General features: G+C 29.0%; 7 protein-coding genes across 8 annotated transcripts in view; 4 read left to right on the top strand and 3 right to left on the bottom strand.

The window, feature by feature from the left end:
* LOC124910385 (probable mitochondrial adenine nucleotide transporter BTL3) overlaps positions 1-1991 on the top strand; it is a 2053-nt gene extending 62 nt beyond the window's left edge. Inside the window, exons 1-5 of one of the 2 annotated variants that reach the window (XM_047451019.1) lie at positions 1-643; positions 772-1075; positions 1155-1622; positions 1713-1817; positions 1961-1991. The exon at positions 1-643 is cut by the window's left edge and continues 62 nt beyond it. In XM_047451019.1, the coding sequence (XP_047306975.1) occupies positions 180-643; positions 772-1075; positions 1155-1622; positions 1713-1781 (1305 nt within the window). In that variant the 5' untranslated portion in view covers positions 1-179 and the 3' untranslated portion in view covers positions 1782-1817; positions 1961-1991. The other variant, XM_047451018.1, reaches the window with a different exon arrangement.
* Positions 1992-9791: 7800 nt separating this feature from the next.
* On the top strand, positions 9792-12285 carry LOC124945217. Its single transcript, XM_047485607.1, has 9 exons — positions 9792-10243; positions 10344-10484; positions 10571-10798; positions 10895-11011; positions 11092-11185; positions 11258-11394; positions 11469-11549; positions 11642-11708; positions 11800-12285. The coding sequence occupies exons 1-9, from the start codon at positions 9936-9938 to the stop codon at positions 12112-12114; spliced, it is 1488 nt and encodes a 495-aa protein (XP_047341563.1). The 5' UTR covers positions 9792-9935; the 3' UTR covers positions 12115-12285.
* Positions 12286-12909: 624 nt separating this feature from the next.
* Positions 12910-20847, bottom strand: LOC124945060. The gene is made up of 4 exons (XM_047485430.1): positions 19869-20847; positions 16250-16382; positions 13785-16163; positions 12910-13543 (listed from the first exon to the last, which is right to left on the bottom strand). The coding sequence occupies exons 1-4, from the start codon at positions 20828-20830 to the stop codon at positions 13133-13135; spliced, it is 3885 nt and encodes a 1294-aa protein (XP_047341386.1). The 5' UTR covers positions 20831-20847; the 3' UTR covers positions 12910-13132.
* Positions 20848-31005: 10158 nt separating this feature from the next.
* LOC124944901 lies at positions 31006-33610 on the top strand. The gene is made up of 4 exons (XM_047485251.1): positions 31006-31294; positions 31391-32585; positions 32685-32831; positions 32936-33610. Exons 1-4 carry the CDS (start codon positions 31235-31237, stop codon positions 33448-33450), a joined length of 1917 nt encoding a protein of 638 aa, XP_047341207.1. The 5' UTR covers positions 31006-31234; the 3' UTR covers positions 33451-33610.
* A 383-nt stretch (positions 33611-33993) lies between these two features.
* Positions 33994-37540, bottom strand: LOC124945159 (probable pectin methyltransferase QUA2). Its single transcript, XM_047485546.1, has 9 exons — positions 37162-37540; positions 36277-36994; positions 36073-36202; positions 35743-35983; positions 35452-35674; positions 35208-35374; positions 34834-35137; positions 34595-34733; positions 33994-34511 (listed from the first exon to the last, which is right to left on the bottom strand). The coding sequence occupies exons 2-9, from the start codon at positions 36984-36986 to the stop codon at positions 34341-34343; spliced, it is 2085 nt and encodes a 694-aa protein (XP_047341502.1). The 5' UTR covers positions 36987-36994; positions 37162-37540; the 3' UTR covers positions 33994-34340.
* A 16030-nt stretch (positions 37541-53570) lies between these two features.
* Positions 53571-54604, top strand: LOC124910040 (protein TRANSPARENT TESTA 1-like). The gene is made up of 2 exons (XM_047450665.1): positions 53571-54082; positions 54155-54604. The coding sequence occupies exons 1-2, from the start codon at positions 53636-53638 to the stop codon at positions 54602-54604; spliced, it is 897 nt and encodes a 298-aa protein (XP_047306621.1). The 5' UTR covers positions 53571-53635.
* Positions 54605-57062: 2458 nt separating this feature from the next.
* On the bottom strand, positions 57063-59597 carry LOC124945512 (7-deoxyloganetin glucosyltransferase-like). The gene is made up of 2 exons (XM_047485960.1): positions 59091-59597; positions 57063-58034 (listed from the first exon to the last, which is right to left on the bottom strand). The coding sequence occupies exons 1-2, from the start codon at positions 59587-59589 to the stop codon at positions 57076-57078; spliced, it is 1458 nt and encodes a 485-aa protein (XP_047341916.1). The 5' UTR covers positions 59590-59597; the 3' UTR covers positions 57063-57075.
* Between the last annotated feature and the right edge of the window lie 12492 nt (positions 59598-72089).

Here is a 72089-nt window from a genome sequence, read left to right as displayed (position 1 = left end):
GAGAGAGGACGGGGGAGAGGATTACCATGTGCGGCGGCGATTCAAACAAAGCCCACTTTTACCAGGGGGCTATGGCCAATCCTTCAAGTTCACTGTAACCCATTAACTATATATCACTTTCTCTCTCGCCCGGCGCCGGACTTGTAATCATCGTCCTTCATACTCTCTCGCATCTTAAAATGCCGACCGAGCCTATTTGCTTCACTGCGACTCCCTCCCATGAACAAGAACAATCCCAGTGTCGTCTACCTTCAACGGGCTTCAATTTCGACGATACTTTCTTACCCGGTGGATTGTTCCTCCAAAACAATGTGAATTCTTCTTTATTAACTAATCTACACTCGTCCAGAAACAATTCTTCAAAACCCACGCATTCCTCTGTTCCGTGCTGCAAAGCTGACAGTTTTGGACTTCTACGGCGACATAGACCCACTCCGGCTGTGGCCGGAGCTGATTTTTTGTCTGTAAGTTTGTCAGCCAAGAGCGGCGATGGGATTCTTCTTAATCCTGCCACGAATTTTACTCAAAATGCTGGTAAGCTTTCAGCCGATTCAAGGAGGAGTAAGGTTAGATTACGTGCACACGGCGCAATGAACACAACGAAACACCTGTGGGCCGGAGCTGTTGCTGCCATGGTGTCTAGGTCAATCTCTTTCTCTATTACTATGCTTATCTTTCCTGTTGATAGTTGTATTCTGGATTCAGATAGATCATTTGGCAGTGTGTTTCTCTTTGATTGTAGTATCTGAAATCAACTCAAATGTGATACAGAACTTGTGTTGCACCACTGGAGAGATTAAAGCTGGAATACATAGTTCGTGGTGAAAAGAAAAATCTATTTGAGCTGGTTAGAACAATTGCAGTTTCTCAAGGACTTAAAGGGTTTTGGAAAGGAAACTTTGTGAATGTCCTACGCACAGCCCCATTTAAGGCAGTCAATTTTTATGCTTATGATACTTACAGGAAGCAACTTCTTAAACTTTCTGGCAATGAACAAGTTACAAATCTCGAAAGGTTTGTTGCTGGTGCAGCTGCGGGCATTACAGCCACAATGATCTGTATACCACTAGACACTGTAAGTAACCATATTCTCCAATCTATATTATCAATTATCTGAAAGAGCTGGAGTTATATTTTACATTACATTCTTCAAGATCCGAACGAAGATGGTGGCCCCTGGTGGGGAAGCTTTAGGGGGTGTAGTTGGAGCTTTTCGTCATGTGATTCGAACTGAAGGGTTCATATCACTTTACAAGGGCTTACTACCGTCTATTCTTAGTGTGGCTCCATCAGGTGCGGTTTTCTATGGTGTGTATGATATTCTGAAATCAGCTTATCTGCGTTCACCTGAAGGAAAAGAAAGAATTGAGAAGATGAAACAACAGGGTCAGGATTTGAATGCTCTTGCCCAGCTTGAATTGGGACCAGTTAGGACCTTATTGCATGGTGCGATATCTGGTGCCTGTGCAGAAGCTTCAACTTATCCGTTTGAAGTTATCAGGAGACGGCTCCAGCTGCAAGGAAAAGGCAGTCAATTGAATACTTTTGGGATTTTTGTTAAGATTATTGAGAATGGAGGATTCCCCGCTTTGTATACCGGTTTAGTTCCTAGTTTATTGCAGGTATTTACTTAATTAGATTAAGAGTTAATTCCATGTTCTGGTTTTGGTTTTGTTCTGTCTGTTGTTTCATCATGGCTGTTCATTTCACAGGTGTTACCTTCAGCTGCCATAAGCTATTTTGTGTATGAATTCATGAAGATTGTACTCAAAGTCGAATGAACTAGATCAATAACCACGTTTATTGTTACTTCCATGGTAAGCTTGTTTAAAATCCTCGTTTATTTCATCATTGTGACGTACTTTCAGTTCCCAGTGTTCATTTCTCTTAAATGCTGTTAAGAAGGACCTGGCTGAACAACATTAATGTTTTTAATCTATAGTTTCATTATGAACAACAGGTTTTGCTGTTGGTTAATCGTTGTCCTTTTACTGACTATATTTACAAATATAGTTAGGTCTGGTTAGATGAATATTGTAGTAACTTTCGTTGTTATGTTATTAGTACCAAACTTATGTATAGCAAAAAGTTTGAAATATTTCATCGGTGCTGGTTCAGTAGTTATTATCTTGTGTTTATCGTAGGCGTTACATTAAACTTATTTGTTGTTGGATTGACGAAATTGAACTGCAATGATGGTGGGAGATTTTAGATAGAACTAATTCCATTAGTTGAAAAATTCAACTCATTAACTTGCATGTCTAAGTTGTTTAGATAGAGATCTATTTTGGTACATGGTTTTTGGCACGTAAGCCAAAACTTTCAAGGATTGCATTTGGCAAAACTATATTCATAAAAGAATCAGAAATTTATTTTAAAAAAAACAATGTGTTTTGATCTCTAACAATTTTCGAAGTTTTTAACTATCAACAACCAAACATTACTAAAACTAAAAAAAAACTCAAACCTAACTAATCTTTCTATCTCCTTTCCATATTTTTTTTATCCAACTTCACTAATATTGCTTTACATTTTTATTCTAAGTTTGATGTTGTTTCGTAGGTAGGTGAGTGAATCTGTTAATAAAATTGTTGTTTTTTTGAAAGGTGAATAAGAGGGTAAATCGATTTAGATATCACGATTTAACGTATATTGGATCAAACGGAAAGATTGAGTGATTCTCAAAACTCATTTTACATCGAGGGACAACATTATTTAACAAACATTATTTAACAAGAGATTGCGATAATGAGTTTTCACAATTTCATAAGAAGACGTGTGAACTCATTATAAATTTAAGGATGGAAAGACTAATTTACCGGACAAGTTGAGGTGAGTGGTGACAATACCTTTCTCGAGAGTGACCTTTTGGATTAGAAAACATGGCTTCCTCGTCCCTCTCTCTTTGATCGACCCTCTTCGCCCTTTTTTAGGTTGAGTGCTCTCCTATTCCGACTTCCCCTATAGTTCTTCACGCAAATTGTATTGAATGGGTAAATTATCATTTGTTCATGTGGTTCTGAGGCGTGACTACATTATAAGTTAACGTAGAGAAGATGATGCATCCTATTGAGTTTGAAGAAAAAATAGCAACAATTCACAACAAAAGGTCCAAACAATGTAACCCACTTGTCACAATTAAATAACGTGTTTAGAGAGAATTTCATAACTAAATTATGAAGATGTGAAAAAACGTGAAGGAATCTATTTATAATTTAGGTATCAATAAAATGTATTAGTTTATAGTTATTATAAAAAATTGTCTTATTCTTAATTATATAATTTTTTAGCTACCTTATCATTATATAAATGTATTTGTTTCTTAATTATATTTAGCAAAATACATACATAAACTAATTTTTATTCTAAACAAAATATCATGCAAACAATAAAAAAAAACTATAAAATAAAATGATACAATAATAATCAGTATATTTTTAATAGAATTGATATAAATTTACTCTACATTTTTATAATTAAGTGAACAACAGTGAGATCAATATTCTTTTATTTTATTTATTTTTGTTTTAGTATCTATTAATAATATTTAAATTAATAAAAAAATATAATATCCATTTTTCTGAAAAAGTAGGACTAATATTGAACATAAATAAAACTTGGCTATATTTCATTAGTTTTATCACTTTCCTATTTTATGTTACTAAATAACTATATATAGAAGTTTTCTTTTCACCAATTACATCAAATACTTTCACAACCAAGCATATATTCTGAACTCTTGAATCTTGTTTGAATTTGAGTTATTTAGTTAAATTATTAAGTAAAAATAATTAAAGTGTATTAATATATAATTAAAAAAATATATATTTTGGATATCTCAATCAATAATGATAGTCTACCATGACTGCTAAACAATTAAAAGATGAAAGAAACATGTTAATGTACCCGTGCGTACATATAATTAATATAGTTCGGTTATAGGCCTACTTAGATGCTTATGCTGCCATCCTAATTCCTAATATCATATAAAAAAAAAAATAATAACAAAAAATTCATTTATTTTTATTTCATTTGATTATTATTTGAGATGATTGATGATTGAAATTTGAATTGTGACATATGGGACTCTAATTATTACAACTATAGACATTTAAGATTTTTTCACAAATGAATGAACATATATAGTCTTAATTTAACATATTATTTTTTTCCTCTTTTACTTTGATTTTTTTAATTATTTTCACACATCACACATTTTTATTTTTAAGGTAATTGAAACCTATTCGATAGTTTTTAACGCGCATATATATATGAGAAATGATACAGACAGCTACTGGGAGAGCGATTCTCCCAGCGACTGTCTACGTGGCCGGCCACGTAGGTAGGCGAAAAAAATATATTAACCTAGAAGCACCTAGAAGCCCGCCATTAATTTCACATTTACCGCTCATCTCACCGCTCACTCTCTCACTCAAGATCATCATCTAATGATTCTACAAACTCCAACGCCTTCATCGTCTACGATTTCCGTCCAATTTTTGATCTCCATCCGTTCTCCGTCGAATACGATTTTCGACCTCTCTCCATTCTCATCTTCGGTTGTCCGCTCTCTAGCGCCTTCATCGTCTGCAATTTCCGTCTGATTTCTGACCTCCGTCCGTTCTCCATCGACTACGATTTCCGACCTCCCTCCATTCGGTTGTCCGCTCCCTATCTCCCGCTTCCAGTTTGTAACCCCTGAATGTAGAGAGGTTTGTCCAAGTATCATTATTAATTGTTCAAGAAAATATTGTAATGTCGTTATTTTCTCTGTTTTTAATAAAAGAAATGAACTGTATTTAGTTTTGTTCATAAACTATATATAACTGAAATGTCATGTTCTTTTAACTACAATGTCATGTTCTTTCAACTATAATGTTATGTTTTTAACAGTACAATGTCATGTCATGTTTTGCACTAAAATAAAATGTCTATTAAACTGCAGTTCATTTTAAAAAAATTGAATGTCATGTTTATTATTTCAAAACATGACATTCAAGCTTAATACAACATTAAAATTGACAATTTTCATTTTTAATGTTTTTTCATTTTTTGTATTTTGAATTTCGGTTACATTACACTTTCAACTGTAATGTCATGTTCTTTCAAATGCAATGTCATGTTCTTTCAACAGCAGCAATGTTATGTTTTTAACACTGCAATGTCATGTCATGTTTTTAATACTGAAATTTCTCTCTTATTCTTCAGCTTCATGGGTGAACCATCATCATCCTCTCCCAATGTTCAAATCCCCATTGTTGGCATGACTTTTGATTCTGAAAATGAACTTCGTGAGTATTATAATGCTTACGCACAATCAAAGGGTTTTGGCATTTGTAAGTTAGGAGCAAGAAATGGGCAATATGGAAAGCAAAAGTGGTTCTCCATTGCATGTGCTAAAAATGGTGTATTTACTTCAAAAGGGAAAAATATTTTACAACTTAGACCTTCCATCAAGACGAATTGTAAGGCTAAGATTAACGTTGCTGTTAGGAATGAGTGTGAATTTGAGATTACTAGTGTCTACCTTGAGCACAACCATATATTGAGCCCGGGAAAGTCTAGACATATTAGATCTCACAAAGTTCTAGATTCAATTGCGAAGAGAAGATTGGAAGTAAACGACGTAGCTGGAATACCTTTGTCAAAAACATTTCAATCTATTGTGGTTGAAGCTGGAGGATATGAGAATTTGAACTTTGATGAGAGAAGTTGTAGAAATTTTATTTCAGTTGAAACAACGTGACATTGCATTAGAATAGTTTCTGCATTTTCTGGATTTTTATTGTTCTTAGGATTTTCTGCATTTTCTGCATTTTTATTGCATTTTCTGCATTTTCATTATTCATTTAACATGACATTTCAGTTGAAACAACGTGACATTGCATTAGAATAATTTCTGCATTTTATGAATTTGTATTGTTCTTAGGATTTTCTGCATTTTCTGCATTTTTATTGTATTTTCTGCATTTTTATTGCATTTTCTGCATTTTTATTGCATTTTCTGGATTTTTTTTTCATTTTTATTGTTCATTTCATTGTTTCTGCATTTTCAATGTAGGATCATGTCTCTACTCAAGAACAATTGAATGATCAAGTATCGACTCAAGAACAATGGAATGATCCAGTCTCGACTCAACTTTCATTCACATCACTTTTGTCATGTCAACTTTCCCATGTTGCCGATACATATGGGGACAACATTCAACGTAGATAGTAATTGTATAAATATTTTGATTAAGCACTGTTCGAATTTGTTCGAATTTGTAACATGACATTGCAGTTCAAGTAACATGACATTGCAGTTCAAGTAACATGACATTGCAGTTCAAGTAACATGACATTACAGTTTACAGTATTAACCAATAAAAAACAGTTTACAGTTTATAAACAACATGACATTGCAACTTATAAAAATAACATGACATTATAGTTGAAACAACATGACATTGTAGTCGACACAACATGACATTGTAGTTGAAACAACATGACATTTCAAAATTATGAACAAGAAAATCTTGTATTATAAATATGATAACCCAATATCAAGTTAAAAGCATACAAGCAAGTATCAAGTTTACAATTTAAAATCAATAGACAGGTTGATATTATTATTCTTCGAGTGCAAGATTCTGTTCACGTAATGATTCCTCAACCAAATAAGTTTTTCCTTTGAATTGGCATGTGTGATGCCACACTTCCAATTATGGGCCTCGCCCATGTAATTCTCCATATGAAGCATCAGATACACTCCACAATCATCATAGTTGATGTTATCTTGCCACGGCATAGTGACCAACTTCATCTTGTAGGTGGAGAGTGCATCAGCAATGGGAGACTTCATCACAGACTTCAAAAAACCCATTAGCTTTTTCAGTATTGTCGGAAGCTTCTCATACTTGTCCTCAAATTTAATACCATCAGGGACTGTCCTATTGTCGATGATTTCAATTTCCTGTTTGATTTTGTTGTATACCGCCACATAGAAATGTGAACTTATACATAACGGAACAAAAATCTGCAGTTCATTACATTGTAATTAATATAACATGACATTTAAGTTCACGTAACATGACATTGCAGTTAAAAATAACATGAGAACTTACTAGGTCTGCTTCATCGAGTGCTTGTACTGTTATGCCGAATGACTTCACTTCCAGGTTCAGTGAATCATTATATAAATTGTCTCCAAATTCATACACTCCACAATGTACAGTTGAGAAGAAATAATACAGTTAACATTACATTGCAATTCATGAAACATGACATTGCAGCTCATGTAGCATGACATTGCAGCTCATGTAGCATGACATTGGAGTTTATTATAGTTCATTACAGATCATAAACATGAAATTGTATAAATAAAACATAATGTAGTTAACAAAATCAACTAGACAATGCAGTTAACTGTTGTTCGTTTGTTACCTTCGTTCTTCTTCTTCACTATTTTCATCTCAATCATTGTATTCGTCTTTTTTGCTTCGTTCTTCTTAGAAGCATCATATATAACCACTTGTTTATTTGATTCTTAAACATTACAAAAATGTCGCAAGTTAGATTATATAACCGAATGTACTAAAGTAAAAAATGATGAAGAAGTTATCATTTTGTGTTGAACGAAGAACGCGAGTAGACGATGGATTTTCTCTGATGATTAATGTTAGGGTTTTATCTGAAGAACGCGAGCAGACGATGGAAATTGCTAGGATTCGAAAGCAGATGGATTTGAAAAAGAGAGAGAAATATGTGAATGTCTTGGAAGATGTTGAAGATGGTTGAGTTAATCAATTGCGTTTGTAAATCGCTAGAATTGCAGATGAACTTGAGAGAGAGAGAAAACCTAAAATGTTTGGGAAGATGAAAATGGCAAATGGAAGATGAAAGGGCGGGCTTCTGGGCTTTTGGATTTTTAGAATTTTTTTTTATTGGGCCTACGTGGCCTGCCACGTAGACAGTCGCTGGGAGAATCGCTCTCCCAATAGCTGTCTGTATCATTTCTCTCTATATATATATTGGAAAAAAATACTTAATTTAAAATGCAAATACGTATAAATGGGTAGACCGCACACAAAATTACGTCGTTACGAAGTTTCTTAAAAAATAAATACAAAATATATTTTTATTCAAATTTTTTCAAAATAGATTACACAGTTTTTAGTTTTCGATCTTTCCTTGAAACCCACAATCGCTTGCTTGCTGCCTAACTTATGATAGAGCTTGATCCTTGCGCTAGAGCAGGCTACGGACTGTTGGCACCGAGGTACATTAGATAGGCAAAAATATCCCCTTTCCTCAACAAGCAGTGCTTATTTCTCACTAGGATGGAGAACCCGGACCCATTCCCAACTCGACAACCAGAGACAGGCGACGTAGCCTGAAATTCCACTTTATGGGAAAACCCCCTAACGCGCCCATTTTGGGACTTTTTGGAAGAGGAATTCCTAATTCTTATACGGATGAGACTTATCCAGCCTTGGTCTTCTTTTTTTTCTTTGATCTTATTCAGCCAAGATTTAATTTTGGCGGGGTAGTTAACTTGTGTCCCTTTCCACCAAACCAGCTCCTCTTGATCAAGCATAGACACATCCAGCCCAACTAACCCGGCCTAGATAGAAGAGGTTTCCACTCCCGCCTATTCAAGGAGCACTAAAGCTTACTGCCGTCACCTGCCGCGGGAAGAGGATTGTACCCTGAGAGAAGCAAGGGGGTCAACCTCTTTCAAATATACAACATGGATTCTGGCAATGCAATATAGTTGGACTTATGTTTTTCTGAAGAAAATGTCAGAGTTACACTACGGCGCTTCCTAGTGTTCTTATCATAAACATAGACTGAGTTCTAAATTGTAAAAAAAGGAAATGGCGCATAGCCGAGATTCTAAAAAAAGGAAGTAGCGATTTATTCGATTTCCTGCTTCGAGTGAGTTCCACCCAATGGTATCCCACCAATCTCTTCCATCTTCACCCAATCCAAGAAGGACTTGAACCCAATACAGCAGAATGGCTAATTCCAGAAAGAGAAATGAGAAAATCAAACAAAGACTATAGTTCGCGATTCGTTCGCTTCTATAGCGGTTCGGAATTCAATAGAAATCTGTAAAGTTGTTCAATTGATCCATCAAGGATAGAAGGGAGCGGGGGTATAAGTAGGGGCTTCTTGAATGGGATCATCCAAACCAATTTCAACAAATTAAAATACGTAAATTTCAAAAACACTATTCAATTTAAAAAAATCTAAAACGTCTATAAATATTATTTAATTTTAAAACGTGATAAACTAATTAGAAAAACGAAAAAGTTACATCAAAATTAGATGAAAAAAATTATTAAAAAAACTAAAATTTTAATAATTCGAACCCCTATAACACAATTCAAAGTTCGAACTTCATACCGCAAAATTCATCCAAATTCAAACCTAAAATAACAAATGAATATTTTTATTTTATAAGAAACAAAATATATGCAACAACTTATCCTAACATAAAATATTTTCTTGTTAAGTTATTACAACCATTTTGTTTTTTTTCTCAATAATATAGATAAATTATATTACAAAAATAACTATTCTTTTACTAATATAAACTTCAATAATATAATTAAAAAGGAAAAAAAAAAACAATTCTCAAAGAATCGGAATCCTTACTATTTACACAAATAGAGCTAGACATGTTTTTTTTTCTTATCCCCCATTCCCTTTTCTGTTATCCATTTTTTTGAAGCACTCACACACACACTGACAACACACATACACAAAGACTGTCTCTTTCCATATAGCAATCAGACTGTGATTGGGTCCAAAAAAAAGGAAGAAGAAGGGAAGAAGGGAATGGTAAGAAACCATATTTACGTCACCATCCAAGTCAGAATAAGGCTTACGTTATAAACCCAACTTTCCTTCCCTGATTCTGTTAGCCCTAGCCTCCACCATCACTCACCATGTGGCCGTCCGGCGACGGACGTTGCAACTGCACTCCACCATCCGAAACCCAACTCAATTCGGCCTCTGATCAAGATGAATTCGACCCAAAAAAGTGTCGTCTTTGTAGACGAGGATCATCCTCATCCAGTATTCGTTCCTCGTCGTCCACTTCATTACTTAGCTTTGAATTGATGGAATTGAAGGACTATGATAAGAAATGGAGAGTTTCTTCGGCAACTATCAAAGGGTTCACGATTGGTGCTGGACTTAAAGGTGGTCTGTCTCTATTCGCTGTCCTTGGTCGACTGAGACGTAGAAGATTGAAGTAAGATCGATACCCAGATTCCCAACTCAAATCTTCTATCTTTTCATGATTTCATCTTAAGCTTATGCTTATGCTTATGCACGCTATTGATCTGATTCAGGAATGTAGCAATGACGTCTGTTAGTGATGATTTGATTTTCACTATTAAAGAGACTATCAGTTACGGTCTCTTCCTTGGGACTTTTGCTGGAACCTTTGTTACAGTGGATGAGCTTATCGCGCATTATGGAGGGAATAGGAAGTAATGCTCATACTTCATTTACTCTCTGGACTTTGTAAATTGTAATTTGATTAGTAGAAAACTTGTTGGTTGTTGAAATCCTTCAGGACTGCAAAATGGAGGGCTTTGTTAGCAGGAGCCATTGCAGGACCTTCAATGCTTCTGACTGGACCAAAGACAACACATATGAGTTTAGCAATTTACATTCTTATGCGTGCTTCTGTTTTGGCTTCAAGATGTGGAATTAAGAGCAAGAGATTTGGAAACATATGTAAACCTCTAACATGGGCTCATGGAGACATCTTCCTCATGTGTCTATCGTCTTCCCAAATTCTGTGAGCAGCTAGAAAACCCAAATCTTGATTAATTATATAAGAGAAGTCATTGATTGTTGTTGAATTACTGTTGTTTGTTGTTTCTGGGTGGTTCAGATCAACTTACATATTGAAGCAAGATAGTTTGGCTTCATCATACAAATCTTTTCTCAATAAACAAGGTGGAAAGGCTGCCATTATCCTGCAAGGTGTCAAAGAGATGGCATGTGGCTTGTAATGATCTCCTCCAATTTTACTTTTTGATGAACTATCATCTATCAAATTTGAAAATAATTCATTTAATTTAACTTCAGGCCATTGAATAGTTTGGAGGAAATAAAGAATTACTACAAGAGTAGTACAGGTTTAGACATTGTGTTAGATCCAGAGATGAAAGTCCCATGCTCGGTATGAAACATTTTCTTTAGTATAATCTTGTTTACTAGGAATTGAAACTGATTTTGGACAAATTCTGTGCAGATTATACATGGAAATCAATCGTGTGGTGGGCATTTCTTTTCGTTTTTAATTGAAGCATTCAAAAGGGCATTGCCGGTTTATCTCCCTGTTTATTTGATTCCTGCTTTAATAGTTCATCGTCAAGGACTTCTTAAGAGGTATTCTACTACTTTCTTGAGCAATCAGTTGTCTAAAACAGTAATAGATGATTCTTTATTTTTGCTTTGTGTAGACAATATTCAATTCTGTTCAAAGGTCTTATTGGGACAGCAAGATCAAGCTTGTTTCTCTCAGTCTATTGTTCATCTGCCTGGTATGCAATAATTAAATTTCACATGATTTATGTTAATTAATCAAATACATATTGAAGTATTTCAAGTTGTTAATTTAATGTTGTTTTTATAGGTTGTGGACATGTGGACTCTTTAGGCTGTTCAAGACGTGTAGCGTTCCTTTGGTGACAATGGCAGCGGTAAAAAAAGACTAGGAAACAAAATTCTACTTATATTTGATTCAGTTTCTAAAAGAATTTTCTTCCCCTGTTTTGAAATTTTTGTATGCAGTTCCTTACTGGTCTTGCATTGGGGATTGAAAAGAAAAGCAGGAGGATTGAGATATCGTTGTATTGCTTATCGAGGGCTATCGAGAGCTTCTTCACGATGATGAGCAATGATGGAAGTCATTTATGGTCTTCGTCAACATTAAGAAACAAACTGAAAAGAGCTGATGTGTTGGTGTTTAGCATCTCAACAGCAATTATAATGCATTGTTACGCGATGGAGAGGGATGTTTTTCGATCAAAGTATTTGAATGTTCTTGATTGGGTATTCGGAATCCCTCTTCCTCATTCTTCGGAAACCCCTAGGAAGAAAGAATGATTGAAATGTTGATGGATCGATGTACTTGTTTCGAAGTGAGGTAGTCTAATACCATACCTTAAGTCTGTTTTCTTCAGTTTTTTAAAAAAAAATACAACACAAGTTTGTCATGTTTCTTACATAATATGGATATTGACATTATTATAGAAGAAGCTTACATTTGTTGATTTATTTTTATTTGTATTGAATTCTTATTTTCTTTTGAAGCTTTTAAGTCAATTTATTTGTTTTTCTACTGCTTATACATAATATTTCATTCATCATTTTTTTTTTAAATTAAGTCGAACTAGCATAATACTTTACATGTCCCCGCTTCAACTCAAAACACTTTCATCTTATATTCGAAAAAAGTATTGTTCTATAAGTCAAAGCAATTTTATTATTAATTGTTTCACCAAAAACATAGTTTTAATTCATTAGTGTTTGATCTTGGATCATTTGACAGAAAAAAAAAATACATTATGGATTCAAAAATCTGATGAAACCTAGGATGAATTAAATAGAAACTGTTTTTAGACAATGTAATATAAAATACTGACACATGACCACAGGCTATTTTTAGTTGCCATTAATGCACCATCTTCCAGGAATAAAACAATTCAGTTGAAAATAGAAAAATAGAAATAAACTGGTCATTCTTTTTTTTCAACATATTTGTTATCAATATGAAATGAATCATGATTGAAAATTTTCAAATTTATTATATTTTCTTACAAAACACAATAATTTATAAATATAACCTGAATCATGCTTGAATGAAAATATCCCTGTCAGTTTTAACATTAACAATGCTTGAATGAAAATATGATTGTATTCAGTAACAAAATATCAGTTTTCATATAAGTTGATGCAGTTTCAAAAAACTCTATAATATTATAGTCACAACAACAAAGAAATTTTAAAAAAATATATATACCCAGAAGGTTACAAGTTTGGATTGTTACCTGAAGAAAGACAATCCTAACTATAATAAAAAAAAAAAACAGTTCAATGAGAAGAAATGCATATATATGACAGTCTATAGAAACGGCTCTGAAAGTCTTGCACTGCAAGTAGAACAAACCGAGTCCATCATAGTGGATTGCATACCCAACTGGACCGGGTCGAAATTGAACTGATTTCTGCACCAGACGCAGATATTACTAACCATATTCGGAGCAGTAAGGTTTAGTGATAGAGATTCCTTTTGAAGCCAAAAGGGTGGTTGTGGTTGATTGTTGAAACTTTGCTGCTGCTGCTGCTGCTGCTGTCGCTGTTGCCCCATTTCCAAATAAGACTTGGAGGATCCATCCAGAGGAAGAGAATGGTTGTTCAGAAAGCTGAACTCCACTTGTTCTGCTCTTCCCGGTTCTGATACTTCTTCAAAACCTCTCATCATCCTTCCATGGCTCATGTTCAGTGCAAGGGATGACGACGACCCATTCTCAACCTGAATTGAATACAAAAGTAACCAAATTGTTTCGAGAAAGAAAAAGAAATCACTAGTGTCCAAATACCACAAGCCTAACTCTACAATTTGGGATCATCATCTTGATCATGATCATGATCCATACAAATCTATATTTATTATTTTTTCAAAAAAGACAATCATATTTGTTATGTTTTCCAGAATAAGAATAACAGTACAAATATGGGAAAGATATGTTAATAGTTGATGATTGTTTGTTTACCTTATCTGGGAAGTTATTGAAAGTGGGGGAAAAGCTTGAACATTGCAGCTTTTGAGATGAAGATGTATCTGCCAGAATCCCAGTTCTCCAGAAACCCGCAGCCGCCATATGAGCACCATGTGGCTGCTGCATGTGGCTGCTGCTGCTGCTTCCAAAACCCATCACCAGCTTCTCATGCCCGTTATTACCATTTCCTGGTTCCTCCCATATCCCATGTTTATACATGTTATTTCCAGTAACACATGCTTGATGATCATGAGAAATTAGCCCTAGTATACAACTTTCTTGTTTCTGCTCCACCCCAGCCGCACTACTCAGACCAATCTCAGAATTGAATGTCTGTCCAACTGAGAAATCACGCATATAATTTGTAGCCATCTCTGGATTATTCTCGTGGTGGTTACCAAAAGAAAGCATCAGATCGCTGTTGTTACTTGACTTACGAACATCGTTGAGTCTCATTGCATTCACATCGTTATTAGATGTTTGCCCAGCAAACAACCCAGTATCGAACATAATATCCTGTTGAGCTAAATTATCCTTATTCTGGAATATATTTTGATCACTCGAGACAAGTGAACCATACTCCATGCTTCTTTCCTGCATCCTTTGCTTGCCATGATTAATACCAAAAACAAGTTCAGGTTGCTCATTTGTTCTGTTAGCACAGAAGTTGTTCATATCATTTGTTAAACCAAAAGTTTGCTTATAGCAAGGTAAAAAAGGCAAATCATTTTCAAGATAATTACTTGGCCCAGATTCTTGAATTGCAAAGAGAGTATCTGTGTTGTTCCTGTTGTCCTCTGCAACCCGTTCATGAAGTTTCCATGATGAATCAAACAAATTGGTTATGGGACTCTTCTCAGAATTGGTAACTGCCTCCACCTCATTTTCAGCATCTCCACTGCCAAAACCAGCCATTGACTCGACAATAGGATTGTTTGCGATGGACTCGACTTCATGACCTCCACCTTCTCTGTTTTCCTTCAAATCTTCTGAGCCGGGAGTATAATAATATGACACATTTCCAGCATTGGCATGGTTGGAGAACTGATCACTAGTAGGAAAGGCGATTGAACCACCGCCAGGACTAGCATGCTTGTCACTTTCATTGGCAGGATTCTCATCTGATCCAATAAGATGACTGGACAAACCATGGATTGTCAACTTAACTTGTTTTTCAGCCACGGTTATTAAATTTTCAATCTCAACTTCCACAACATTCTTAGAAGCTATGTCATAAAATCCTGCCTCTTGATTCGGCACTTTTGAACCCTCACCCCCAGAAATTGAGAAATCATATATTTTTTCCTTAGCAGATTCGGACAGGGTGAAGCTCTCTGTAATAACTTCTTCATTTTCACATCCAAAACTAACCTCACTTGCCTTATTGTCTCCTTGTTTATTTCGATGTTCCTCAGCCAAGTTTCCTTCACTTTTGTCACAACCAAATCTTTGTTCTTCACAGGACAACACATTTCTTGGTTCATCTTCCAGAGAAATAGACATCTCGTCAATCTTAGAATTTGTATCTACAGTATGGATGACAACTTCTTCAATCAACTCTTGCACTGTGATAGGCATCTCGACAATCTTAGAATTTGTATCTGCAGTATGGCTGACATCTTCTTCAGTCAACTCTTGCACTGTAATAGACATCTCGTCAATCTTAGAATTTGTATCTGCAGTATGTCTGACATCTTCTTCAGTCAACTCTTGCACTGTGATAGACATCTCTTCAACCTTAGAATTTGTATCTGCAGTATGGCTGATATTTTCTTCAGTCAACTCTTGAACTGTGATAGACGTATCGTCAACCTTAGAATTTGTATCTGCAGTATGGCTGACATTTTCTTCAGTCAACTCTTGCACGGTGATAGACATATCGTCAATCTTAGCATTTGTATCTGCAGTATGGCTGACATCTTCTTCAATCAACTCTTGCGCAGCGAATTCAGAAATTATTCCACTTGGTGGTAGAGGGTCACCTTCATTCTGATCTAATTGGCAAGCAGGTGATGCGACTCCGCTCTTCGGATCGTGTCTTATATGGGCACCCATATGGCCGTTATATCGATTCCTTTCATTGAATGTTTTGTGGCAATACTGGCACTCGAATTTCCCACTTTTTATTATCACTCCGTCAGTAACAGATTCCCCAAATCTACACCTCTTTCTCCTATGAGATGATAATTGGTGCTGCAACAAATCATCCTTCGTGTCAAAAGTCACAGTGCACTTATTGCAATTGAAAATCTCTGCTGGTTGTACCTCCTGTGTATTTATATCCTTGGCAGTTGCTTGAGCCACATTATTACTCAAAATGTCTGTAACTGAAGTTTCACCGTTCTTGTTTTCTTGGACAACACGATCACCAGCCTGCAGTAGTTATATTAAATTATAAAAAGTGGAAAAGGAAAATCTAGTAACACGCAAAACAAAATAAGAAACAATCGGAAAATTACCTCAGTAGAGTTCCTCAATGGAGAGTTATTCAATAGAGTAGAGGAAGTTTCCTTATTTGAACTGAGAAGACTCTGAATGAGGCACAAATAGGAAGAAATTTCCTTGCACGATACAAACTGCCTCCCGCTAGGACTGTATATTGCAGACGGACAGTAAGTCAGTAAAATGAGATAGACTAACTATTACAAATATACTTTTGAATTACATAAGTTCAGCAACCAGACCACTTCTTTTCTTATAACAGGTATGGGCTAGGGGTTATGAACATTACTGGCTACTAAAAGCACACAATTTTACAAGGCAAGACACAATTTCCTTGGCTATCTTTTCTTTGAGGTGAGGGGGAGAAACAAAAAAAATGTGAACACCTGACCAAGAAAAAGAATAATGGTTTTAAATGGTCGTGCGCGGGTTCAAACTTGCAACCTGACTATCTTTTATAGTAGGCTGGTAAATAAGTATGACAGTTCACCCTTAACTATGACAATTTTATTAATTAATTTTTATAGAGAACATTAATTTTTTTTATGGAAATGTAAAATTTCCATTGCCCTTCAAAACTTTTTCTTCACAATAGATTGTCTTTCCTAAACTCCTACAAGATTTATCACATTTCTTGCAATTCGCAAAAAGTGGTGACGTTTAGTAAAGAAATCAATATGAACTAGAAAATCTAACAACAAATTTGATTCGATTAGGATGTACGACTTTTAAAATTTGGGATGAGAAAACACACCAAACATGCCCAAACTGGAACCTATTGTCAAGCTTCAATCAACATAAAATCCTGGTTGACACAGCCAGAATTTTGGCAATGGTCTTCATTATAAAAATCTTCTCCCATCACTTAGTTACATTTGGGCTCGTTCTAGTAGTGTTTTTCCATAGTCCAAGATTTCCTCGCCAGGTTAATTTATTTTTCTACAAGTTGTTTACTCCATAAATAATTTGGTGTTTGCATTAACACAAAGAACAAAGAATACAAAACTCAAGAAGCACTGCCTGGAAATCAGTATGGTAGATAAAAGTTAATTATCCAAAGAACTACTTGATGATGATAATTAAACCAAATATTAGTTTTCAAATTGAGTATTGTTCAGTGTGGTTGTTAAGAGTGTAATAGACATAGATGTTGATGGGCTTGATCTAATGGGCCGGACATCTACGTCCGTTACATAGACTAGATAGATGGTTTATGGAATAGATAGCTATGGGTATCCGATAAACTCAAGACATGTGTATACATAGTTTAGGGTAAGAGGTGGAATAAATTTCTCCATTAGGGTTTGATCATGGACGAGTACGCTACACAAAACCAACGGAAATCATTATAAATTTTTAAATATTTACACTTATGAGTCAATGTAGTGTAGCTCAGTGGTTAGAGCTACACGTATGCAATATATAACACATACAAAGACAAAAGAATCCCTACACAAACTTAAATTTTATAGCTACTTTCATATCATTTTTAAGGAAAAAAAACTTCCTTTCCCTTGGTGAGGTATGCAATTGTGACATTTAGAGCATGTAATTTCCCTTGGTGAGGTATGCAATTGTAACATTTAGAGTGTGTAATTTCCCATGGTGAGGTATGCAATTGCGACATTTAGATAGTGGTGGAGATCTTAGTGGTGAATAATTTGTGGGATGTAAGAGTGCAAATAGTGATTGGAGGGGGTTTAGAAAGAAAAGTGTATAAAGGGGAAGGTTGAAGTGCTAAGATGGTTTTGTGAGAAAGAAGAGAGGCACAGTGGAGAAAATAGAAAGAGATTTGGAAGATACAAGAATATCAACATGTTACTATGTATTAGTTGCCATCTCCAACATAGGAGAGATTTTAGATATAGATAATTAGTTAACCACTTAATGTAGTTGTAAAACTAAAATCCCTAAAATGGTCGGAAAAGATTTCTTTATTTAAATGTTAAAGTTTGTATTAATAATATTGTGTCAATACCAAGTTTAAACATGTGACCTAAATGTTCATTTTGAATCGGTGGTTACAACAAATTATGAACAATAAAGATGGCCTTAAATAGCTGCTATGAAGACTAGGTGAGGAATTGGAAAAAAAAATCTTAAATAATAGGTGTGCATTTGGAGGTGGAGCACACCAAGAGAAATTTTTAACATCCTTCTCTAGAGCTAAGATTTGGATCTTAGTCTAGCATGTCATTCTTTCTTGATTTACCTCAACCCTCATGGGCTTAGGGTTCATAACTTAGTGCAAAAAGTTACCACAAGAACCCACAACTTTAGGGATGACGCTAAGTAAATATGCCCCCGTCAAACTAGGGAGTATTCATTATAATCAGGATAGAGTCGGTATCATATACATAATAGATACAAATCCTTTGACATCCTAGTTTATAGGGTAAGGGGGACATACTTAGTTATTTTACCATGACACTTACTAGCATACTAGAATTCACTAGGGATGATCTACATGTCTATTGAGTTGAAATATTGATTAAATTTAGAGAATGATATATAATGGAAATATCTATGTAATAAATTGTTGCATAGATATCATAATCACCTCAAAATCCAGACTCTTGGATTATAATGAATATACGAAACAACCCTTGTTCGGTTATGGGTTATTTGAATAACCAAGGGGGTTATTCAAATAACTTTGTTCCGTTTGGGTTATGAAAGAGTGGATTATTTGAGTAAAAATACTTAAAGGGTATAAATATATAATAAAACAAGTTTATTGATGATCTGAATGATATGATTGATGAAATGGTGGGTTGGTTATATGGGGATTATTTAAGTAACCAATCCGTAGTAGGATAATTGATATCATACTGCTTAAACTTTTTTCTTATTTAGCTTTCGCTTCTTAGATCCAGCCTTGTTTGGATTTTTTCCTACGCTGAAATACTTTTATATTACCTCTTAACTAATGGTCCGCAAAGCGTTAATCTTTTGAAGTTTAGCAAGTTGAAAGCCTATTGACCTCATTAAAAATAGAATAAAGTTTGGAGAAAAAATATCAATCATCGCAAACACAATTATAGTGGCAATTTATCACAATTGCATTGGAAGGTCTTGCTACAAGATTGGTTGCATGTAATGTAGGAAATGATAATGATGTTATCTCCACATTGCTAATTTTTTCTCTAATGTGAAGAGTAAAAAATGGTAGCAATTTAATCAAATGTTACCTTCCTTTTGACATTTTTTATCATACAATTTCACATTATCCCATTAACACTTCAACAAAGACCAAATCAAACAAGGTAAAAAAAAATCCATTACCACCTCAATTGACTTAACCCAATAGGTAATAACCATTCTTACAAAATTTTAAATTGCAGTCAGGTTTCTAAGACATATTACCTTACTTGCAAAGTGTGTATTCAAAACGATTATCTAAATCTTTCAAATTGGTAATGGGATCCTAAAAGTTAAGTGTTGTGATTATAAATAGAACATCCTAACCCTAGGGCAAGAAAGATAAAGTGGCTGAATGAAGGAATGCAACAATCACAATACGAAGAAACCAATTGTTGACATCCATCATCCAGGTTGAGTTCTGCAATAATTTTGCTAATAACTAGATATAGGGAAATATAGCAAAGCAACCATTTAAAACAATAGAAGGAAAACCTTTTGTAGCGGCGACAGAACAACCAAACACGGCCTACTTTCCTCTTGATGGCAAGAACAAGCTTCCAACCTTTGGGCAACATATCCCCAAATTCACTAGCTTCAATTATCCTCTTTTTCTTCCTCCTGCTGGCCCATTGTCCATTGAACCCCTTCAGAAACTCCAGCAATTCCTCCTCTTTGGCTAAACCTGCAGTCCTTCTCCCAAGTTCTGGACCATAAGGATCCTCCATGTTACCAAGCTCTCCCAAGTTCACGGCGTTGCCGTCCCTGTTCAAGATATTCTTGTCCATGTTCACCACATTAGCATCAAGTGCAACGTCTTCTCTCGCTGCTTCTTTCTTATCCACCTTCGCCTCAGCAGACGTCTCTACCACTTTAACCTCAGGCGCAACCAATGCCAAACGATTCTCATTCTTTCGAGGCCTTCCTCTTCCTCTTTTCCTCACAGAATTACCCACATTCGGCACATTAACCACACTCCGCAGTTCATCCACTATCGGCAATTGAGGAACTGAATCATTACATTCAACACGAAAAGGAACCAACTCATTACCTTTCATTTTCGCTGATAAAAGATCCTTCAAGAGCCCGATAATCCGAGAATCTTCCGCTCGCTCAGGATCATCACGGAGTTGAGGTGTGGAAGTGGAAACAGTTGCTCCAGTGGCGCCTGCGGCGAAAGAGGATTCTGGCTTACGAGTGGCGAGACGGAGACGAGAATAAGTCTGTTTCCGGCTGCCGGCAGACTCGTTGAAGACGGAACGGTCGATCTTAGGAATGACGATGTCGTCGCAGCGGCGAGGATCAAAGGCGGACTCAGAACATAGAGAGAGATCATAGAGTTCTGATTGAGACAGTCGTCGGAGGTCGATTGTGCCGATAGACTCGAGACGGAGCCCTTTGCGAGGCGGCGGCGGCGGCGGTGGAGGTGGCGGTGAGTCGACGGTGGTGGAAGCCATACCGGAGGTGAAGATAATTTGTGTCGAATGGGTACTTCTAGCTAGGTCAAAATGAAGAAATCAAAATCAAAACCATTTTTACTGAACCGGAAATAAATCGGGTTAATTTACTTTACACATGGAGTTGGATTTTTGTAATCTCAATTTATAAATTAAAATATTAAAATTATTTTATTTCATTTTTATAAATTTTAATATATTATAATAATTCAACCAATTAAAATCATAAATAAATCAACTTAATAAAATTAATAAAAAAATTAAAAAAAATAATATAAATATATTTTTTATTTTAAAAAATAAAACAAATCTACCTAATGAAAAAAATGGACTTCTATTGATGATTTATTTAAATTATAAAAAAAATGGAATTTCTATTTGTGAAATAAATAGTTTATAGGAAAATATTAAAAACCTTAATGACAATTACTAAAAATGCTTTTCATTAAACTCTTATTTATCTAAAATGGAAAATTAGTAGTAGTTTTTCTGTATTGTGTAAATCTAGTATTGATTATGTCAATAAATGTATACATTTTAAAATTGTATAGGTAGATTCATATAATTCTCAAGGTTTTATTAAAATTGTGTTTGGTTGATTTATAAAAAATCAATTTTAATCTATCATTATTTCCTTCATTCTCTTATTAATTATATTATTAATTAAAATATTAAAATAAATTTAATTTATAAAATAACATTATATATTAATATCTTTTATTTTTTTACTAAAAAAATAATAGCAATTAACTCCTAAAATAATCAACCATCAATATTCTTAAAATAATTTAACTCCTAAATTAAATATAAAATTTTATGTGTTATATGAATTTATGTATGATAAGTCATTTGTTGTAACAAATTAAAAAAAAAATGTAAAACAACTAGTTAATAACATTGTAAAAAAAAAAAATTCAAATATCAAATAGAATTGGACGAATTTGAATACTCTAAAAATAATGAGTATTTTTTCATTTTACAATTAAGTTACAAGTCTCTCTTCAAAAAATTATTTAATCTCTTAACAATTGTATTTCACTCATATTTGTAATATGTGGCACGTGAAGTGTGAAAAAGATAGTTCACCCAGAATTTAATTTTTAAACGTCTCTGGCTATTTGTGAATTTTGGTTTTGTTTGTTTACTATGTCTATTTACATACATAGATACATAAATAATAAATAAAAATAAACATATCTGACAAACTAATATTTCCTCATAGATTCAAGATGAATAAAATAAGCATGGTCACGCTTATAATAAATACCAAGGTAAGCCAGAAATTACTATTTTAAAATTCTAGTAATTATATGTATATGATACTAAGATTTATTAATTATGGATAACAATTTTTTTTTAACAGAGTGAACTTATTTACAAGAGTTTTGAAATAGAGTTTGTGTGCAATACAAATTTAAATTTGGTGACCCATAAGATTAAAATAAATATAATAATTATAAGTTTTATAAGAAAAAAATATATATACTAAATTAAATATATAACAATATTAAATTACTCCACACTATTAAAGAGAATAGAGAGAGTTAAAATTTATAGTTTTTTTAATTCAATTGTACTCTCTCATCCATTTATTTTTTCAAATTTTCTTCCAAATTATTTTAAAATAAAATTAAATAATTTTTTTTATTTCAAATCTCATCTATATATATATATAATAATGCTTAATTTTTAAAGTGTTCGGATTGCCGGATCGAAAGCTGTGGTTAATTTGGATATTTGGGTCGGATTGTGGGTTGACCTGCCCTTAAATTTAAAACGGTTAATAATAAAATAAAAAATGTTAGAGGTATGTTCGATCTTGCAACATAATAAAAAAACAATTACAACATTTTACCAACTAGGCTACTAAGACTTTATATTTTAAATTCAACACCAAATTTGATGAACGCGGAACGTTTTAACATTAATATAAATTCAATTTTTTAACTAACTAATATATATATATATATATATATATATATTATAAAATGATGTTGAGTAAATGGATATTTGGGTCGGATTGTGAGTTGACCCACCCATAAATTTAAAACGGTTAAAATTAAAAATGTTATCCGTAACTTTTTTTCACGATTTTTTATATTATTACTCGTGCAAATGCATTGGCTAAAGGCTAGTTGTTAAAATAGGATCATAAATTCAGGTATCTTTATAAGGATAAATGATTGGGTGAATGAATAATGTGATATAATCTGATTGACTAAAAAAATAAAATAATTTATTTTTTCTCTCTTTTCTCACATTTTTTTTTATTTTTTTAATTAATGCAATATCATTCTTAGTATTTCATGATATTATTAGTATTCAACTCAAGTTAAATTTAATATTTTAATAATACATGTATAACTATTATTTAAGTATATATTTAAGTGTATGGTTGTTAGAGAAAAGTTAAATAAAAAATTATATAATTTTCATACTTAGACATAAAATTATAGATTTTCTTGATGACATTCATCTAATTTTTTTTTATATATTTTTAATTTTATTAGGATATCAAATATAATTTATATTTTAATTTTTGATGCCATTGAAAAAAATATACAATTTTTTGATTTCTTGTTTTTTTTGTTACAATTGTCATTTTCTTTTTTCAAATATTACTTTCATAAATTAAACTTTTGTTAAAAAATGGTTCATATTTGACATGAAACATGCAACAATTATTCTACTTAACATACCCTAATGAATAATAAATTGGGGGTATTTGTATGTTTTCCCTCAACTTATTAAGATAATAATTTATTCTAAAAGCTACTTATTTTAAAAAGAAAGTCAATATTTTGACTCCATAATAAATTAAACAATTATAAACCTAACTAGTAGCTCAATAATGTTAGTTATCTAAATATTTCTATGGCCTATGGGTATGTATGTGGTCATTCTTAAAATACTGTCGCTTTGCTAAAAAAAAAATAAAAAATTGTTTCACAATAATAGAATGTTTGTTTTTATTCATACGTTTAGAATGGGAAATTTGAGGAAATAACTTTAAAGATGAGGTTATTTGACCTGGTGGTAAATTATAAATTTAATTGCGTTCGTGGTATTTTTTTTTTTTGACGAAATTACCATTGTAGCGAAACGCTAGCTAAGTGAATTAGGTTTAGTATAAATACTCTAATTTTTTCATTTCTTTCATTCTCTTTCTCTCTCTTCTCTTGTTCTCTCTTTCATGGCGGCGACGGAGGCAGAGGCGGTGGGGCAACGGTCTAACCTAAATCGATTTGCACGATCTTCATTTCTTTCAAACCTTAAACCTAAATCAATTTACACTATCTTCATTTCTTTCAAACCCTAACCCTAAACCTATTTTGCATGCAGGGTGAAGGATGATTCTAAGGTGAAGGATGATATTCTCAAACCCTTCTATTCTTATTTGGTTCATATTGTTTCATATTTATTATTTGGTTCGTTCATATCATATTGGTTCATATTTCTGGTTCATATTTCTGTTTCAGGGAAGTTTTGCTAAGTGCTTAGCGTTTCGCTAAGTGCTTATTTATGAGAATGAGTCAAAATATAATGTTACAGTTGGGGAAATTTCCAACCCATTGAATGAGAATTCAAGGAAAACTCGTGCATCAAATACAACAACTTTTGACTCGAAGCTAAGCAACTTTTGACTCGAAAAGAGGAAGACGACCTCTTTGATCAAATAGAGGTATTCAAGTTTCAATCCTAACTGCATATTGTTCCCAACTATCAGATAATTTTTCAAGCCATGCATGTTTCATTCATAACCGCATTTATTTATAATAAAAATATGTATTAATGCTGTATTGTTTGTTGAATTTTGACAGAATCTAATGAAACTAGAAGAAGTGAAAAATAGACTCCACACACAGTTCGGCCGCGAACCAACACTTGTTAATGGGCGGAGGCCACATCTAGGGAATTGAAGTCGCGACTTAATTTCTGAAACAGAAGTAGGGAGAGGCTAATATCTGCCAATCTACGGATGGTGGTTCACATCGCTAAACAGTATCAGAATCATGGTCTTAAACTTCATGATTTGTTACAGGTACAAGCAAAAATTGAATAAATTATTTAGCCTATTTGAAAATTATTATTTTGTCAATTTAAACTGAGTCTTTTGTTGCAAGAAGGGAGCATGAGTCTTCTGAAAAGTGTTGAGAAATTCAAGCCTCAAGCTGGTTGCAGGTTTGCTACTTATGCATACTGGTGGATAAGGCAATCCATTAGGAAGGCGTTTTTCCAGCACTCTAGAACGATTCGCCTTCCAATAAAATATTATTCCTTTCAAGAAGCTAAAGCAAAATGGGAGCAGCCAAAGACTTGATGCCTATGCTAACTTGGTCATATAGGAAAGGATTCTAGACTAATTGGAGAGGCTATTTTTTACTTATTCCCATTTCAGTTACTGAGAAAAAATATAGTAATCTCTTCAAAAATTTGTTTTTTAATTGGTAATAGATTTTGTATATATGAAAACATATAATATGTAGTTCACAGTTGTAATTGTAATTTTTTAGTTCATGTGGTAAAAAAGAATAATATGTTTGATAAGACTATTTGTTATTGGTACAATTTCATTTATGCAGAGCTCTTTTATTCATTGATAGAAGTGAAGTTCTAGTTCTATATACTGTTAAGATAAAAACAAGATCTAAAGAGGCATTTCAAGATTCAAATTTATGTAAGTGAACCCCATATTTGAAGTAATGTTCTTATAAAAACTATTCAAAAAAAGTGTGATTTTTTTTTAGATTTCGATTATACTCCATCATGAATGTCTTAAATATGGAATCGAATCCAAGCCATCACGGACTTGAACCAAAGGATCAAATGTTCAATTCAGATTGGATAGTTAGATAGCTCGGATCGGTTTGTATTCTTACCCAACCAAAGTCCATTCATCATAATTCATAAGATGTGTTACCAAAATTTTGTTATAAAAATTGATTGAAAGTTTAAGATTTGGTTCTCTACAATAGTTGAAAGATTAAACAACACAAATAAGAAGAACCTCTCTATTCTATTCAACTAACAAACTAATAATGAACAACATCATTAGCATGAAGATTCAACCATTCAAATAAAAATCTAATCACCCCCATGAAGACTTCCCACAAGTGAAGAATACACAGTATCATCAGGAACAAAACCAGCTTCTTTCATCTCATCAAACAATTCAAATGCCTCATCCGATCTTCCCACCTTCGACAAACCCGAAATCATCGCAGTATAACTCACCAAATTCATATCAACACCTTTGCACAATCAGAGACGGTTTGCTTTGAAGATAATTGAAGAAGGTTAAGCAGGAACGAGTTGGGACATTAGGATTTGAAATAACAAGGTGGGTTACTTGGGGATTGAGACTTGAAACAAGAGATTGTCTAATCTGGAGAGGTGTTGAAGGAATGGAATTTACAAGGATCTTGGAGATGAGATTCACAATCTCTTCTGGGTTGTAAGTAGGGTTTGTGGGAAAGAGATTCTTTACAGTTGGGAAGAATTTTTGAGTTGACATTTTTGACAAATGAAGAATTCGTTCCAGTTACAGGATTAAAGATACATGATTCAAAAGAACATGAATCCAGGTGGAGTAAATTGGATTGATTCACTTCTCTAATGGTGATTACTTTCACTGTCACAGAGTTTCAGATTCATAGAAAGTATATTTTAGCCTCTCTGCTTTCTTGACGAAACGCTAAGCACTTAGCGAAACGCTAAGCACTTAGAGAAACTTCCCTAAAACAGAAATATGAACCAGAAATATGAACCAATATGATATGAACGAACCAAATAATAAATATGAAACAATATGAACCAAATATGAACAAAAGGGTTTGAGAATATCATCTTTCACCTTAGAATCATCTTTCATCTGACCTGCATGCAAAATAAGTTTAGGGTTAGGGTTTGAAAGAAATGAATATAGTGTAAATCGATTTAGGTTTAGGGTTTGAAAGAAATGAAGATCGTGCAAATCGATTTAGGTTAGACCGCCGCCCCGTCGCCTCTGCCTCCGTTGCCGCCGCCGTGAAAGAGAGAACAAGAGAAGAAAGAGAAAGAAAATGAAAGAAATGAAAAAATTAGAGTATTTATACTAAACCTAATTCACTTAGCGAAACGCTAAATCCTTTAGCGTTTCGCTACAAGGGTAATTTCGTCAAAAAAAAAATAAAAATACCACGAACGCAATTAAATTTATAATTTACCACCGGTCAAATAACCTCATCTTTAAGGTTATTTCCTCAAATTTCCCTTTAGAATGACCATGTTGGGAAGAAACCTCAGTTTTGAGTTTGGATAAAAAAAAAATATTTCTTTAATATTTTATTGAAGTATTAATTTAAAATAAATACAATTTTTTTAATTATATATATATTAACAAATTTAATAATATTTATTCATTAAAAAAATTAAATTTAATACCAATAACTAATGATATGATACATCCAAATCTAAGGACTTATTTTTTGTAATTTGAATAACTTGATTTATTTTTTAAAAAAAATAAAGGATGTTTATATATATATATATTTATATATATATATATATATATATATATATATATATATTGAAAAAGTATAAGTATATTAAAAATAAAAATAAAAATGGTTTAAACGTAAAAAAAAATACTTAATAAATTATTGAACTCTTAAATTCTCGAAAATAACAATTAACTCCCCTAAATTCTATTGGTTATAAAGTATCATAATAATAATATTATGAATTATACTCGAACGATCTTTGAAAGTTCGACGATTTATCTCCAATTAGATAGTTCACCAAAAAAAAATAATTGGGATGGTAACCCAAATATGTAGACATGTCATATTAGCTGCATCAATCCAAACTTCTCAACAATTACTTAAAGAGTCACACATCACCCACTTAATCCCATTAATACTTCACAAAAGATTTTAAAATATTAGTTAACCCTACACAATACAAAAATAAATGAGTTGCCGATTCAACATTTTCTTGATACATAAAACTAGTCATAATATGAGTATACAACATTTTTTTTATGCCCATATCATCTATTAGAATTCCAACATGAATAATACTCTGTCCAACTAACGAATATTGAATAAAATCTTTGACTCTCAAAATTTTTTCAATAAAAATTATATGAAATCATTTTAGTGAATAACTTGTAGCAATGTCCCACGTAAACAAAATGTTAATATATAATGATACAATAAATTTTATTTATTTTAAAAAGAAATTATTTTATTATTTTTATTAATAAATTGAATAATATAATATAAAAGAAAATAATAAAATATATTTTGATTAGATTGAAATTATTAACAAACCAGATGTATAAATTAGATGGCTTCTAAGTTTCAAAATTTTGTAAGGTGAGAAAATAAAAAAAAACGATGAGTAATAGGTGAGTGAATTTGGGGAATAGGGAATGATGTGTCACCATATCATTGGTTGAAAAAATATAAAAGATAACTAGAAAAAAAGAGAAAAAATTTGTTAATTTTTCAACCATTTCATTTCATGTAATTTCCTTTCAAATTTCCTTTCTTAAATTTATTATCCCAATCATTTCTCTTAAAAATAAATATTAAATGATGTATATTTTGAAAAATTAAGTTGTTTTGATAAAAATATTTAAAATATATTAATATATAATAATAATAAAATCAATTTTTAACTAGAGATAAAATACAATTATATTTATTACTATTGCATATTAAAAAAAACACATTATTTGAAATTTAATATGTCTTTTGGGTCTGTGGGCGGTCAAATGGCTCTTCACAATTTGGATACCGTACTTAGCTGCCGTACACAATTAAATCTCTTTTAGTTTGGTAAGCTCTTGTTTGATTGAAGCTTTATTTAAATAAATATTAGTTTATTTAAATAATATTAATTATTCTTATTTGTGAAATAAAGAATTAAGTAAAAAAAATAAATATTAATATATAATAATAAAATTATATATATTTTAAATAATAAATAATATTTTAATATTTAATTTAATAAATTGAGCAATTTAATTTATTATATAAAGGATGAAAAATAATATTTGATTAAAAAAATAAAACGAAATAAACTCTTCTATTTTTATGAAATTTTTATAAAAATAATCACATGTCATATTATTATCATTCTAATATATTTAATTTACTAATTAAAATTTATTTTATTAAATTTAAATATAAAAGATATTTTAATAATTTCTTTACAAAACATTTTCTATTCTTGTATTGAGCAAAGTTTTGAAACCAAGCTTGTTTAATGTTGGGTTATTTAGAGTTTTATTAAAAAAAATAAAGAAAAATGTTTGATAATTTTATTTTAGTTTTTAATTTATTAAATTATTATAATATATATTTAAAATTTAAAATAAATTTTATAAAATTAAAGTAAATATATTTTGATATTTTAGTTGAAAATGAATATTATGTAATAGAATAACCAAACGAGGAGCAGAAAAAGGTCCAAACACAAATAAACACCTGGGACACATGGACGGTGAGATTGTGTTTGGACAACCGCTCTGTTGTCCACCTGTCACACCCATGTGTCATTTGGACTTGTTTCTTTGTGGGGTCCAGATTTATTTTAAACCATGTGATGATAAGACCACCGAACATTATTGAGTTATTTTATTTTATTTTATTTCTTTACTTAAAATTATTCATATCTTTTTTAAACACAATTTATAGTTCTGTTGAACTTCCAGTAAATTAAATATATAAATATGAATATATATTTATTTTTAACTTTACAATTAACTTTTTTTTTTTTTTTTTTTTTTGGTGTGTAATTCCATTAAATAATGGAACCATGCACACTTTCTACCTCTCCATTTAAATTCTGGTAATATTTTGAAATATTGTTGTAATTAGTCAAAATTATAATTATATTTAAAAAAATATAATTGATGTTTAATATAAAATGTAATTAAATTAAATAAAATTTTATTAAGTCAAAAAATAATAAAATAACATGAAATGTGGGGGTAAGTTGTAAGTGGCAAAAAAATCTTAAATAGGATAAATTCAATTTTATTTAACAAATATATATATATATATATATATATATATATTTAAAGTTGAAATTGAGACCACTATTTTATGTGATTGTGCTACTTATCTTAAAAACAAAATAATTAATAAAAGAAATAATGACAAACTCTTCAAATAGTATATAAAAGGAGGTCTAATTTATTTTGTTTCTTAAGACATTTATATATAACTAATTTGAGATATTAAAAAAAAAAAAGTCATAAAAGTAAAATAAATTCCTTCTCAAATTTATATATTTAGGTTTACTTTATTCTAGAAAAGGGATCTCAACTATATATTTGACTTATTTACATTTAAAATTATTAAATTGTTATTTATTTTGTTGAATGTTGTGTTCTTTCTAATAAATAGTTTTGACTAAATTAAATGATATTGTTAATTAATAATAATAAAAGTTATATGAATACATTATTTATTTTAATATATTTTTTCAATGTATCCTTATCTCAATTATCTTTCCAACCAACTAGATTATATATCACTTTTATTAAGTCTATCTTTCATAATATTTAGTTTATCTAATTTGTATTTTTAATTATTTGTATCAATTTATTTCAATTCATCTTTATCTCAACTATCTTTGAAGTCAACTAAATTATGTATCTCTCATATAATATTGAGTTTATCCAATTTGTATTTTTAATTATTTAAATGGGCATTTGATTTTATTTATTACTATAGTAAATAATTATTATTAGAATATAATTATTAACAAATAATGTACTATTAAAATAATAATAATCAAGAATTGAGTAATTAATAAATGCCATTATTAAGGAATGATATACGTAATCAAAAGTGAGTAAATTATAATATGTGATTATGGAGGGAGTACTAAATAGTAGGTTTGTTTGGTTGTGAGTTTCCGTGTATTGTCCGTGTCTGCAAATCATTCCAAGTTCTCTATTTCTACTCTCTCCCCTGCCTTCAATTGTTATCATCTGTAGACGACGACGATTCATTCGAATCTTGCAGGCGAACCCTTTCTTTCAATAGGTAAGAAGAAGAAGAAAGATACAAACTTGAATTCAATGAAGATTTCTGTCTTAAAACACTTCTTTTTCATTCATATAGGGAACTGATTGGTGGAGCTTCTGCAGATTTCGACATTCTGGCCGACATTCCAAGTAACTTGAGGAGGACATGTCCTAAGATCACTAATATATCAGTTGATGGAATTCGTCATTTCTCATCTTTGCTCCATTGGGTTGTTTTCTTGATTCGTCGTCTTCAGATTGATTATGGCTAATTTGGGTTCAAGCTAAGTATTAACCTTGGATATGTGAGTGAACTCTAAACAGGATCCGCCAGGTGTTTGTTGAAAGTCCTGAAAGAAACTAGACATTATCAGTTTAAGATGTCAAGGTTCAATTGCTTTTTTCAACTGGCTGGGAAGAAGAAGAAGAATAAAGATAAGGTGAGTAAATATTGTTAATATTCGAGTAAACTGTAATCGAATTCCATAGGTATCTTGGATATGTTTTGACTTGATTTGATTGGCGTAATTGATCAGGATTTTTCAAAAGGTTCTGATTATAATAGGAAGCTTAAAACCTTGAATGTGATGCTTGAATCCCCTGCGAAAACTTGTGAACCTAATGGTTCAAATTCAACTTCTTTTACCATGCCGGTTCCATTTTCCATACCAGAAAACGCTAGATGCAATGTGAAGGTAACAAAAAGCCACGATAGTCCTGTTAAGGATGAGGCCATGGAAGTAGCATATGAAGGGGGAGATGAGCATGAAGAGAACCAACCCATTAAAAAGGACTTTTCTGATCATGTAGATCTGCATACTCATTCCCTAGAGAAAAAGTCGGTTCATTTTGATCAATTTGAGAATCCAAGTGAGAAAGATGATGATGATGATGATGCTAAGTTGAGCCTTGAGATAATGCAAAGTGGCCATGTGAGTGATCCAGGGACAAGAAAGGCGGAGTTCTTGGCTTCGCCAAAGCTGAAACGATCTTGTTCTAATCTGGAAACGAGAAGCATGTTTAGGAGAAACACCGAGCAGGCTTCCATGTTGCACACTTATTTGAACGAAGAGTTGGAGAAATTAGTGGAGAGAGGAACCAACAATTTCCGGCCACATCACCAAGGCAGTCCTACTTCTATCATGACCCGTTGCAGTGCAGATAAAGTGATGTTGAAGAAGCATTCATCAAGCCAAATACTTCCTTCAGGCAGCAGGAAAATATGGTGGAAGTTATTTCTCTGGAGCCACAGAAATATGTCTATGCTATGGACAAACAAAAACCAAGTTCCCGAAAACTCAAATTTCAATCAGCAAGGCGGGTACTCATCAGATACCCTGGAACCGAGCAGGGCCTTGAAGTTGGATCAAGTGGAATCTCCCATCTCTAAAAGCCGTTTGTGGCCTCAGAACCAATGGCTGGCTTTCTCTGCTGAATCACCTTTAAGCAGAGTGGACGAATGGATGAAAGAACTCCCAATTCAACCTCAACTCCTCAAAAAGGAGGACGATAACGACTGTCTTATATCCTATCCTCCTTCGCCAGCTAGAAGCTCGACACCCACGCCAACTCAGAGTGTTCCAGAAGAGATTTTGCATGCAAACAGAGTAATACAATCTCTCAATTCTTCGTCAACTGTCGCGCACATAGCAGGAACTGGCTTGAAAGTCATCCCCAGCCTTTCAATATTTTCCAGCCTTCGATGTGTTAACTTATCTAATAACTCCATTGGTCAGTATCAAATTATTAAGTCTTCGGACTTGAAACCATTTTGTCTGTTACATTCATGGTTTTACTAAATTGGTTGTCTTTGATTTGATTCATTTGCAGTTCATGTAAGTCCTGGATCTCTGCCAAAAGGTCTCCATGCTCTCAACTTATCTAGGAACAAGATCACTTCTATAGAAGGGTTTCGAGAGCTGACTCGGTTACGCGTGTTGGATCTTAGTTACAACCGTCTTACCAGAATTGGACATGGTAAGAGCTTGTTTGAAAATCTTGATTGTGCTATTTGCTTAAGGATTTAACTATTTATTATATCTGAATTGAATTGTTGTTTGCTGGTTGTTCTGTTCTTGAAGGGTTATCAAACTGTACAATAATAAAAGAGCTTTATCTATCTGGGAACAAAATCGGAGAAATCGAGGGATTACACAGACTCCTGAAACTGACAGTACTAGATTTAAGCTTCAACAAGATAACCACAACAAAAGCACTTGGTCAGCTTGTGGCAAATTACCAATCTCTCCTAGCTCTGAACCTGTTAGGAAATCCTGTCCAGATCAATGTTAGTGATGATCTTCTCAGGAAGAATGTCTGCAGTCTCCTCCCGAAACTCGCTTATTTGAACAAAGAGGCAGTGGATAATCAGAAGGCTCGGGAAATAAAAGAGAGCGTTGGTAAATCTGCATTAGGGAATAACAGTTGGAACTCTCGTAAAAGATCGACGAAAAGAGCTAGCCATGGACGTCAAATTTCTTCCGGCAGTGGGCATAGGCAGAGATCAGCTAGCCGTACCCCACGCCACGGTTCGATGCTGAGGATAGACTCTTCTGCTGTTCGTGCTTCACCATCCTATTCAAAACCACAGATTTGATTTTTTTTCTCAAATGCTTTCTTTCTGTGTATAGATTTTAGGACTTAGGAGGAACATTGTTAATATGGAAAATGCCTGAAATGTGTGAATAAACGTTATGTTGTGTGTAAAATTTCAGTATCAAACTTTGCCTAACTTGTTAATAAATAAAAAATCTTAACTGATAAGGAATTTGCAATAATTTGAAAAGGATCATAATGAGTGATTTGTTGAGATGCTTTTGGTAGTTGATTGATTTATTGCACCTGCCTGACCCCATTAATATTCAAAACGCCAATAATTTCAGAGAATATTTCAAGCATTTCTCGACAATGTCAAAACAAACATCACCTCAGTAAAGAGAATGTTTATTCAGCTTATTAAACACTACACGGGTTACAGTTTATTACACAATCACGACTTATTTGAAATTATAAGCAGAAGGAATATCAACTTAAGGCGTTTTAAAATTCAACTTTCGCCCGACACAGAAAATGCGAAACACTTAAAAAGAGATGAGCTAAGAATGGGAAGTAACTGACACACAACAAGTGAGTTTAAAAATGAAGAAAAGACAATGCATCTTATTCATAAATATAATAAATATAATAATGTATGTGGAAGTTGGAACATTGAATTTTATAGTTGGTGTAGGGGTGGGGGGATCATAACATTAAATAAAATCATCTTATACAAAAAAAAAGAAGCTATAACTAAGTGGTCACCAAACCTAATTACCTCACTTTGTGTAGTAATTAATTACATGGAGGCCCACATTATCTTCTCTATTTCTATCTTTCTCCCTATGAATTGCCTTGCAGCTCCATAGGAATTTTGTAAATATGGCTAAACATATTTTTTACCCATGAAACCAATATTTGATCCAAATTTATCTTCAACAAAAAAAAATATCATTTCTGGCTGATCACTTGTTTTCTCGAGAAGAATGGTTTCTGGCAAACTAGTAGTTTCTCCTCCCCATTGCTGTCGATCTCTACTACCCGCGCATCCCATTTCAACTTTGTTGCACGCCATCTCGCTGATTCAATCAGAGCTGTTGAATCTCGCAGTATAACCCAACCCTACATCATCATCATAATCATCGTTAACCAAATGCCAAAATGTAGAAGAAAGAAAAAACACAAACACAAACACAAACACAAACCTCTGGCCTGAGTAATCTGTCGATTTCCAAGAAGAGGTCCAGCGTTGAACAACTTAGCTTCTGATTAGTTTCAACTGTCAAAAGTCCCTCCGCATGCACCATATCATACGTTCGAGGGTAGCTTGGAAACGGTTCGCACCTGAAACAACAACAGCAACAACAACAAAAGTTTTAAAAAAGAATAAAATGACTTGTTTTTCAGGGAAACTAGCTATTTTTGATCGATAGTTTGAACTTACCAATCGTGTGATACTCCGACAAAACCTCTGTCAAGTATTAACGGAAGATAGTTAGGCCCACTCGTAGGAACCACATTCATTACCCATACGGATTTACCAGCTTCCAATAGAGCAGAATTGAAACCGCCATAACGTGCGTTCATATCCATCACATTCCTAAGCATGTTATAAGGTGGAGATGGATCTTCATCGCCAGGTCTCTTAGGATGATCCGAAAATATCAAAGGCGATAGAAGAGACCAGTAATTTCCAACAGTCCTGCTCCAGTGTTCTTTGTCCTCCCCATACTCTTCCGATTGAACACCTTAAAAACAACAAACATATAACAAATGCCTTTCATAATTCATAATTTATATATGACTAACAAAAATTACCATAGATTTCAAGCTGAGAAGGATTCAATCTAGACGTGGCTGGCCTTCCATCGATCGGTACCCATCTTCGACTATGTGTTCCACCTATGCAGGATTGTAATGGCCTATAGTATGGTGACTCCACATCTTGAGATTTACTACAGATTGCAGTTGTAGACCCGGATTTTCTACAAATTCGTTAGAAAATAGTTATAATTGGCGAAAAATTCTCTGTTTGTATGTGGAAGATGACTAGATATCATACCGGGAAGAACAGCTCGGTTTACTATTCTTTCTCCATACAACAGTTTCATCTTGTTGCGACACCAATTCCCAACAGAGATTTTCCACGAAATCACTGATAAACTTCCATCTCTTTTGATTTACTTTGTTTCGAACGGATGCCTGAATATTGGTTAGCGGCGACGTAAACACGAAATACCCATTAGGCCTTAAAACACGATCCACCTCTATCAGCATAATACCGTCTGCAAGATCGTATCAACATTTATTAACAGTTTCTCATCTAAATTATAATTGAGACTAATAATAATACCTCTTTGATCCCAGTCAACTCCACATCGTGCACAATGAACCATGTCATACGAGAGCGAAGGGAAAGGGAATTGCTTCGAGTTTAGAGAACCAACCATCGCAGGAAGACCTCTTTCGAGAGTCAGTTGGACTTGACTGCCCGAAGCTTCATAGTTTGCAACACACATTGTTAATAAATGTTTTGAAAACAGATGAGCACCGAAGCTTCCATAGCCGCACCCTATGTCCAATATGGTTCTAACCTACATCGAAAACAAAGAAAGAAAACACACAAACTTATAAGTTGTCGTAGACTTAAAAGTTTTAGACGATGATTAACAGAAATTCTTACTCCGGCTTGTATGAAATTCGATTCATTTCTTAGTCCTATCATTTCAGCTATTTGATGAGAATAGTCTTCAATACCATCAAACGTGAGGGATGAACGGAAAGATATCTGCCTTTCTTCCAACATCATCATCCTGTCAAAACAAAAACAATGTTAAGAAGTAGAGACAAGATCTTCTGTTAATGTTTTCTTTTGTTTTGAACTCACCTTTTTGTCATGCTTCCAGAGGATAGTACCTCCTGTGCAGTAATCTTGACATTTGCAAACCAAATAACATCTTTTCCAGTTGGCCATCTAAGAGGAATCTGATAATTGATTGGCGGACGAATCAAGCAGTTGAGAGGTGTTCGCTGGCTACAATGTCTGTCGATGTTTTGTTCATCTGAAATGTTGTAGCATGGGACATGATTTTCAAACTCTTCAGGACAGAATTCCAATTCTTTCGACCTTGGAGAACCTAGAGACAGCTCTCCAATATCCTGTAGATCCGATTTGAGCTGTTCTTCGAGTCTCCTATAACCATGGAACATTCCAAAACCTCTGGATTTGTTTCTTATCGAAATTGTCAACCAGAATGAAACAGTTAGAGCCACAACTACAATCGAAGCTAAGGCAAATTTAAACAGAAACATGATCAATTTGTGACGGTTTCTCATATTTAAAGGGGTGTCTGTAGGATTCGATGCTGCAAAACCATTTTCGACAAGACTGTGTTGTTGTTGTTGTTTTCGTTTGGGAGATGAATTGTCTTGAAAAAGAAACTGGAATGGGAATCTGAAAGATAGATAGGATTGGGTATCTATATCATCCTTCTCTGTTTTGTCTTTCTTCTGAGAATCATCATCCCAGAAATCATGGCTGTTCAAGGAGAAATGCCCACCACCAGATGAACCTCGATGAAGAGGCCTAGTAGACATTTTTCAACCTGAAATCCCAAACAAAATGAGGAATCAATCCATTTTTGTATGAAGTGGAAAAATTATCCATTTCTGAACTGAAATTCGATTCAGTGAGTAGTAAAGCAAATTTCAAGTCCACCCAAAATTGCACATATAAAAAAGCGGTGGTGGGAGATCGAATATAGCAAAATACCTGACTGAAAGAGATGATGATCGAGAGATTGAGCAACAAAAGTTACTTTTGTTTCCCTTTTCTCTTCAATTTTCGTTTACCACCTAAACTCCAATGGAAACAGAGATTCGAAAACGGGAACTTTTCATTATCGATCCAAACCCAGATCAGAGAAGCACACCTCGATGAAGAACACCGTCTGGTTCACGAAATTCACACTCCCTTCTTAGATAGAAGACTTGAATAATATAATAGTGACCCCTCTCTCTCTCTCTCTCTCTCTCTCTCTCTTTCTCTTTCTCTTTCTCTCTGTATGAATGAATGAGAAATGTAAATTACATTTAAGGAGTAGATCTGAGTGAGTGAAAGAGAATAAAATTATCAAATTCACATATAATAAATAGAGTCCGGCGCCGGAATTACAGGAAATCGGCACATATATACAGAATAAGAAGAGGGTTTTCTTAGTTTTCACACCTTCACCAGCTGAGAGCTGAAAATGGTGAAAATGGAGGCTCCAAAAGACAAAACCCTAATCTTGATCTTAATCTCAAATCTCAGCTATGGAAAGTCTTAACCTTTCTCTCTATCATCAGCTTAATTTCTTGCTTAATCAAAATTAGTCTTCAGACAAGATTTAACAGCAGTTATTAAGTCTGCATTAATTCGCCATTAATCAATTAATTATGTTGACTGTAATTGGGATTTATTTTTTATAATTAGGAATTAAATAATATAATTTTACAAAATAAATAAAAATAAATACTAGGTAGAAGAACATGAATCTGAGCTGGCATTTACATGAAAAAATATGGGTTTAGAAAAGGACAAGGAATGAATTGGGTATAACAAATTTAATTTCATAAGGCTTTGTTTGATTTTATTATTAAATTTTGGGTTATAACCTAGTGTTTTATGGGTTTTTGATTTAGTAAATTATTTAGAATTAATTTTAAAATCAAACAAGGTTTAAGTAATTTTATTTAAAGGAAATGATTGCAATTTATTTAAAATCCAACAAAGTCACATGATTCTGCAAGCAAAATTGTTGACGCCTTTCGAGAGAAATGTGGGGACCACTTTAAAACCGCGTCTCTCTGTCGGTGGATCACCAAGATGACGTGGCTGCCGCCATTGGATAATTATAAATAATTAAATTTTTGGAGGTCAAAATGACTCGATTATACCTTAAAACACTATTTATTACTTATTTTATAAATTTATTTAGAATTTCTTTATGATTTTTAGTATATTTATAACACAAAAATGAGTAGGATTCATCAATTGGAAAATACTTGTATAAATATATCTAATGGTTTTGAAATTAATAAATATGATGCAATGATTAAAATATCTTTTGTTGGAATATTTTTCTTTCATTAATTGAGTTATCTCATTTGAAAGCAAACAATATTTATAGCAATTCTTGAACAAGTGATCATTTCATAAGGTTGTTTATGAAACATATTAATTATTCATGATTAGAAATGAAAATATTAAGACAGCTCGGATTAATTGAGTTATTTTAACATTTTAATTGATGAAATAATAGATAAACGATGATAATTTATTTAAAAAGTTGTTGTCGAGATTTTTAATAAAAGATTGTTTACAAATTTAAGATGTAATAGTTTACATTATTTGAAATTGGTTATTTTAATATTGTTTAGAGAATTCTCAGCTTAGAATTTAAACTAACGTGATAATTGAGATGATTTGATATTGAAGATCATTTAGAAGGCCTAGAAGAAATTGAAAAAGAAAAAGTAACTAATCACATGTGGATAAATATACCAAAAATAAATAAAATAATAAAAAATAAGTTATATTGAGATAGGATAGGAAACTCTTGTCCCGTGTCTTGTAGTACTAATGCAGAGAATCTGCTAGAATTGAGATAAGTTGTACTGTAATAGGGTTGCCCATAATACAAACAAATGTTAATATTTTATTATTTAATCTAAATAATTTTTTAGTTATAATGGAAGTAAAAGTTTTTTTATTTTGTTTAAAGATTGGAAGTTAGTGTGTCTCCAAATATATGATTTTTACAACTTTTGATTGATTTGAAATCACTTATATTTATTGAGTTATATAGTGAATGTAAGACATATCCCTAGTTTTTAATAGCTATTCAAGGTGAGTCAAATGTTATGTTAGTCATTTTGATTTTTTTTCCTTTTCAAATTATATGATTTGGTTAAAATTTATATAAAATATGTGAGTAAAATAAAAAGTTTAAGAAAATATATTTATCTCTTCTTCTTCGTACACAATATTTAATCCAAATAGAGTTTACTAAATAACAATATTGTAAATATCTTAATATACAATGTCTTAAGAAAAATGGAGTAGTTAATAAAAATATCATTTTTTCTTGGTTATATAAGAAATACTCAAATTTATAAAATTGCAACTCAAATGGTTAGGAATATACCTTGATTTGATAAAAGAAAAATTGGAATAAGAATTTTGTGATTCTATTATAATTTAAAATGTTTGTAGAATCGAATTATATTTAGTGCATGAGTTAGTTATAATAAATTATAATTGATAGTTAAAAAAGTATGGTAATTAAATTAAATTTAAGTAGATGAGAGGTTAAATTATTACTTTTAATTAAAGAGAACTAACACGGTAGTCATTCCTCTTCAATCCAAAGCGTTTTTAATTGAAATCGAATCCGTTACCAAAGTCAAAATTGATCACGTAAAACAGGAACATATATCAAACACCTTAAAAAAACATATTTATATTAAAAGGAATGTGAAAGTGTAAATATTTTGACAATGATGATGAAGAAAAATAAAGACTCAAGTCAATAGTGGAATGAAACTAGGGCTTTGACTGGCTTTTTCTTTCAACCAAATATGCTGGGTTAGGTAGACTCAACAGAGTCACGGGTCAATTTAAACTTTCTACATTTTCTATAAATTATTATTTTGAACAATGATGCTAATATTATAATTCTTTTTCAACTATTAACAAGTATAAAAAAGAACAATGGTAAATAATTTATTCATTTTTCTGAAAAAAAAAACATTGAAAAGTGATGTAAAGGTAGTAGTTAGCAAAAATAAAATGGAGTTAAGTTTGATGTTTTTGGAGAGTTAGAATATTTTGAGTTTAAAAAGGAGATTATCTTAAAATTTCTAAGTTAGAAGTTTATTTTAAAAATGTTGATGGGTATGGATATTTGATTTAAACAATATAGTTTCTTGTAATGATTTGTCAGCAATGACGAATCTTTGTTAGGGTTCAGAGGTTTGAATCCCACATCGATTTTTTTTTACGGTAAAAATGTGAAATAATCTTTTAATTTATTAAAAAAATTAATTTAATTCACTATTTTATTCTCTAATTCATAATTTTTTTTTAACAAAACTTACGTTTATACACTCAGTTTATTCATAATTTTTTTATTACTTTTTTAAGATTACTCTAATTTTTTTTTGAAGTTAATCTCATCTTTAATTCCTAGATCTGTCCCCTGTTTGTCATTATGCGAGCACGCCAATAATAATTTTTCACAATAACGTTTGTGGTTCAAAAGTATATTGTCCGGTATTTAGGATATCATGTTTAGGTTAAGTAGAAGATTTGTTGCAATGAATTGATATCGATTTCAACATTAGACTGTATGATATGTTTGAATTCTTTAATTTCCGTTGGGAAGAGTCGTGGAACTCAATGACATCAAAAGAAATAAGAAAAAAAATGTGTGCATTTTGGTGGTGAGTGGTGACATCTCCACCAAAGATATTTTCCAGAAGAAAATGCAGCATTAATGCGAACATGTGTTGACTTTATGGGTAAGTATGAAAAGTCATTTGAAACATACCGAGTCATCATGGGTCACACTTATGTCTATAACGACATGGGTTCATCCGGCTTATTTTGGGAACATTTGACAATTCATGCTATATTTTGTGGGTTCTTTATAAGTTACAAGTAAAAAAAAAAATCAAATATTATTACATAAAGAATCCATTTAGATAAAGTCTTGAATAGCTTGTCCTGAGTTTTTAATTATCTTCACCAAGTTAATGTGTGGTAATGAAAAAGTATTAAAAAAAAACATGAATGTTTACTTTGTTATCAAACACACCCAACACACATTGAGATTAACCATTGTTAATGTGTGGTAACGAAAAAAGTATTAAAAAAACATGAATGTTCACTTTGTTATCAAACATACCCAACACATTGAAATTAACCATTTGTGAAGGATTAGTAAAAGCATAAGCAAAAATATTCAATAACGAATAAACAAAACAAACGTACATTAGCGTTAAACGAGTTCTTATTTTCTCAACAAAATCAACGAGTTAACCGAGAGACTCTGTCGGTTTTTCAAAATATATCTCCTATCGCAATAATAATAGCGTTGTGACTAAACATATAAGTCGATCGCGATCCCTAGACGTCCTACAATTATAAAAGATAATAATGAAACAATTAACTTTTTATTGGTTGGGGTCCGGCCTTGAGATATTGCACTAACTCTGATTTTCAAATATTTTAGAAAATAAAATATAAAATAATAAGTCTAATTTAATTAGCTTTACAGTATTTAAAATTTCATTATTAAATAATTTTTATTTATAACATAATTATCCCATTTTGTTTTTTCACTGTATTTTTTTAATTAGTTCAAAAAAACAAATCTGGTTTGAATTTATATACAAATATGAAACATAAAAAGAAAAATCATATTATCTTACAATATATATTTATTGCAACAACATTATATATGGGTTGTTCCCCACTTACAATTTTGGGGTGGAAAAAAATAATTACACCCCACATGGAGTGTTAATTATGAGCTCAGACAACATTATGATAATTAATTAACCCTCAATGCTATTTTACAAAGATCGTGCTTTTCATTGACATCGTTTGAAAATATTCTTTCCAATTTCATTTATTTTAATTATATTCAAATAGAATACTCAGCCTAGCAAGACTATAGTACTATATATAATATTGATTGATATACACTGATCCTTAAAATAAGATAATTAAAATTGATGATTAATTAGCATTAATATATAATTCAAAAATATACACCTAAAGTCAATATATAGTGCGATGTCCTAGGTGGATCTATCCCCTTACTCGGTTTGACTTAAAATTGGCTTTTCATAATAAAATAAATATATATATATATATATATATATAGCCTTTATTAATTATCTCTAAGTCACCTATTCACACTTGAGTCTCAACCTAACTGTCTAATTTAATTTAGTATTAAATCTTAGCTGCCATTTAATTTAATCTAATTTTATATAATCGTCAAGCAATAGTCTAGTGTCCATATATGTAGCTTGTTTGATGTTGGTTTATTTGAGGTTTGTATTGTTTCTAAAACTATTTTTTTGATAGATTGATTTATAATTAGATGGTTGAAAAAAAAATTAAATTTAATATGTAAGTTTTCTATTTTTAATTTTAAAAGAGTAACATCAAATGAGCTGGTAGAGTTAGTTTGATTTAGAAATATTTAAAATTTATTTTAATTCAAATTAGTTATTGACTATTCCATTCATATCAAATCATTAAAATAATTAATCAAAATGTCACAATTAACCTAATTATTTGATATGGATTATTAGAGAATACCTTAATAATTCAAATAATAGTTGATGTATAATAATTTATATAAAAAGAATGTACATCAATCTTTCTACTCTATATTACCTATATATTGTTTTATTTAAATAATATTTTAAGCACTTCTTTCAATTTATATTCGTATATATAATTGACATAATTTAGTATTACGAATAAAACATGTGAATAAATATAAATTTGATTCCATTTGTATTATAAAATAAAAAAATAATTAATTAAATTATTATTTTTTAAAATTGAAGTTATGTCAAATCTATACCACCCTTAAAAATATGTATATAATTTTTTTTCATGTGAATTGAAGCCTAATACATCCGTCCTAGTTTACATAATATAATATATATCATCATGATTTAAATATATATATATATATATATATATATATATATATATATATATATATATGGAGCTTGTTATACAAAAGCAATATTATTAATCATTTATATACAATCCATGTGATGTGAGCTGGCCTTTTTTAATTATGATATTTCTCTCTCATCAATAATGATTAACTTTGTTTTCCTTTGTTATTTATGCGATTTTAACCGTGGATAAAACTTAGTTTTTATTTTAAAATCTAATTATCATATTATTAATTTAATTAATTAATTTATTTATTTTATAAAAATATTAAAATTATTTTTCATTTTTTTAATATAAATTAATTATTAAAATATCTAGAAATAAATAATAATTTAGTCAAAATAAATAAAAACTATTTTTTTTTTCTATTTTTATTCAAATATTTTTTTTTTTAAATGAATCAAAAAAAAAAACAAAAAAAAAAACTACCACAAACAAGTTGAATGTTGAAGGTTGAGGTAGTTAACACAAATAATATATATATGCTTAATTTTATTTATTTATTTTTATAAGAGCTTAGTTTCTAATTTATCTATCAAACGTTTTATTTTGCTTTTTACTAAAAATATTTTTAATTGAATTGAAAGGCTGTGATGATAAGAATTGCGCTAATTTACTCAATTCTAATTTTTTTTAGCATAATTGACATAATACTTCCCTTTTAGTTAATTTAAAACAGTTTTAATAAGAATGGAATAAAACTTTTATCCTTTGGACAATATTAATTTTACTAAAATTTTAATATATTTTATTTTTAATGTTACAATAACATTCTTTATACAAATTTAAATGACATTATAATTGACATGAACATAAACATAGTAATAAATTTATATTTTTTTTTTATTCAAGACAAGTTATGATTAAAAGAAAACATGAAAAATAATCTTATGAATATATATATATATATAGGTATAGTTGACTGTCAATCTTTTAATATATATATTTATTGCAACAATAAACTTTTAGATAATATATAAATTGTTAAACCAAAGATCTTTACATTTAAAACAAGCAAACTGACATGCCAAAGTGCCCAACTTAATTACCTCACATGGTAAAGTACAAACTGACCAGTTAAGAATATATATGCCCATTAATTTATCAGGCAAAGTAAACAAAGTGATGCTCTTTAAAACTTTTATCATATTTGGATTCTAATATAAATAATTTGGTTGTGAAATTAGAATATGAAAAATGAAATTATTGATTAAAAATACTTAAATTTGTTAACATATAATGACAAATATTTTAATATTTAGTTGATAATAGTAGTTATTATTTCAATTTTTCAATTTTTTTTAGAGTTTGTTTGATAATTGTTAATTTCTTTTGGTATTTAAATAAAATATATTATTTAATAAAAAACGATTTTTTTAGTTTTTAACTGTTTAAATTATTATAATATTATTTTTATATTTTAACATTTAAAATTTATAAAAAGAGAATAAAAATGTTATAAAAACTAATTAATTAAATGATTATATAATTCAAAATAAATAAAATGTGATAAGCTGAGTTTTTTTATAAAAACAATTCTAAAAAAACCAACCTAAAAAAACTCTTAGATTTTGGTAAGCCATTCAATTAAGATTGAAATTAGAATAGAATAGTATAATTAATTCTTAATTTTGTTGTAAATCATTTAAAACTAAGAATCTAAATTAAAATTAGAATTATAATGAAATTGAAACTAATGTACTATGAATTATAATTTAAACAAAGTATCTTATTATTTTATTATTTATAACACAATTAATTAATGTGTTCAACCGATTTTATTTTATTTTGAATTTAGAATATTAAAATGTCGAATCGAAATTTGTTAACACGATGCTGAATTAATTTTTTTTATTGAGAATTGAGCCATAAATATGCGAAATAATATTTTAATAATATAAATATTAAAATTATTTTTATTATATTATTTTTTCAAATATAAGAATTTAAATTAAATTACGATTTCAAATTTTTTATTTTTGTAGATATAAGAACTGAAAATTCATTGTCAATTTTTGTAAAATTGAATTCTAATTTCAATTACACTCACACAAATAGACATGTAGAGATATTTGATATTTATTTTTATTGAACTAAAAAAACAAGTATTTATCTTTGATCACTTTATTTATCCTATCACTCATTCTGTCCAAAGGAATATCAAAATACTCTTTATTTAATATATTATCTCTCATATATTTAAAATATAAAATTATTATTAAGTTATAAAAACTAATTTAAAAAAATTTAAATCAAACAATTTTTTTTTATCATAAACTCAAATAAAACTAATAGATCAAACAAGCCCTTAGAGTTTTGTTATAATTAGAACTTGTTTTAGGTTGAGTTTTTAGAATTTGGATGAGTTTTAAACAAAAATGTTATTTGATAAAAGATTGGTTATTTAAAGTTTAAATATTTATTTAAAATTAAAATTTAATAAAATTAAAGTAATAGTATTTTTAATTGATGAATTAAATGATTTGATTGTTAAAATAATAATAATAATGTATTATAAATTATTATTTTATTATTATTTTGAAACCTAAAATATCTTATATCAAACAATTTTTAATTAATTAATTAATTTAAAAATAATAAACTCATTAATCAAATCAATATTATTTTAACAATTAAATCATTTCCCTCTTCAAATAAAATATAAAAACACAATTACTTTACTTTTGTTAAATTAAATTTTAAATTATAAATAAAATATTAATTATTTTTACTCTATATAAAATTTTAAACATTAATAATAAACTTATTTAATCATTTTATTCAATTATTAAAATAATATAATTAATCAATTTTATATACCAAATAAAAAAATAAAAAAAATCACAAATACCCAAATTATATAGAAGTTATCTCATATCAAAAGCCATAGTTATTTTTCGTGACCAACCAAGGTCTTGTGTTAATACTCCTGATATAATCATAATAAGGTTATAATTCCAACAACATTAGTAATTAAGAAAGAAAAATAATAACAAAATGTAGAAGCACTTTATTTTATTTTTTAAAATAATAAAAAATGTAGAAGTACTTTATTTTTATTTTTTAAATAATAAGCATATACTGCAGTCCCTAGTGTCCTGCACCCAACAGATCACAAGAAGTAATGCAAAGTACGTGGTCCAATGCTACAGCACTAAATATGAATCAGTGTGAAGAATTTAATTATCCCTTTTCTAAAAAAAAATAATAATTAATTTTGTACCTGCTGCAAGCCCATATCTAATTACATTCTTTAATCTTTATAGGTTTAAGAAGTTTATTTCATCAAGAAAAAATATTAATATATGTTGAATAACTTTTATATTAATATTAAGACTAATACATTACTCCATCATTCAAATATTAAATAAGACTTTGTTACATAGTTTTTAAAAAAAAAAAAATTTAGTTTATTTAAAACTTTAAAAGTGTTGATTTATGATGATTTTGAGTAAGTGAATATATATAATTTTTTAGTAGTAAAAAGATTTAAAATGTATTAATATATAATGATAATTTTATTATATTTTTAAAATATAAGATATTTTAATATTTGAGTGGATGAATTAAGTGATATGATTAATGAAAAAAATAATAAAATAATACTGAATTTTATAATAAATCATACAAAAATAAGCTCTAATTTTAAAATATACCATTACAAGTATAAATCTCTTGATTTTTTTTTTTAAAACAAGTACTTTTCAAACAAACAAAATTAATAAGGAAAAAATCTCACTTAGACGTATGTACTTGTACAACTAGCTCACTTAAACGTATATACTAATAAAAGATCATTTAAACATAGGTACTATCAAAAATTAGCTCATTTAGCCTCTTTTAGTAATCATGGTTAACTTTTATTTTTAAATTTATATATTTATCAATTAAATATTAATATATTTTCCCTCTCTTTTCTTTTCATTTATTATTAATAAATGAACCCTCTATTTTTATCTTTTTTATAATTTTTTATTATTTTTATATGAGTATTTATGATTGATTATTTTAATTTTATTTTATATATATGCGCATTCATAATTAAATATTTTAACTCTATATTTCTTCTTTTTTTTATATATTTTTTATATTCACATTAATTATTAATTATTTTAAAATTGTTTCATCCCAATAATTGAATATAACAATGAAAATTCTTTCGACAATAAAAAAATACTTTAACACAAAAATAAATTAATTAATAATTAATAATTGAATAATAATAAAAATTCATTCATCAAAATATTAAACAAAACAATTCCTTTACTACTAATATAAGTCGTGAATAAAAATTAAATAAAAAATTATTAATTTTATTTTTATTTATATTAAACTAAATAAGAAAAAACATTTTTTCATTTTTTTATATTAAATTAAATAAGAAAAACTCTTCAAAAAGATATTACAGTAAAACATAAAATTCATAAATAAGTTTTTAATTTTTTAAAAAAAAAAATGAGAATTTAAGAAATATAAAAAATAAAAACTAATAAAAAAAATAAAATATAAAAGAGAAATTAATATTAAAATAATAAAAAATTTAAGAATAAAATAAATTACCTAGTTTAATTAATGAAAAAGAAGGGGAGAGAAAATATATTAATATTTAATTAATAAATATATAAATTTAAAAATAAAAGTTAACCATGGTTACTAAAACAGGCTAAATGAACAAATTTTTGATAGTACATATGTTTAAATGACCTTTTATTAGTACATACGTCTAAGTGAGCTAGTTATACAAGTACATACGTCTAAGTGAGCTTTTTTCCAATTAATAATGCTTAACTAATGCTACATTTTTTTTTCTTTGATTATAATAAACTAGCTCTAACTAGTCTACCTAGACATTAATTTATAGCGCACCAAATTAGAAGGTTTTATTTAACCCACCGTGGGTACCATAATATATGGGAAGCGGTTGTGGGTGTAAAAGATAAGAAATTAAATAGGGCATTTGTAATTCTACTCCCATTCCATTTAATTGCATATGCATAATATATATATATATATATATATATGATATATGTGAATTCACATATATTTATATATATATAATTATATTGGTCTCCTTAATTTAAGTTTATCGCATAACAATTAAGTTAAATATATAGATAGACAATAGACAAATCAAATGTGGACACATATATGTACGCACTATTGAAAACAAAATTGACAGATCGAACAACATCATACATTTAATGTCCATCCAATTTCAAGAAAAAAGTTACCATAAGATGATGATGACTAATTAATTAATTAATTAATTGTGAGATCAGATATATATAAGAAAAGAAAAGAAAAGAACAAAAAGACGAAAATCAATGGGCCATTCCAAAATTCATTACAATATACACAGTAAACAGCATAAATAAAATAGTAAAATTTATATTGATGCATGGGATGAGAGTAAAATTAAGATGAGTGTGGGGCCATTTGGTTTGACATGTTTTTTTTTTTTTTTTTTCATTTTGTGACAATACGAATTCCTTTGAAGTTACAAGAATTTAGACAAACAATCAATCATGGCCTGCCCTTGCCTTTTAAACATGCAAAATTCACGATGTTGATTAATATTAATTGGTCCACATCCCGACCGGAGACATAACAGGGTTTTGTTTTTGGACGTACAAAATAAATTAAATTCATTTGACAAAACTGTACATGTTATAAGAGTTAACCAATTAAAAATCTAACATGGCCGGGCTGGCTGGCTGTCTGTCTCTCTGGCCGGCCGACAAGGCAATTAGTTGCATGATATTTAGCTTTAGATCAATAATCTATCTTTAATGAACAATAATAATAATAATAATAATAATGTTGTAGGTCCAATTTCCAAAATTAAAACTGGGCCACATAAAAATAAGGGCCTTTCATTTTCCTTTCACGGCCCAATATAAAGTAATTAATTAAGGGTCGTCTTCATATGAAAGGAATCGCTTTTGGAAATAATGAAATATGAGATGGAAAGTGTATGATTAGCTTAGACTTTCTGCCCTACTTTCCTTTTAATTATTATTTGTTTACTTTTAAGACTTATTCTTCTCCATGTAGGAGGTTATTAGTGAAAATTGAAACTAAATATTTGATATTTTATCCTGTTTTACTTATAAGATATGTAATTCTAGAAAGAAAGTATTTATATTAAAATTGTTAAATTATAGGTACTTATTATAAGTGAAATTTTGAATTTTTACTTTTAAATTTCACAATTTGTGACTATTTATTTTAAAGTTATACAAAAACGTCTTAACATTTCAAACGCAATTAACTTATTATTTACGCGATATTTATAAATAAATAAATAAAATATTCATGTAACTAATTTAACTATCGAAAATTTGGTAGTCAAAGTTAATTTGTTAAAATTTGGTAATTAGAATTTGTGACATTAATATTTTATTTATTTATTTATAAATGTCACGTATATAATAAGTTAACAATGTTTAAAATCGTTAACAAAATATTGTTTGGTATAATTTTAACAATAAAGATTCTCAAATTGTGTGGTTTGAAAAAAGAAGTCCGAAATCTAAATTGACTATAATCATGAATATCACTTTGACTATTCGACCGTTTATATATTCAATTTCAATTTTTTATTATCCGCGTCCGTAAATTTGGTTGGGATCTTTAATTTTTTTTGTTTGCTTTTTTAAGTACTAACAAATTAATTAAGACTTCTCTCTTGGTATTAATTTTGTGAATTTGATTTTTTCTAACCATATATATATGTACAGCTAAATGCTTTCATTTAAGTTTAATTTGTGTATATTGTACTCTTTAATTTAAGATTGTAATACTTGTGATATATTTGTTTATTAATTATCAGTTATACATCTTATATATATATATATATAAATGACTTTAACAAGATAGACTATTCCAAAGAATAAAATATGAGGATAATTTGTGAAAGTTTGGAAACTTATTAAGGCTAGTACTTCGCTCTCCAAACAAGTTAGTTACATCAGATCTAAAATATCAAAATAATTAAAGATTAACATTTCTTTGGATTAAATTTACGAATGTCTCAAGATCGTGTCATCGAGAATATTTTTATTAAAGTGGACGATTATAGCGGTGAGAGACTGCTAACTACCTAAGAGAATCTTTAAAATTATGAAAAATATACTCAAATCTAGTAGTTCTCCCTAATTTAATATCATTTTTCTTTCATTTAATTAATAATTTTCTTGAATTACAGATACTATTGTTATTTAATCTTTCAATCATCAAGGAAAGGCGTGTGACTTAGTAAAACCCACAGACAATATATATTATTAATCTGATTAATAAATAATTTTCTATTTTAATTGTTTGGGACCATGCATGTAACAGTTGGGAGAACTCATTAAACAACCACCAAATTAATGACATTTTATTACATTGAAATATTTTCTAGAAACAATATCAACTACTTAATTGCTCAATGACAGCTTTTCACACACACACACACATACATATTAAGGATATATATGCCATGTTAAACTAAATGACATTTATGGTTAACTTTTTTATGACAAAATTTCAAATATAAGTTATAGCCATTTCTTGCATGGTTGCATTCAAGGTAAATCGTTAACATGGCTAGGGGACGAAGGAAGATAGGCAATTTATGCCTCAAACTATAGGCGAAAACATGTATGGTTGTTGCAATAGAGGCGACTATATATCATATTATTGAAATTTCATAGAGTCCGATTAATATATATAAATGCGCGGAGATTTGCTTACAAAAGTGCTTTATCGAGAAAGTAAAAGCTTCACTATTTAAGGTTTATCCCGAAATCTAGTTCATGCACCCCTAGGCCCTAGCTTGTATATTTAGACGAAAGAAGAAATCGATTAGGAAAGTTGACAAATGGGTGCAACTTATCAGCCTAATTTCATGGTGTGAACAAACTAAATATTCCTTTCTATTTCTGTTTGTGGTTGACAATATTATTATACTATTTTCAAATATTTTAGCCACTCTCCAGCTTTGCTTTTTTATTTGTTATATATTTTTATGTGTTAATTTTAATATTCTATTTGAAAAAAATTCCTCATCCCTTAATTAGGGTGGTAATGTTTGAATATGATATCATAGTACACATTAATTTGATATTTAATCAATTAAATTATGCAATTTTGTTAATATTTGGTACAAAACTATTATATTTATTTAAATTAACTCAAAATATATAAAAAAATTCCGCTTAGAGTTATGATATTACACAAAGTTGTAGGCCATCTCCACTAACTATTGAGAAATGAAAAGTTTTACATTTTTAGAAAAACCTTGGTTAACCCAATCAAAATAACTAATATTTATGATGACTTATAATTAACTTTTTAAAATATAATAAACAAAATTATTCTACCCTTTCAAAACTTTTCAAAGATATTTGTACTTTTAAGGTATGAAATTAACTAAATTAACCTCTTTATAAAAATGATTGAAAATGTTATTAGGAGTATATATAGAAAAAAAAATGAAAACAACTATGCAAAGTTAAAAAAAAAACTACTCACATTATATGTAGAGGGTATAAATTAGAAGGAAAGAAACTATTTTTTTAAAATGATACATGAATATTAAAAATGATAAAATTAGAACACAACGCTAAATCAAGATATGAGAAAAAAGAGGGAGAATAGAATATAATACGTTACCCAATATGTTATCGAGCTTATAGATCATCGAGAAAAACGATTAACTCTCAGACCGACTCCATCAACTTTTCGGAAAGAATATCACAAAACGTCGTAATAATAACATTATAAATGATACGAATAGAACAATTACAATCATTAAAATCTTATTGATTTTTTTCCAATCAAATAATCTACTAGAAAATAATATGGATAATAACCCAAATATATATCTATCATATTAGACATATAACAACTATCCAAAAAATAGAATATCAGCAAATAAATCACACCGAAACTTTCAAAGTTGAATTCTTTGAAACCAACACCACCGGGATTATTCACTGTTTATGTAAATCGAAGACCAACAAGCATAAATGAATTTATTAATCCGTTCATAATTGATATAATCGAAGGCAGCTAACTGTTCTAGAGCACAAAAAGTCTCCGCCTAAACTGAAATGAACCCCTAGTTTAAGTAATTCATAAATTTATTTTCTATTTTTATTTTAGTTTTCACACTCTTTAATTAATCAATGGTTCTTAATTCTTATAGCCTGTGTATATAGGTATGAAAATGTTGAATCCAATAGTCTTAATGTATTCATATTTAAGAATTCAACATGAGCTTAACTGGAAGTCATCAATCAACGCTCGCTCAAGAAATTATACGCTTGGGAGAAGAAACTATATAAACGAAGTGCTACTCTCATAGCATTCGAGAAAAAAAAAGCAATTATTTTAATAGCCAATATGTCAAAGGAGATTTAACTTTAACAAGAAAACAAGAGCAACAATGAGAGATCTTCACACTCAAATGATCAAACTTTCCTTTCATGCAGTTGAAAATTTAAAAAATAATTGAAGTTCTTAGAGATATTGAACTGCAACCTCAACTTCTTGAGCTTGTTTTAGGTGGTATTTTTGAAAATGATCAAGAACATAAGTTAGGCTTTGATGGTTTAGACTTCGGCTGGGAGGCTTCGATTGAAGGAAACTTGGCTGAGGGCTTTGACTGTAAAAATTTTGCTGGAGAAGAGAAGGGGATGGGGGTTGCAGTATTGGGGAGATGAAAAGGGGATGAGTTACATGTAAGAAGAGTTATTTTTCTTATGTCTTGTTTGAACATGATATAATGCTAGTTAAAAGAGACATGTAAATATGATGTGGCAGGGACAGCGTGACAAAATGATAACTCAGTTTAAAATTTCTATCAACTTGAATAAAATTGACACAGTTAAAAATAGAATTTAAAAACTTAATGAGTAAAAATTTGACAACATTGTAAAAGTGATACTTAAATTGACATTCTTCCTAAATAAAAATATACAAGCATAAAAACTCAAGAAAATAACCCTCAATCCTTGTAAAATCTAAAAATACATAGAGAGAAAAGACAGTATATATGTTGATGAATGATAGCATGAGTCTCCCGGTCAAACCTACCGTTCCATCATCATATTTATTTATATATACTAAAAAGAGAGTGTGTGAATGCGATAGTCGTAATGCAGTTCGTCCATGGATATTCATTCAGACGACACTCTGAATAGAAATGTTTCTAGATTTTGGTTGTAATGGGACCTGGGGTATTAATAAGCGCATTTCAATTGCACTCTTAAAGAAGATAAACAGGACAAGCAGTTACTAGGATTAATTACCTTACCTTAACACAAACAAACAAACAAAGAAAGAAAGAAAGAGAGAAAGAGAGCTCGGCCGGTGGTTTCCTCTCAACCAACTCACTCTCTCCAGCTAGCCCTAGTCTCTCTCAACCATTATTAATACAAACCCTAACTGAATGGATTATATATTACCAACATAAAGACCTAGCTAGCTATCACTCAACACTGAAAACATGGATTCTTCAGATACTTCTCTCTCTAATTCCTCATCCAGCACTACTATTCATGATAACTCTGATGATTCCGACCACCCATCACTGTTTCATGTCCTCCCCACAAAAACCCTTAATTTTTTCGAGCCATTACCACTCATAAGCTCCTTGATCCGACCACTAGACACCGCTCTCTCTCATCATATCCCAAACCCTAACCCTAACCTGTTCGAAGAAGATGTCACTGTGGCCTTGCACATTGGCCTTCCCAACAGCGGTGGCAGCGGCAGCGCCAGTGCCAGCAGCAGCAGTAGCATTAACACCTCCAAGCTAGTCATGAAGACAAGCGATGATCCGAATGGACCATCTCAATATTGGATCCCAACTCCTCAACAGATCCTAATCGGTTTCACCCATTTCGCTTGCCATGTTTGTCACAAGACTTTCAACCGCTACAACAATCTCCAAGTAATTAATTAATCTTACAATAATATTAATATATCTGTTTAAATTTACTTGTTATATGTTTTGAGTGATCAGATGCATATGTGGGGTCATGGGTCTCAGTATAGAAAGGGACCGGAGTCTTTGAAAGGGTCACAACCTAGGGCTATGGCTGGGGTGGCTTGCTATTGTTGTGAAGAAGGTTGTAGGAACAATATTGATCATCCTAGGGCACGTCCTCTAAAGGACTTCCGTACACTTCAGACTCATTACAAGCGTAAGCATGGGGTGAAACGTTTTGCATGCAGGAGGTGTGGAAAGAAGCTGGCGGTGAAAGGAGACTGGAGAACTCATGAGAAGAACTGCGGGAGAAGATGGCTTTGTTGTTGTGGATCTGATTTTAAGCACAAACGATCACTCAAAGACCATGTTAGATCCTTTGGATCCGGTCACACTCCTTTTCCTCCTCTGCCGCCGGACTTGTTTAGTACCAACACCGCTGATGCACCTCATGATCATGATGGATTGGGCCCCTTCTTTCCTTAAATCTATCTATTGATCATGAATCATGATTGATTGATGCATGGTAATCTAACATGTAATGCTACTATACTAGGTTTATGTTCTTCCTTATTGTTTGGCTGATCATATTTATGCTTATTAATTACCATGTTTTAACTATGTTGAACTTCAAATGTTAATTCTGCGTATACAACCCTCAACAGCTAATATGTTACTCGAGTTATATAAATATTTTTTCTTCGTTTTAAGCTTATATTTTTCATGATGTTGGAATAATAGGCAAGTAGTAACTTATGCCACAATATTAACTAGCTAGCTTAACATTTCTCAATGAAAAAGTGGTGTAAAAAGGTCATGGCATACACATATTGTCAAATTACTTTTTTATTTGACCCTTATTTTAGTCATGACATGCATATTACACTATGGTTATTGTAAACTTGCAATCACAAAAAGACTCAGATGAGTTACAAAAAACTAGGGTTTACTGGATGAATGATGATGATCGAGGAAACTCAAGCTGATAACTCTCAGGTTTAGGTATTTTGGAACAATTTTTTTATAATTATAGCAAAAATATTAATCTAATTTTTTATATAAAACATAATTAACATTCTAAAAAATATTTTTAAATGGTTAACTACTTACATAATTTAACCAAAATGAATATTAATCTTTCTAAAAAAAATAAAAAATGTTGTATTAATATAAATTTGAAATTAGATGTATTAGTGAATTATAAATGATTTATGTAATTGATGGTTGAGAGTCTCTTAACTCTATAAGGGCGTCTCATGAGATGCTTGTGACATTATGAAAAAAACTGTATTATGGTAAATCGTATGTGTCATAAAAAAATGAAATCGGTGACTTAACATTGTTAGAGTGACTAATATATGAATATTTTTGTAGATAATGATTGATGTTAGTAAAAAAACTCATTGAGGGAATAGACCCATAATTTCATTAGATGATGTCTAAGTTTTGATAGTTATTGTAAAGTTTGAATTGAGACAGTTGATATGACGTTAATACATATTTGAGTTAATTACCATTATGATTATTTTTTGGTGGACTATATTTAGTTATCATATTTGAGTTAATATTTAATGATCGTGTTCAGTCTTTTTTTGAGCAAGAATCACATCCTTACCTTTACCATGATACGGACTCCAAGTTCTTATGGCAGAGCACGAGGAGATTTTTTATCAATATGATGAGAATGAAAAGAAGAAGCACGACTGGGGCCTTCGTGGTCCAAGATAAAAAACATCAGTAAAAGTAACGTAAGTAAGAGACTTTTTGGTAGTACCGGTGAACCAGATCATGGCCGCGGCGATGAAATCTAGGACGGTGGACTTGTAGTATCTCTATAGATCTGGCAAAAGCGAAAGACCCCTAACATAATTCGAATGGAGGATGCATAACATTTTTTATTTTATTATTATGACACTTTATGATATTCGTACTGGAAAGCCGATAGTTATTCGTTCTTTTTAAGATCTACGAGTTCAATAATTTGTTGGGTAACGTGTTTGTATTTTTTATGTCATTCTTTATCATTGTGTTTAAACGATTTTTATCATTTTAATATATATGAATTATTTTTAAAAAATGTATATTAATATAAATATATAAATGAAAAGTATTTATTTAAATTTGACATAATAATTAAGTAAAATAAAAATAAAAATTCATAATGTTATTATAATAATAATTATTATTAATGTTTTTCTTGTTCCCTCTCACAAGGAGGGGCAAAACATTATTTTTTTAAAAATATTGTTTTACCCCTCCATTTGAAAGCGAACTGAGAAATATCAGGAGTATATGATGATATCCCCTTTCTGAGAGTCATTCCGGAAAGTCGATAGACTCGCATAGTTAATTGTTCTCCTCGAATAGTATTCTCGAGCTTAATAACATATTGAGTAATGTTTTTATTTTGATTTTTTCATTTCATATTTTTTTGTTGTACTCTAACTATTTTTTTTACCATTTTTAATATAAATGACCCTTACAAAATGTATTTATTTAGGCTTCAAATAATAATAATTTAAATTACAACTACAAGTATTGTTACAAAACTTCAAAATATACTCTAAAATGTTGACTTTTGCTTTATTTAAAAAAGGACTATGTAGTCCAAAAATAGACACATTTATACATGTACATGTAATAAATATAAAAATGAGCTAGTTACATGTTTTAATTTAAATATGGAATAACATAATTTAACCCCATAAAGAGTAAAAACCATTCTAGCCTGAAATTCCTCCATTAGATCGATTAATTCCTTGGATCTAGAATCCGAGAGACATTTAGAGTTCATCTCAATCAACTTCACAAGATTTCAAATAACATTAGATCTTCATAATTTAAATGTATTATAGACATTTAGATCTATAATACATTATTTATTATTCAAACAACAAAACAACTTATATAAAATTCAAAAACATGAACTTAAATAATAATTAAAGTAGATAAAAAGACTAATAATCTCTTGAAGGGAGAAGCACTTGTTGAATCAGCTTGTCAAGATTTCCATATGAAGAACCGCCATCCCCAACGGCTTCCTCTGCCATCTTCTTCCACTCCATTGCTTTATCTTTCATCTTCTTTCCTTCTTCTTCTTCTCCATCCATCAATCCTCTAACCAATCCCTCCACATTTTCCCTCTTCACATCGCAGTCCATCTCCTTCCCTATCCCCCATTTCTCACAGCAATACCAACAATTCGTAGGTTGCTCTGCGAAAAAAGGCCAGCATATCATCGGGACTCCATAAGAAATACTCTCAATAGTCGAATTCCATCCGCTGTGGGTCAGAAAAACCCCGATCGCTTCATGGGCCAATACCTTTTCCTGCGGGCACCAACTCGCCATCATACCTCTTTCCTTAGTCTCCTCTAAGAACTCCGCCGGCAAGATTGCTTCATCTCCGGCCACGATGTCGGGTCTTATGATCCAAAGAAACGGTTTCTGGGTATTAGCCAATCCCCATGCGAACTCAATTAAGTGATGGGCAGTCATCACGGTTATGCTTCCTAAGTTAACGTAGACTACTGAATTGGGTTGTTTGGTTTCAAGCCAATCTAGGCACTCTGTTTCTTCTTTCCAGAGATTGGAATCCAGAGAGCTGAGCGCTGCTTCGTCGTATTTGAGCTCGTTCATGCGGAGGTGGAGAGGGCCAATGGTGTAGATTGGCGGTGGGAGGATGTTTGAGAGAGATTGAAGCACGTGGCACTCGAGTTTGTCGAAGGTGTTGAGAACAATGGCTGAGGCTCGTTTTGCTCTGTTTGCTTCGTTGATGAGGAAGCTGAACATGAAGTCATTTGGATCTGTGGTTCGGATGAAGCTAGGGAAGTCTTTCAATCGGATGCCTTCCATTCCAGCAGGGATATCTTTGATTAATGCCGTGTTCAAATAACCATTTCCAATATAACTCGCATCTGCAACAAATTAAGGGAAACAATGGTGTGCTTGGTCATGTTCTATTCCAATTTTATATGTAATCCCATGTTTGAGGGTTAATTATATCATCTTCTTTGTTTTAAATTTCAATACATTGATTTTAGGCATGTAATCCTGATGCTCTTGTCATAAATAGGAAAGTATGCATTTATAAGAAGCAGAGTATAAAACATAGGTCAAGAATGTACGGTTAATTCGATGCTACATGTACAGACACTGCCTGTATTCTACTAATGAAGTGACACCTATTCATAAAAGTAAATATCATCTCTCCTTTGTTAATTTTTTTTTTCTTTATACATATGACACTCTAAAGTATCTAACCTACTATTGGATTTGAACTAATGACACTCTCGCCGTATGAAAGCAATACTCTAACCACTGTCTTAATGATACATGCACTATCATACCAACCAAAATGTACTCTAACCACTGTCTTAATGTCTTAATGATACATGCACTATCATACCAACCAGAATGTACACTTCCGAATCACAATAAAATAATGTAACAGAAAATATATATTTTGGATTTGGTGTTAAATTCTTTTTAAAATGTCTACTTTATTATTTATAAGAAATGGGCTGAGTTTTATTAATCCATTTCTAAGCTAAACATTTATAATATATTTTATTTAGAAAAAATAATTATTTTTTTTTGTTTGATATTTGATTAAATTATATAATTTATCTTTTTAGAGTTGGGACCAACAACCCGATCCCATACCACATTATTATTTTATATTCTCTCTCATAAAGTTTGGATCTAGTCTCATTCTCAATCTAGCAAATCTTTAGTATAACCACCTAACACTTATTGGCTTACTTTGAAAATATCCACATATATATAATTATATTATATTTTATCTTATTTTTTTCTAAAGTAGTGGCTCAAACCCATAAACCAGATTTAATTTAGATGCAAATATATTGAGATTGTTCTGAATCGAACTAATTATAGGTGTTTCAAATGATTAATTAAAGGTTATTTTAGAATAATAATATTAAAGTGATAAAAGAATAATGAATATGTACCTTTGAAGGGAGTATAGCCCTTGTCCCGCAAGTTATTATATTGAAGGTAACACAAGAGTCCAGAAGCGCTAGTCGTCCATAAAAGGACCTCGGGAAGGCTCAACTCCTCTGCCGCATCGACGGTGAAGCTCATCACGCCGTCTGAGACTATACACGTCACCGGCGGAGCAGTGAGCCTTGAGAGCAAATCTTTAAATGGACCCAAACATGTATTCGTGGTTGATTTACTGATAGAAGGAATATCCTGAGTGGCATCGATATTGTCGGTCTCAGGCAATCCATCAGGGATAGTCTCGAATCGAAAAGTGCTGAGACCGTCGAGGGAATTCGGTCCCCGAGATTTGAGGAGGCGGCGGTGGTTGAACTCGGTGTTGACGAAGGTGATGTAGAAGCCTCGAGCGTGGAGGATCTTGGCCAGCTTCAACATAGGGTTTATGTGACCTTGAGCTGGGTATGGTATGCAGACAGCATGCCCCAATATCGGATTAATATTGGACATGGTTATAAAATGTTATATGTGACCCTTTCTTTTTTTTTCTTGATATTAGGTACTTATATGATATTGGTGAATGTTTATGGGTTTGGGAATTCAGCCATTCAATCATTGCATTTTATAGGCTCAATTGTGAAGATAAGTTGTTTGGAGGGTGGCATATGGAGTCTAATTATCAAATTTTGAATATTTTTTTCAAATGGACAAAAGTCTCTTTTTTTAATATATATTATTTGAGCAAAGTTCCTCTGTTACTAAAGTTTCCTGCTCCCCTGTTCCTCTCTCACAGGGAAAGGGGGTAAATCAGTAAATACAGTTTATTTATTTATTTTATTTTTATTTTAATATCAAAATTTGTATGGAGGAACACCGGAACATCTATATTTCGGTAGCAGAGGATCCCGTGTGATATTATTTTTCGATTTTCTAACTAATTTATCGCGTTTGTAAATGAAATGATATTGAAAGATGTCTTTGACGTATTTATTTTCAATTAAGTATATTTTTCAAGATTTACGTATTTTAATTTGTCGATGTTCGTTTGCGTTCGTTTGCATGACTAAAAAATGTCGATCTCAGATAAATTTGATATTTATTTTTCACATAACTTTGTAACTACGTAATTTTTTTTTATGTACGATTTACCTATTTAAAAATCGAAAAAAGAATTTTGTTATGTCGCTTTTATAGATATGAAAAATTAATTAAGAATAAGAAAATACTATTTTAAAATAAGAAAAATAGATGCTTATTAGTTTGTAAAATAATTAAAATTATAATAATTGAAACCTAAAATGGAACAATTTATTTCTTAAGTCTTACTTTATAAAATATATTCAAACGGCTTGAAATAATATTAAATCTTATAAATATATAATATATAATATATAATATAATATATATATATATAAATAAATAAATAAGTATAATGATGTTTAATTTAAAAATGTCCGGGGTAGTTAATTTGAATATATATGTGAGTATAATAGATATTAGGGTTGGATTGTGGGTTAACAAGTATAACCCTTTAACCAACTAGGCTTTGATGAACGCTACATATTTTAACAATTTAAATTTAACTTTTTAACTAACTAATATATATATATATATAATGATGCTTAATTTTAAAAGTGTTCGGATTGCCGGAGTCGAGAGCGGTGGTTAATTTGGATATACTTGAGTTGGATTGTGGGTTGACCCACCTATAAACTTAAAACGGTTAAAAGAAATAAAAAAAATATAAATATATTTCAAACTTGCAATCTAACAAAAACAAATAAATTGTTTAATCAACTAGACTAATAAGACTTTATATTTTAAATTTAACACAAAATTTGATAAACGCGGTACATTCTAACAATATAAGTTAAACTTTTTAACTAACTAATATATATATATATATATTAATATATATATAATAATGCTTAATTTTAAATGTGTCTTTATTGTCGGGTCGAGAGTTGTGGTTAATTTGAATATATATGTGAGAATAAATGAATACTTGGATCGAATTATGGGTTGACCCGCCCATAAACTTAAAAACGGTTAAAAATAAAATTAAAAATGTTATATGTATGTTTTGAATTAGCAACATAACCAAACAAGTACAAATATGAATTAAATATTTAATTGATCAAAGTGTGAAATCATGATGTTAAATATTAAAAATATGAATCAAATATTGGATTGACTAAAGTAAAAATGTAAAGTCATGTGATGAGAGGTTTATTCGGAAAAAATATGTGATAAAATATGTGAGAAGATAAATTGTTTTACCGAAATGATTAAAAAATATGGAATGAGAGTTCTTTTTTATTTTAAATTATTATTCGTGATTTATTAAGAATTTTAAACATTAAATAATAATAATTATTATTATTTTATTTATATTTTTATCTCCATGAATGAAAATTTTACTAGTTAATAATTAAAGATATAGTCGGTCAATATTAAATAAAGATAGTAATCTGTCAATTAAGTAGTAAAATTAATATTTTGTTAATTTTGGTCAAAGAGTACTAATTACTAAATAATATTTAGATATTTAGTTCGGTCAAATTGAGTGTGCCGTAAATTAAAATCTCAAATCTTTGTAATCTCCAACTAATTAATTAGGTCCTTCCAATATCAGAAATCATGTGGTGACGGAATAGTGGACAAATTATAACCCGTAAGTCCCCTAAAAGTTCATTCCTTTTTTTTTACCAATTTTGCGTAATAAATTTACTTAACAAAATTTATATTTAAACACAATTTTTTTTTACGTTCTTTCTTATATTTTTAAAGTTTTTATCTTTTATCATTTTTAAATTTGTTTTTTCATTCTTTTTCATATATTTTTAATTTTTAATCATTTTATTTATTCATTCATCTATTTAATTATTTTTTAATCATTTTATTCATTCTCTCTATTAATTTAATCTATTTCAATCATTTTATTTATAATCTTTTATTTATTTCTCTTATATATATATATATATATATATATATATATATTAATATAAAATAATAGTAATACTAAAAAAGCATAAATTTAAATATGTATCTCATTTTTTTTTCACCTTTTTACATTTGATAAATTTATTATACATAATAGATATAAATAATATTATTTTTTTATATAATATTATTATTTTTTTAAATCACTAACAATACCATTCAATGATGAGTGTTTGAACTGATTTGATATCAAGTTTTTTTGAGTGAAAAAATTCTTTAAAATTAAGTAAATAAAAAGATACTTAACATATAAATATTACAAGAAATGAATCAAAACAAAACCACTCATAATTAAAGTAAATATAGTGTTCGAGGGAAGTTGGAAAACAATAATATATAATATTATAAATTTAAAAAATATAAAAAAAATATAAAAAAATAAAATTTTAAATTTAAATAATTTATTAATATTTAAAATTAAATTAATAATATATATATATAATATTACATATATAACATTAATTATTAAATAATATTATAAATATAAATAAATAAACTGATAAATATAATCTGAATCAAACTCATTTAGTGTTAACTATTAAATAAGTAATATAATTACTTATATAATATTAACATTACATATGTAGAAAAATGCTGTTGTCAATAAGGTGAGAATAAAATTAAATAACCCTTAAATTAATTATTTCTCATATTTATTGATCAACTTTTCATTACAAAATAATGAGTTTATTTACTATAAAAAAAAATTTGAAAAGGTTAATAACAAATATTAAAAATATATGCAAGTTATGGACTTGAATCTATAATTATATATCCAACAATTAAACCGACTAAATTATTTAATTTTTATATTAAAATAAAGTTAGATTAAATTATATATATATATATATATATATATATATATATATATATATATATATATATATATATATATATATATATATTTTGAACGTTTAACCTATAATTACATCGGTCAACTTTAAAGTGTATTTGTCTATTTTTATATAATATTAGAGAATAAAGTTTAGTTATTTATTTTTTATTTTAAGGTGAATTGAGTTATTTATTTTAAATTATTAATTATATAAATTATATATATTCATATAAAAATGACTAAATTATTTTAGCGGCCATCTAATAAATTCTATCACTTACTTTTTAGTCTTAAATTAATTTTTAAAGTAAATAGCTAATTCAATTTTTAAAAAGGTCATCATAATTATTTAAATCAATTTTTTAGTTAAATATAACGATTAAAATTTAATATATTATTATATATATTATCTTTAATCATTATTTTATAATATATATATATATATATATTACTATGTATATTTATAAAATTATTAAATCTCTTTTATATATTGATAAAATATTTATATATTAGTTATTTTAATTATATATATATATTTATATAACAAAGTTTAAAAATAATTTATATATTATTTTTAATCATTAATTTTTATATTTATATATATAATATTTATATTATAAATATTTTAAAAAATAATTCGAAGGTTAAAAATGAGTGAAGAGTTGAGAGTTCACTCAAATAAATTGCCTAAAATAAATAATATATTATATATATATATATATATGAAATATATTTAATAATTATATATATAAATATAAAAATTAATGATAAAAAATAATATATATAAATATAAATATAATAATTAACCATTAAAGATATTATATAATATATATAAATATATATTATTTAGTTAGAAAAGTTTAAACATAACAGAAAAATGGTCATTTGTGACTTTTTTTTTTTTTTTTTTATAGTTTAGTAATATAATGTTTTAATATTTTTTTTAAAGTTATATATATATATATATATATATATATATATATATATATAAATATTTTAGGTTGAGATGTATGCTTTTTTTTATATTATTATTATTATTATTAATATTATTATTTTAATATATAACAATTAAAAAATAGAATTACATCCCTCTTCTCGCCTAGGTAAATATTTCCGACGTCCCCGAAATCTTGGGTTCGGGCTCAACAGACGTCAAGTTCTGCACTTGATTAAATTATTAAGTGTGTTTGCAAAATATGTGTTTAATTCTCGGGGATTAGTCGCACTCCAAATCAAATGAAAAGTTAGAAACCGGCGTTCTAAACAAATATATAATCATATACTAATTTTAATGTGAGTATAATTTTTTTTTAAATGTAATATAAAATGAATAATAATTCATGATTTTGTGTGTTTAATTGGTCTTTAAATAATGAATAATTTATATAAGAATTTTTTATAAAATTCAACATTTTTTATTAAGAAATTAATGTTTTAAATATGACCGAAGTATATTTAAATGGTTTAAATGATTAGTTACTTGTTATCATAATGTGTAAGTTTTTATATATATTTTTAATTTGTAAGATAATCTTATGCTTAAGGGTGTTCAACCGGCTGGTTAACCGGTTAATCGGTTAAAACCGGGTTTGTCTTTTTATTTTACAAACCAGTTAATCGTCCGTTAATGGTATCGGTTTTACCAGTTCTGATTTTACTGGTTTTGGTCGGTTCCGGTCAGTTAACCGGGTTTAACCAGAAACCGATAATTAATTTTTTTAATTAAGAAATAAATTTATGAAATGATTTTTTTTAGTACTATTCTCCATTCTTTCTTGTCTCTATTATAATTTAATATATTATTATCATAATATATTTTATTGATATATTTAGGAATATTTTATAATATATAATTTTATTGTAACAATATAATATATATTGTTAATTTTTTATATGTTTCTTGAAAAAATTCAAAAAATTATTATGTTGACCAGTCTTTAACCAACCAAGTATAAACGAATATGATTGAATCTCCTTCTCAATCGATAGAACGGGAAGTAAAATCGTTAAGTTATAATAAAATAATAGTTATTTGAATAATTGTGTTCATTATAATAATATGCAAAATATTATATATATGTGTTTATAGTTATATGATTAAGTATTTCCAATATATTATAGATGTTTAGGTGTTTTCGTGTTGGGCGTATTGGACAGAAAGTTAAAAAATTATTTTGAATGTTGAAAACATCAAGTTTTAATTTGTTTAACTATTTTGATTTTGTTAATTTATAAATTATGTTATTATTTCGTTATATAAATAATTTTATATATTTTAATGAAATTGTTTCAGCTTGTTTTTATTTTATTTTTGTACAATTTTATATAAATTATAATGTTTTTTAAAATTAATTCTATAAAATTATAATTTAAAATTTAAAAATAAAAAATAAAAAAGATTTATAAATTATTAAATGTTATCTATAATATATTTATTATTTCTAAAATAACCAATACAAATTATAAAATATAAAAATATATAATTAAATTATTATCGATTTACCGGTTAAACCGTTAAAAAAATTTGTAAATCGAAAACCGAACCATTTAACCGGTAAAAAATCGGTTGACCGAAACCGCTAGAACCGATTAACCAATAAATCGTTAAAATGAAACCGGTTAACTATCGATTCGCTTGGGTTATCTGTTTTTCGATTTTTTTTTGCACGGCCCTACTTAGGCTAAAAGAAAACATGATTTTGTGTGTTTAATTGTTTTTTATTTTGAAAACGGCTTATTTGTCATTTAATTAAAATCTCAAAATGAAAAAAAAACGACACGAGGTTGTTTATATCAATTAGGACAAGCCCTAGATTTGATTCTCAAAAGAAAAACAAATGAATCAATCTACACATATATGAATGAGTAAAGAAAATTATAAACACAAGTTTTCAAATATTGAACGCGTCTTGAAATTGGCTTTTTGAGTACTTCTTGATATGAGATTCTCCAATTCTTGCAATGATTTCAGTTTTGCTCGCACATGTGTATTTTCCTCCATGTTCTCATAAACGATTTGTCCACCACAATATCCCAATACCATATATCGATGTCGCGTTGAACTCTAGAAAAAGCTCTCGCGTTTCTTTCAGCCCAAACATGATATACAATTGAAACAAAACAACATTTAAATATTTAAATACACTTGAAGAAAACTGATCACCCGACCTTGTCTTGATGATGGCAGCCCCCTTATATCTTGTCATTCCAAATGGAAACTAGCTAACTCCATGAACCTGAACCTTGAGAATCTTCGAAGATTAAATTGAGCATTACTACATAGGATATGTACAATATTAGATGAGTTTTTTAGATGCCCTAACCAAGATTTTCTTTGTCAAGAACGAAGCTAATCTAAATGATTAAGTAAAGTAAGGATAGTCTTAAAATAGAGAGAAAAGAAGGAAAGTACTGATGCAGTGTGTGATTGTGTGTGTAGAGATTTTTGGCAAAGCAACGATGAACAACACCCCTGTCAAGTAGCGGAATCTGGGCGTAATCGCGGAGGAGGAGGAGGGCGGAATCGATCTGGGCGGAGGAGGGCGGATCTGTGGACGGAGAACGGCGGAGGTTAGGCGGAGAATCGGAGAAAGAAAGGGATCGGAAGAGAAGCGCGAGAGGAAGAAGAAAGAAAGAAGAAAGGAAGTAGCTGGGTTAAAATTAAAAAGATTTCACCGAGGGCATAATTGCGAACCCTCGTAAATATTTCTTCACGAGAACAGATAACAAAGGCTATCAGAAATAAATATTATCTACGAGATAACTAATGCTCTCGGTGGTCTTCACAAATATCAATGAGGAAAGGGTGATGCTCTCGATGGAATAAATATTTCCGAGAGTATTTGTTCGCTCTCGGTAGATTCCTCGATAATCATACATTTTTACTAGTGTTCTCCACCCCTCTTTATAAAACAAGTGTTTAATTGGTCTTTTGAGAAAGATAATAATTTATATAAGATTTTTTATACGATTCAATTTTTTTATGTCTTAGATATGACCGACTATATTTAAATTGTTTAAATGATTAGTTAGTTATTATCCATTAGGTAAGTTTATATTTTTTTTAATTTGTAAGATAATCTTGTGCTAAAAGAAAATATTTAGTTATATTCACTTAGTTCGAGTTATTGATAATTAAAAATTTTATTTTATAAATTTTAATATTTGTACCACTTTAACTAATTATTTATTGTATTATGTATTTTTATTAGTATATTTTTCAAAACTTAGATATTTAAGATAGTTTATCCAAATTATTTTTTATTATTTATCATAATTCTTATAGATTACAAATACATGAATTCTAACTAGTTTATACATTAACATATGGGTTTATATGCCCTTGAGCAGGGTATGGTATGCAGACAGCATGCCCTAATATTGAATTCACGGACATGGTAACAATGTTATATGTGACCCTTTCTTTTCTAGTAACAAAATATTTATGGGTTGGACAGGAAGACGAATTTAGAAGTTATAATTAGTACTATGAACTTAAAATATACAATTAAATGAAGATTTTTTTTTGTAACACTAATATAAATATTAATATTATTTTTAAGAGGTTGAGATATGTAGATCCGTACTATTCTGATATTAATTATTTTAAAAAATTAGTTATTTATTGTAAAATACTATATGCATATAAAAAAATTAAAAACAATATTAAAAAATAAAAGTATCATAAAGTATAAAAACAATCCATTAACCATATAAACAAACCCTACAAAATAATTATTCCATATCCACCTAATTAATGTTTTCACATTTCTTCTATAACCAAAAGCTTTTTATACAGAGAGATAGGGTTAGAGTTAGAGTTAGAGCTGGCTTAAACCATTACATCTAATGGTTAATTCGATGTTACCAAAGAGAAAAAACTAACAATTGAGGAGGTGATATTTCACTTTTGTGTATATGTGTCAATTTATGAATGGAATATATACATGTATGGGTAACATCGAAATAACCTAATCCAATAGTAGCTAAGGGCTTGGTTGATGAATGTTATTATGATAAAACTCAGTTTTTATTCCAAACCCAACAATCACATTATCAATCTAATTAATTTATTTATTAAAATAGTCAAATTATCTCTTATTTTTTTTAATATAAATTAATTATTAAATAAAAATCTAGAAATAGAATAATTTGATAAAAAAAATAAAAAAAATTAAGTTTTTTCCTACTTTTAATCAAACATCAAACAAAAATTTTTCAAACAAAACCCAAAAAACAACTCCCTCAAACAAACCCTAAGTTGGGGATTCAGCCAATCAATCATTCCATTTATAAAATAAAGATAGTAGTCGGTCAAATTTGGTAGTAAAATTAACATTGTGTTAGTGTTTGGTCAAATTTAGTGGAACTAAAAAGTGTCTACATTTTTACAAAGTAAATTAGAATGGAAGGAACTGTAAATTTAATTTATGAAGTTGGTTAGAGTTGATAAATTTATTACGAGAAAGTATAAAATTATATTTATGTATACCAACTTAAAAAAATGTGTCATTTATTAACAGAGTTATTATATATATTTAATATTTTAACTTAATTATATTTAAAAGGTGAAATATGAGTGTGCGGTAAAAAAATAATTTGAATTTATTTTTTTAATGAAATTAATAATTTAAATATATATTATTTATAAATGTTAAATTAAGAATAATTAATTTCAAATATATATACCACAACATTATACTCACACACACTCACATTTCAAATATATATCACTGATATTATTTATAAGTTTTTAAATTAACATTAATTTCAAATAAATTATTTTAATTTTAACAGTTCTATATTTCTATTTATAATACATTTTCAAAATATATAAAGATTTTTGAAAAAATATTATGAATGTATATATACACCCAATACTGATATTTCAACTATATATACCACTGATATTATTTATATATATTTTTTAAAAATTAAGATTAATTTAAAATAATTATTTTTATTTTAAGAAAATGATTAATAGTTATATATTTTTATTTATAATATATTATTAAAATATATAATGATTTTCTTTAAAAAAATATGAATTTATTCTAATTTAATATATATATATATATATATATTATTAATCATTAAATTGAATAAATTTATAATATTTAAAAAATTATTATAAATGAAAATATAGAAGTATTAATCATTGTCTAAAAATATTATATTTTAAAATATAATTATTTTAATATTTATTTAGTAAATATTTAAATAATTATTCTAAATAAAATATATTATAAATAGATTTATATATAAATTAGAATTCTTAAAAATAAAATAATAATTAAACAAAATCTTTAAAATTAATCTTAATTTAACCATTATGAATAATATATACATACAATTTAAATTATTAATCTCAGTAAAAAAAATTAAAAATTCAAATTATTTTATAATTGAATTACTGGATATATATAATAAAAGATTTTATATTAATAAAGTTTAAATTCGTTAAGTTGTTTTTTAAATAAATCACATACCGGTTTCAAAGGCGCTTGCACTTGCACTTTCACTTGCACTTATATAATTTTTTCTTACGATTAAAAAATATAAAATCTTAGTAATTAAGGCTATATCAAAAAATATTTTTTTATTTTTTTTTAATTAATTGAATAAATATGACAGATTTCTAACTTTATATATATAAATAAAATTTTAAAACTTTATATCTAGAATTTAGGTTCTCCCCAAATTAGTTGTCCAAATAATTGTAGTCCCGCTAATTAATTAGGTTATTAGAGTATTGACTAGACATATGATAATAGTGGGCAATTTATAACTCTCAACCTCCCCCCAAAAGTTCAATTAAATATTTTTGACAAAATTATTTGAATTTAAACAAGTCTATCTGAATTTTCAAAATAATTAGAGAGAATTAACAATAAAGAAGAAAAATGAATCTTTTAACATATAAATGCATACTATTTTAGAAGATACTTCAACTTTATATATATTAGAAACTTGATATTTGTTAAATATTACAAAAACATATAATATATGAAAAACTATTTTATAATTAATTTTCAATAAAATTCATTAGCTACTTCAAAATATGAATTTGTATAGATAGTTATATATTTTTATTTATAATATATTATTAAAATATATAATGATTTTCTTTAAAAAAATATGAATTTATTCTAATTTAATATATATATATATATTATTAATCATTAAATTGAATAAATTTATAATATTTAAAAAATTATTATAAATGAAAATATAGAAGTATTAATCATTGTCTAAAAATATTATATTTTAAAATATAATTATTTTAATATTTATTTAGTAAATATTTAAATAATTATTCTAAATAAAATATATTATAAGTAGATTTATATATAAATTAGAATTCTTAAAAATAAAATAATAATTAAACAAAATCTTTAAAATTAATCTTAATTTAACCATTATAAATAATATATACATACAATTTAAATTATTAATCTCAGTAAAAAAAATTAAAAATTAAAAATATTTTATAATTGAATTACTGAATATATATAATAAAATATTTTATATTAATAAAGTTTAAATTCGTTAAGTTGTTTTTTAAATAAATCACATACCGGGTTTCAAAGGCGCCTGCACTTGCACTTATATAATTTTTTCTTAAATTTATATACGATTAAAAAATATAAAATCTTAGTAATTAAGTTATATCAAAAAATATATTTTTTAATTTTTTTAATTAATTGAATAAATATGACAGATTTCTAACTTTATATATATAAATAAAATTTTAAAACTTTATATCTAGAATTTAGGTTCTCCCCAAATTAGTTGTCCAAATAATTGTAATCCCGATAATTAATTAGGTTATTAGAGTATTGACTAGACATATGATAATAGTGGGCAATTTATAACTCCCAAATTCCCCCAAAAAGTTCATTTAAATATTTTTGACAAAATTATTTGAATTTAAACAAGTCTATCTGAATTTTCAAAATAATTAGAGAGAATTAACGATAAAGAAGAAAAATGAATCTTTTAACATATAAATGCATACTATTTTAGAAGATACTTCAACTTTATATATATTAGAAACTTGATATTTGTTAAATATTACAAAAACAAATAATATATGAAAAACTATTTTATAATTAATTTTCAATAAAATTCATTAGCTACTTCAAAATGGTAATGTTAGGCTTATGATTATATATATTTTCCAACTTTAAGTGTATAAACTATCTATACAAATTAACTACTATTACTATTTATTGATTAACATATGTACCTATTGATTAACATATGTACCTATTTGTATTTAATTATTAATACGCACTAAAAAATATTTTGGATTTGGTTCGAACTAATGACCAAATATAAATCTTTTATTTACATCCTAAACCACTCAGCTAGATCTATTTATGTTTAAAAAATACTAAAAGTTTCTTCTTTATTTTAATAAATGGGTTGCCAGAACCAGCCCAACTCGTTATGTGAGTATAAATAAGTTGAGTGGTTGGTTTACGGATTAATCCGTACTTGAAATTTAAAACGATTAATAAAAAATAATTTAAAATGTTATACGCAAAATTTAGACTTAAACATATAATTATATGTCCAGATCGAACATTTCAATCGACTAAACTTATAGACATTCATATTTTACACTATAATATTATAATTTAATTTTAGATTAATTTAAATAAATTAAACAAATTAAAATGAGATTAAATTAATTTGATATATATATATATATATATATATTTTAATGTTGTAATTTTTTTAAAAATAAAATGGAGAGGACATACAAAAAAAAAAAAAAAAAAAATTCTATAACTCACACAATTTTCAGTTCAACTTTTCAAACTAACTTACTTTATTTATTTTCAAATTAATCTAATTTACTATTTAAAATCAGATTTTTAATTAATTAATTTATATTTAAACTCATTATTAAATATATATATATATATATATATCACTACAAAAAAAATAGGTTTTGGGCGACACATAATCCAAATCCATAGCCTTTCAATATCTTTGCCAACCCTTATTTTATTATTCCTTTAAAAAAAATTATAAATAAATAATTAGATAAAATTTTGTTTTAATATTTTATAATGGTATTTTATACTTTTTATTTTAAATTTTATTTTGTAATAATATAGATTATTATTTTTTAAAATCAAATTATATACTTATTTTTATTTCA

This window comes from Impatiens glandulifera, chromosome 7 (assembly GCF_907164915.1).
Source record: "Impatiens glandulifera chromosome 7, dImpGla2.1, whole genome shotgun sequence".
Lineage (NCBI taxonomy): Eukaryota > Viridiplantae > Streptophyta > Magnoliopsida > Ericales > Balsaminaceae > Impatiens > Impatiens glandulifera.
Note: the sequence above shows the minus strand (reverse complement) of the source record. Positions and strands in the feature narration are given on the sequence as shown.

Bases quoted from the DNA above. Each gene is read 5' to 3' on its own strand.
- LOC124944901 (XM_047485251.1), top strand. From the start codon at position 31,235: ATGTCAAGGTTCAATTGCTTTTTTCAACTGGCTGGGAAGAAGAAGAAG. The intron at 31,295-31,390 runs GTGAGTAAATAT...GTAATTGATCAG, and splicing joins AGAAGAAGAATAAAGATAAG to GATTTTTCAAAAGGTTCTGA. The intron at 32,586-32,684 runs GTCAGTATCAAA...ATTCATTTGCAG, and splicing joins CTTATCTAATAACTCCATTG to TTCATGTAAGTCCTGGATCT.
- LOC124945512 (XM_047485960.1), bottom strand. From the start codon at position 59,589: ATGTCCAATATTAATCCGATATTGGGGCATGCTGTCTGCATACCATAC. The intron at 58,035-59,090 runs GTACATATTCAT...AATTTGTTGCAG, and splicing joins GGGCTATACTCCCTTCAAAG to ATGCGAGTTATATTGGAAAT.
- LOC124945159 (XM_047485546.1), bottom strand. From the start codon at position 36,986: ATGTCTACTAGGCCTCTTCATCGAGGTTCATCTGGTGGTGGGCATTTC. The intron at 35,375-35,451 runs GTATGATATCTA...ACGAATTTGTAG, and splicing joins AAACCGAGCTGTTCTTCCCG to AAAATCCGGGTCTACAACTG. The intron at 34,512-34,594 runs GTTTGTGTTTGT...ATGATGATGTAG, and splicing joins ACAGATTACTCAGGCCAGAG to GGTTGGGTTATACTGCGAGA.
- LOC124945217 (XM_047485607.1), top strand. From the start codon at position 9,936: ATGTGGCCGTCCGGCGACGGACGTTGCAACTGCACTCCACCATCCGAA. The intron at 10,485-10,570 runs GTAATGCTCATA...GAAATCCTTCAG, and splicing joins CATTATGGAGGGAATAGGAA to GACTGCAAAATGGAGGGCTT. The intron at 11,550-11,641 runs GTATGCAATAAT...TTGTTTTTATAG, and splicing joins GTCTATTGTTCATCTGCCTG to GTTGTGGACATGTGGACTCT.
- LOC124945060 (XM_047485430.1), bottom strand. From the start codon at position 20,830: ATGGCTTCCACCACCGTCGACTCACCGCCACCTCCACCGCCGCCGCCG. The intron at 16,383-19,868 runs GTTTTCCTTCTA...TGCAATATACAG, and splicing joins TTCTGTCGCCGCTACAAAAG to TCCTAGCGGGAGGCAGTTTG. The intron at 13,544-13,784 runs GTAAACAAACAA...TATTCAATTCAG, and splicing joins TCAATAACTTCCCAGATAAG to GTTGAGAATGGGTCGTCGTC.
- LOC124910040 (XM_047450665.1), top strand. From the start codon at position 53,636: ATGGATTCTTCAGATACTTCTCTCTCTAATTCCTCATCCAGCACTACT. The intron at 54,083-54,154 runs GTAATTAATTAA...TTGAGTGATCAG, and splicing joins ACCGCTACAACAATCTCCAA to ATGCATATGTGGGGTCATGG.